The following is a 72,089-nucleotide window of genomic DNA, read 5'->3' as shown; positions in this document are numbered from 1 at the left end:
CCAGTTACACTCTTGCAGCTTCACTAAAGTTAACATATTTTGCATAGATGTCACTTAAGGTCACTGAGCCACATTCGGTTTTTATCTACGAGCGTCAAATCAACAAGTCCTTCTTCGGGATCAGATTCAGTGACTGGCTGATTTGCATGGAAGTTGAGGGTGCACAGATTTTGCAGAGGAGACATTCTGCAACTCACAGGATTGAGCCTTTAGCCTTCCTTGTTTATTTATATATGGGCTTTTCGAGGACCATCATATCTGAGCATCTCTCAAATATCAGTATGGTCGGGAGATTGTTACAGGCACAAAAGTGAATTAGGTACTCAACTCCCATTGCCTTTCAATGAGTGTTAGGCACTGACCAGCCCTTTTGTGCCTTTGGAAAATGTCCCTTATAAAGCCCATGCCAGTGTAAAATTCTTAGTGGCATCAGTAAGTTTTCCCAGAGTAGGCACTGCCTGGTTTCCCCTGATTTAGTATTTACTAAAGTCAACAGTTTGGAAATACAAATGCAGAATGGAAAATGGAAAAAATGCATGTTTATTTTTTCGCTTTAACCATTTTACATTAAAGGAATTTTCTTATTTTTCTCTCAGTAAAAAAAAAAAAGAAAAAAAAAGAGTAAACAGGTTTCCTTGTCTTGTTTGGCAAGACAGTAGAAATTTGCAGGATATCTATATATAGCACTCTCCAGTCTATTCAGAATGTGTAGGAAATACCTCAGTTCCTGATACTGTAGAAGATTTCCTTTGTATCACTTGTCATAGGCATGGTATAGCTGGTGATGTTCTTACTGTACGCTTGAAATGTTAGGAATGCTGTTCATTTGCAGCCAAAAGACTGAAAATCAAGGCCTAAATTCTCCTATCAGATCTCCTGGGTGGCTCTCAAATAAGCACCTGAAATATTGTACAAGCAGTCAAAATACTGACTTGTATGCAGTATATTTATGGTGCTGAAGAACTATTCACATCAGTGCATAATAGTGTTTTATGCAATATCTGCACCTTCTCCAGAATGGGGCACAGTGATCTCTAAAAGGCTTTTACCAAAATGGAGCAATTTTAGTAGATCTCACTATTAAGTTTCATGATGCAGTTCAGGTGAAAGTTATTTCCACTTTTAGCACATGTTTTAAAATGCTATCCCCCAGGCTTTTATCATTCTTCACATATGCTTTGAGACTCAGCTAGTAAAGAACTACTTTGCTTAGACAATAATGTTAAAATTAACTTAGTGTTTTGCTTGTGTGAAGAATTAGCCAACTTCTCCCACCATTTTTCTTCCTTAACACTATGCAGTATAATGAATAAATCAAGCCTGATATCCCTCCTGCGGAGAACCCCCCCACTCTTGAGGTTTTCTGCAAGGTATAGCTTGGAGTTTACAAAAAATCCTTCCCTGGTTGCAGAGTGGAAAGGGGGAATGCCTTTCTAGAATCAGCTTCCAAGCTTATGCAGGAAAAGGCAATGGACGGCCTTCCTTCTGTGCAGCTGTACTGTCCACATCTATCTGCACAGATGTACTGTGCTGCCATAGCTTGAGTCCTCTTGCAACTGAGTTGCCCTGCCAGTAGTAGTCACAGAGTTAATGCTGGTTCAAGCAACATTATTATCCATCTGGATTCACTCTCTAGCCCCATCCCTAAAACACTATAGAGGAAAGACTCTAACAGGGAGTCACGGGAGAGGAGAAGAAGCCATGTACAGTGGCAAAGTCATGAGTGAGTTATTCAGGTCATCCCAAACACGTGCCAGTCAAGTCTTTATTCCATGTACTCCTTGTGGTCCACATATCTTAAAGCAACACAGTTAGGACTTGTCTACACTACAACGTTAAGTCGACTTAAGTTATGTCAATGTACAGCCACCACTGTAATTAAACCACTGCTGCATGTCCACACTATCCTCCTTGTGTCAGCGGAGCACATCCACAACAGCAGCTCTTGCATCGACACAGAGAGCACTGCACTGTGGGTAGCTATCCCACCATCCACTGGCAGCTGGGTGTTTTGGGAAGGGTTTGCAATGGCTCATGTGGTCAAGTTCACCATCACATGACGCAGTTTTCTCAATCCCATCATTCCATGGGCATCTATTATGTTTTGTGCAGCTTTTCAACTGCCCTGGTAAACCTGCATGTCAGCCATCTCTGCTAGAAAGCATGGATCCTGCACTGGTCTTCGGTATTGTGCTGTTATAAACTCAGTGCTCCAGAGCCTGCAGCATTTCAGGAGCTGTTCAGCTGAGGGAGGCCTGGAAGGAGCATTTTAACAGGAATGCGTGTTGCTGTAGTGTGCTGAGCCTGGCATTGTTTGTTGGCAGGATGCTATGAACCTTGTAATGACTGCTGTGCGTGCCTGACTCTAACAATCCACATTCACCTATTGCTAGTGTCTGTGAATGTTAGCAACAGCCACCAAGTGATGGCGAATAATAAAGATAATTTCAGTTTATCTTTCTTTTAGTTTATCTTTTATTTTCAGTTTATCTAAAAATTCAGTAGATTTTTATTCTACACCTATGTTTACCTACCTATATGCATTTTACTTCAATATGAAAAAGTGACTGCCAGTTGTATCTGTTTTTACCAGTGGTACAAGTAGAATTCTTTTCTTACCAGTACGCTGCACCAGTTAACGGGTATGTGCGGGACACATGACCTCCCCACAGGACTCCTCACTTGATCCCTCACGTAACCCCACCCTGCCCCCAGCCTGGGGCCCTGTGCTCTCCCCCTCTTCTCCCTATGATCCATCCCACTTTACCCGGCGGGGGTGGGGGTGGGGCGCTCCCAATGGGCGGACATGGCACAGCTGCAGTGTGGACTGCCAAGAGAAGAGGAGGGCTTGCTCTCCGGAACAATAGCCAGTTCACAGTCACACCTGCTTTGGAAATTGCCAACAGAAGAGCTTCAAACCAGCTCCCTCTGACAGCAGAGAATACTTTTTTCAGACATGCTGGCAACCGAGCCCCATCCGGCAGCTCCTCTGGTGCGGCTGTACCACCCGCAGCCCCATCCCCAGCCCTTCCATGCAGCTGCGTGCCTGTGTCTCATGTCTGGGGTCTGTACAGCAGCCCCGCTGGAGGACAGGCTGGGGGCGGTATAGCCGCACTGAAGAAGCAGCCAGCGTGGGGTTCTGCTCCTTTCACCGCTCCAGTTCCTGGGAGATCACTGAACCACAGGGCTCTCCTGGGAACCACAGTGGCAAAAGGAGCAGAACATGGGACCACCTAGCAGCCCCACACCAGCAGCTCCTCCGGTGCAGCAGCCCTGCCCTCAGCCCTGTCCTCCAGTGGGGCTGCTGTACGGACCCCAGACAGGAGACGTGGGCATGCAGCTGCGTGGAAGGGTTGGGGGCGGTACAGCTATAAATAACTTACTGGTCTGGCGTACCAGACTGTACCGCCCTACTTCCACCTCTGGTTTTTACTGGTTACTGGTTCAGAGAAAGTTTTAATTATCTTTCTGTTCATTCTTCCTTAAAACCATCCTGGGGTCAGTTTTGTTCAACATCTTTATTAATGGTCTGGATGATGGGATAGATTGCACCCTCAGCAAGTTCGCAGATGACACTAAGCTGGGGGGAGAGGTAGACACGCTGGAGGGTAGGGATAGGGTCCAGAGTGACCTAGACAAATTGGAGGATTGGGCCAAAAGAAATCTGATGAGGTTCAACAAGGACAAGTGCAGAGTTCTGCATTTAGGAAGGAAGAATCCCATGCACCGCTACAGGCTGGGGGCTGACTGGCTAAGCGGCAGTTCTGCCGAAAAGGACCTAGGGATTACAGTGGACGAGAAGTTGAATCTGAGTCAGCAGTGTGCCCTTGTTGCCAAGAAGGCCAATGGCATATTGGGCTGTATTGGTAGGAGCATTGCCAGAAGATCAAGGGACGTGATTGTTTCCCTCTATTTGGCACTGGAGAGGCCACACCTGGAGTATTGCATCCAGTTTTGGGCCCCCCACTACAGAAGGGATGTGGACAAATTGGACAGAGTCCAGTGGAGGGCAACAAAAATGATTAGGGGTCTGGGGCACATGACTTACGAGGCAAGGCTGAGGGAATTGGGGTTATTTAGTCTGCAGAAGAGAAGAGTGAGCGGGATTTGATAGCAACCTTCAATTACCTGAAGGGGGGTTCCAAGGAGGATGGAGCTCGGCTGTTCTCAGTGGTGATAAATGACAGAACAAGAAGCAATGGTCTCAAATCGCAGTGGGATAGGTCTAGGTTGGATATTAGGAAAAACTATTTCACTAGGAGGGTGGTGAAGCACTAGTATGGGTTACCTAGGGAGGTGGTGGAATCTCCATACTTAGAGGTTTTTAAGGCCCGGCTTGACAAAGCCCTGGCAGGAAAGATTTAGTTGGTGTTGGTCCTGTTTTGAGCAGGGGGTTGGACTAGATGACCTCCTGAGGTCTCTTCCAGCCCTAGTATTCTATCTTTCTAAAACCATGCCCTCTTTTCCTACAGCGCAAACACCGCAACCCCAACCCTTACTGCTCCCTCTGCCAGCCCCCCACCCATACACCACCACCCTGACCCCAGCCCTCTCCTTGTAGAAGTGGCATGTCTGTAGTTCCGCACCAGAGTGACTATTTGCCTCTCTTGCCTTCTTTTATGCCTGCTGCAGCTCTTTCATTTTTACACAACAGTGCTGCATGTCCCTATTGTAGCCCTTCTCTCCATGCCCCGAACGATCTGGCCATAGATGCCAAAGTTCCTGCAGCTGGAGCAGAGCTGTGAAAGCCCAGCCTCCTCTCCCCACAGACCCGGGAGATCCACCACCTTCCATGTACTCCAGGCAGGAGTATGGTTAGGGCATGGAGCGGACATGGTCAGCTGGGCAGTAAGCAAGAAAAGCATGTTCAAAATTTCCCGGGGCTTTACGAGGGAAGGGGAGCATACCTGTGTACTTGGCTACAGGGCAGTGGAGCTCAAAATGGTGACCAGAGCGGTAATGGTGGGCATTGTGGGAGACCTCTTGGAGGGCACTTAGGTCAACACATGGGCGGCGGGTGACTTCGGGGAGACTAGCCCCCAGCTCTGTCCCTTCCACCTGGGCCAGAGCCCCGAACCCCCGGTCCCTCCCCGGCCAGAGCAACAAGTGCCCCCCACCTCAGCCGGAGGAGCCCCAGGCTAGTGAAAGCCCTGAGCCCCCCGCCCCCCCACCTGTCCAGAAGTTCCCCAAGCCAGCCACAGCCATGCCTCCCCTCCCCAGCCGCCAAGCCACCTGGGAAAAGCCTCAGTATGACAACATTTCTTTCAGAAGAAGAACCTGAGCTTTAGCTATACCCCTTGCTGGTTCCGGGGTGGCTGAGGAGGCAGTACGTGTTACTCAGCTTCCTGGGTTCATCAATAATCTTGCTGGAGTCCAGGGAGATTACTGGTGAGCTCAGGAAGCTGAATAGCACATACCAGCTCCTCAGAGGCCCCGGAACCTGCATGTGATATAATAAAGGAAAAACTTCCCCCGAAACCTGCAACCAGGTGTCCAGAGGCAGCGACAAGCACCAGGGGAGGCAGAGCCTCCCCTGGCTTATTATACCTGCCTCCCATGAGGCAAAATAAGCAACACAGTGTTTACACTGCCACTCTATCGACCTAATTACATCAACCTAAGCGCTACGCCTCTTGCTGAGGTTGAGTTATAAAGTTGATGTAGCAGGTGAGTTACATCAATGGGAGGGGCCTTGTAGTGTAGATGCTGACCTTATTAGGTCAGTGTAAACTACCTTATGTGGACCTAACTCTGCAGTGTAGACCAGGCCTCAGAAATGTTTTAAGAGAAGGTTTCAAAAATGTGTATTGATACTATTTCTTATGTACCTCTGCCTGTAAAGTCAGGCTGTATTAGCCGCATGAGTCCAACTATACTGGCTTTGAAGGGAGATACTGTATACATAGAAGTGCTAAACTATCCTACAATAACTAATACCATTATTGCCCAATGATGCTTTACTATGGTCCCTCTGTATTTTCTTTACCTTTTACCGATAGGCTGTTTGCTTCAATTCCCTCTTCCCCCCACACACCTCCCAGGCTCTTCAATCTTTCTATGTGTCCTACTTGCTCCTCTTATTCTCCCTCCCTTCAGTGTTCCCACTCCCTCCTTTTGTCTGTATGTTTAGCTAATCCTCTCCCAGAACAATCCCACTCCCTCGAAACAAAAAGTTTAAAGCAGAAACCGGAAACAACAAAAAATGGTGGAACTGAGATAACATTTGCAGAGCATTGCATTGTTCACTCTCCTTGTATGTTCTAGTCCTTCTCTACCTCAATCCCCTATCCTTAGTCCTGAAGAGCCTGCCATCTAATAGACAAGACAGACTATCTTAGCTTATGTCTGTACAAGGCCTAGTACAACAGATATGGGTAAATGTGCAAAATGAATGCAATTCATCACATTATTCTGCAACCTATCATATCATTTACATCAAATTATCATGGTGAAATTGGGATGCAATGTTAGGGCCAGATTTTACAATCCCTCTCAAAATCTGAGGGGTTTGAATGATGTCGCCATTTCATAGTGAACAGTTCTGGATAAATCGACTTTTAAACTGGCCTCACATAACAGACCCAGCAAAATGTATAGTCATCATGAAAATTTCTCTAATATAATTATACTGAGGTGCAAATTGATAATAAAACTGAATTAGCCTCTTAAACGAATAGCAGTATTAGTATGATAACATGGTTTGAAATGTCTAGACCAATTGTTTTTATAACATTACCAATCTGTATGTTTATAATTGTACTGCTTTATCTACACACTCCCTGCTGCTTTAGTACTTAGCTAAACTGTAATGCTAACTAGTTGTTGCCAGTTTAAGACTTTTATCAGAAAATATAAAGATGTCTTTGTGATTGTAATTGAAAATGACACATAAGTGCACCCAAAAAGTTCCTATTGTCAAGTTATCTCCTGAGGGCTGTGTTCTTAAGTAATACCCAGAGTTTAAATAGATTTTGTTATACCCCTGAGCCTTAGCTCACTAAGTAACTGATAAGATAGGCTATGTTTTCACTCAGTTCTGCTGGTCTGCCCTAGTAAATGGTGCTGCTGTTTGTGCTGTATTCCAGCAACGTAGTTTCGCATCTTATCCCACCATGCAGCCAGGCAGGAGCCACCTCAAAATGTCAGGGAACAGGGCTATTATGAACACATAGGGGGCAACCTCAGCTCAAGCCTGGAAATATTGCCTCGACCAGAAGCATCAGTGCTGAGGTGAAACCAGCGAGTCAGTACAAAGGCCACACTAACACTGACTAGTCTTTGCAAACTTTGTGGGTATATCTGGCTAGTGGGTTATTTTACCTGTTCAACCAATGGCACAGTCCTGCTCCCACAAAGTCAATGGGAGTTTTGGCACTGACATGAATGGAAACACAATCAAGCCCTGAGGGCTCAAATACATCCTGGCATGGTGGCCAAATGGAAGTGCTGACTGAGCCTCAACCCCCATTGAAGTCACCCAGAAGTGGGTACCTTTCCATCAACTTCAGTGGACTTTGGAGCAGGCTCTTAACGCTAAGGGGAGGAGTAAGGTAAGCCTTGTGTCAATCAACAGCAAAATCTGCCGGCCAGTCAGAAACATTAGTGCCAACCTGAAGCATATACTATTGCCAAGTGCACACGGTTCCAGCAACCTTAGGTATTTTTTTTAATTAGTCATATTTTTAATAGACACCTGTTTAGACTGGAAGACAAAAAAAGAACATCTTCAGGCAGGCACAGGTTTGACCTGGACTCCTTGTGGCCCATACAGACCCCAGCTTCAGCCTTTGGTAATGCCAAAAAACTGCATCACAGAGGGTAGTGCTGGATAGCGACTGTGGAATGGTGGCTTCAGATCTCCTGGTGCAGAACGGTGACAGCCGTATAACCTTTGTTTAACGCTCTCGTATTTTTTTGTTGTCTGGCTTCTGTCATATCAAACCTACTCAAAGGCATGACAGGAATACACTCTGTAAAACAACTGTTGTGGCACTAACAAAATGCAACAAGGACTTTATCCTGCTATCCACCATATGCAAAACTCCCATTAACTTCAGTACAAATTTCGCATGACTAAGAACTGAAGACCTAAACTCCCAAAAAATTCTAGGTTGTATCTAACAAAGAAATGAAATGTATACCAAACTATTACTAAGGGCAGTGAAGCAAGAATAAAACAATGCATTTCACTATGGTTTAACAGTCTGTCAACTATCTTCATAGACAAGATTATTTCTCAGAAGTATGTCAAAAGGCATGACTGACTTAATATAGAAATTAGTGCATTTAAGATGGGTAGAGCTAAGTAAAATTGTTGAAAACTTGCCCATGAAATGTCTCAAGAAAACTTTCATCATTTTGCTTTGGGTGTGTCCCTGCTGCTTATATTTCATTTTAAAAAGAAAATTGACAATACGGTTATTTTTGCATCAAAAATGTGAAAATTTGAGTTTCAATTTTGAAAACATTTTTCATTCTTGAAATGTGGTAAATTTTCTGGTGCAATTGACTGACTTTTGAAGTTCATATCAAATTGTTCAAAACTCAGATTTTGAGTTGTTTCACCCAGGGTGAATTTGGCTTGTGAAGATTGTGGTAACATGTATTTGAGAACCTAGATGTAAATTGGAAGCTTTGGGTGGCTTCCTGGCCCTAGTGAAATCTATGAGAGTTTTGCCATTGACCTCAATAAAACCAGGATTTTACCCACTGAGTTTATTAGGTAGCTTAATTCACCAGCTCTTAACTGAAAATTACACAAGGAAGCTAGAAAGCACTAATCCCCTTCCATCCCAACGTCATTCCTCTGCAGGACGGAGTGGCATATGTTCAGCCAATGAAACACAATTCAGAAGCACTATATCATCAAAAGAAATCATCAGTGGTTCATTGGCGATCCTGAGAGCAGGACACTATTGCCTAGCACTTTTCTGTGATCACTGTTATGACACCAGAGCTTCTGTTCATTTTAGACAGAGTGGCAGGTACATATGTTTGATTTTTCAAGCTTAGTAAAACTGCTACCAAAGCAAACCTCATCATTCATCATAATATGTCATCCTAACAAGATGCAAGTCTGAGATACTTCACATTTTAACCCACCAGAGGCAGTCAGTAAATAATTTATGGGCTACCAGAACACCTCTTGTCATGAATCTGATATGCTTAACAGCTAATTACATCTATGTAGGGATTATGGTTTACATTGTAGTTTTATAGTAACAAAACCCAAGCTTCCTAAGATTCCATTAAACAGCTCCTTATCTCAGATGTTGTGATGCTTATCAGCACCATATGTTAAGAACTCCTGCTATGTTTCCAGATGACCCCAGGGAAGCCTTCTAGGATTTAATTAGGTTGAAATGTCAGGAGGGCAGGAGTTGAGAACATAGCTTGTGACTTACAACACATCATTCAGCCAAGCAGAATTTAAACCCAGGTCTGAAATCCAAATAAAAGGTCTTTATAATCTAGCTTTTATACCTAATAAATTTGTCAAATAGTTTCAAAATTGTTAACTTTTTTTCCTCTGTTATTGCTATACACAGTACTGCGATGTAATACAGGGCACGTAGGCATCCTTTATATTAGTGATGGGTGAACCTCAAATGAATCATGGTTTGGGTTTCAGTCATAGGAAAATGCCCAAGTCCATCTTATTCTCTTCAGGTTATCCACACTTTCTGAACACACTATACATAGAACCACTTAACTAAGACCTGGAAATGACCTGTTAGGTTTGCCAATCCATCCCCCTGCCATTGCAGGATTGTCCCAAGAGTACATTTCTAATGCTTTCTCCATACTCGTTTTAAATGACCCAAGTGATGGAGTTCTGCCACCTCCATAGGGAGACTTCCACAGCTTAATCCATCTGAATGCCAAAGCTTTTGGGCCTACGTTTGCTAGATTTGCTCAGCCGAAGCCCCCATTGGAGCTTTTACACCACTGGGAGCTTTGTCTGAGTAAGTACTGTAGGATGATACCGCCAGGGACAAAACTCAACCCCATGCACCCAAAGAAGGGCCCTAATGCCGTGGAAATGTTATGTTTTTGAAGGATGGGAGGCAGACCAGTCGAGAGACTTGCATGTGGTAGCGTACAGTTGCACTCAGAGAGGAGGAATTGTGGGAAGTCTGACAGCATGGCGGTGTACTGCACAAAGCCATTGGGATGTAAGCCCAAACTAAGGAGACAACAGGCCATGCCTGCCCTTTCCACCTCCAGCCCTGTGGTGGTGGGCATGGCCCTTGCTTTCAGGTAGCATAGCCATTCCTCAGCTGCCTGGATTTTTCTCCAGGAACAGAGCATTTTTGCACGGGCTTTTCTTTGTGCCATATGTGCAGCTGCTTAGGTGACCGCTAGGTCACTGAAGTGTGACAGATCACGTGTGGGTGTGGCTGTTTGGGAGCCTAGAAAGAAAACTGAGAATGTGCTTATCCTGCTTTATTGCTGGTTTAGTCGTTATAAAGCATTCTGACAAATGCATGAATTAATTCTGAGAAATGAAGCAGCGACGTTTTGCCCATTGTTAGACTGGTCTTACAGCAGGATGGAGATGGATTTAAGCCCCTGATGATAGCCTCCCACTGGAACAGCAGCACCCAGGGAAAAACTATCACTTGCAGTACAGCTTCTTGCCTTTTTTGGCGGGGGCGAGTGGTGGACAAAGAAATAAATGACTATATGGTATTAGCTAAATCAGTGGCCTGCTATTTCCAGTATCCAAGCCCTGTAGGCCTCAACGTGGTGCTGTACACTTCAGAAGAATGGAGCGGAGCGCATGATACAGGCGTCAGCCTTGGTTATCCAACTGAGCTGCCCATCACTGCATGAAGTGCCGTTGCTTTTGAGGGAGGAAAAGTTCATAGGCAAAACTTATGCATGGACTGTGTTTCATAGAGATGTCCCCAAAAATCAGAAATCTTTTGACTAGAGCTGGACCCAGACCCTGTGTTTGAACATTCTTGACTTCTGGGAGCATTCAAAGCCCAAACCTTGCAACTGGCCCTGTATTTACAATGGGGCTGAACCAAAACTCCATAATGGAAACACTCCTGAACTTCAGGTATCTGGATGCAGGTCCAATTTTGAGGCTCCATCCCATGTCTCCTTTGGGGGCAGATGGGCAAAGGGAGGGGTTGTGTCTCTGAGGTATCGTAGCTTTGCCAGGGCTGTTTGAGATGCAAGTCTCTTAAAAACATGTATTTTAGAATGTAAAACATCTGCCAAGGCAGATGTGACCTGACTGTGTCTAGCCAAGTATGCTGCATTCAGAATATAATAAAAAGCCCAGGTGTCTTTAAGGATGTAATTGCTATGGCCGCAGAAAAGAATTATGGAACTAAGTGCCAAATATGTGAATACATTTATAGCAGCTTTTCTTGTTCCTGAAACTGAATATATGTAAAAATAAATAAAGAGGCTGATTTCCTGTCCTAAAGCAGGTGGGGGCTCATTCCTGTGTTTCTTAGTCATTCATAAAAAGGCTTGGACCCATGGAACAATCTGATTGGCTGGCAAGGAGCTGTGTCATTACTGGTCAAAAGTCGTTAGCCAAAATATTTAAGTTGCCATTTTTAAAGGGTTCTGATACATTTAATGCTCTATTTGTTATATGTGCACCTGAGATGCTGGAAGAGTACCACTGACACACCACTGTGGTTCACATATATTAGACCAGAATGGGGGAGGAACCCAGGTTGCAACATTTTGATCCAGATTTCAAAACTCCCACGGCCTGGAGCATTTTAAATCTGGAGGAGATGGTGCTGCAGTGATGGTACACCCTCATTTCCCCATGGGCATTAAGAGGCTTGTTTCTGCAGGGACTCCTCCATGCACAGATCAGCAACGTACATGCCAGGCACAATATTATACAGATACAATATTATACGACTGTGTATATAACACAACACTTGCTGTCTTCACTTGACTGTGTAAAAATTGCCATTCAGGAATGTGATGTTCTGTGTGTTGATAGATATACATTATGTCAGAATATGGCATGGAACATAGTCCAAACGAAATGCTACATTATATAAAAATGAAATCTTCCATTATATAAAAAATAACAAATATACAGTACAATATAATTCAAAGGAAAGCCATCATAGGATTTAAGTGACAAACCACTTTGGCTCTACTGACATGCTCTCAGGGGGGCTTATTTTCAACTGTATTTATCTATTATTCTCTCTGGTGTAGTTACTGTTAACAAACATGTACAGAACACCAGAAATATGTATGGTGCTTTCCTGAGATTAAAAGGACGATGATCCCTGCCCCAAAGAGTTTGCAATCTAAGGTCCAGATTGCAATAGCCTTAAGTCCTTCCTTTGTGCCTGCATCTTCCATTTTGTGAGCACACAGGCAAAAGAAAATATGAGAACGCTACTGTACTCCATTTGTGGGAGAAATATGTGGCAAGCTGCAAAATGCCTTGCATGAAAATGCAGTTTATTACAAACAGCATTTATACAGGACATTAATTAGTCTGCTTAGACTTCTATTTCCCCTCCCAAATGCAAGAAAACACTTTCTCAGAAGACTCCGTAGGTGCTAATATTCTGTTCCACTGACAATTCCATTGAACACTATTGTTTTTCTAGTTATTAGCATAGCCAATGTTTTACTAGCCGCAGTATGCACTCAAACATTTATACACAATAGTGGTGCACAATATAAATGGTTAGACACATAGATAAAGGTATATTTTATGTTTACTTGTAATAAAACACAAGTAAGCTTCCTGTTTTTGTTTCCCCATGACTTGCTCTTCAGTAGTAGAACTAACTAACAGCATTCAGCAAGTGTGGTGACGGGCAGAGTATAAGAACATGAGGAGAAAAGGAGAAAAGAGATCTACTCAAAGTCCCCTTGTCTTTTATATTTTCCAATCCCTTTTAATAAAGTAAGATACTTCCGGTATTATAAAACACGTTGTGACCCTTGTAACGCTACAAAACACTGATACAAAATGTGAATAGTACAATGTTCAGTATATATATATAATATATATTTATATTTTAATATATTATATTTATTTCTACATAAACAGGCTATAAATATTATATGTGCCATATTTGCCTTATACTCGTGGTTCCCAGCATTTGACTTTATAGTACAAAAACCCTTAAAAAAAATAAAATACATAAAGAAACTCAGTAGAAATAGCTGTACATTTTAAAAATCTTGTACATATACAGTGTTATCGTTACAGCTCTGGGCTACAAGAACACAGTTAAAAGCCTGTCCAACAATTAATTAAGTTGAAAATCACCACTCTTAGAAGTTTGAGCTGCCATGTAATAAGTCATTGATACTCAAGAGTTTATGGGGCAAATTCTCTACTGCTGTACATTGGAGCTGTGTCAGTTTATACCAGCACAGAATTTGGCCTTCTATGGGAGGAAAAAGAGTTTAAAAATAAGTTATAGATCGCTATGAGCCTTAGGTAACTTCTACTTTCATTTCTACTTGTTCCAGGGCCTGATCCATTGTCTATTAAAGTCCATGAGAATTATTTGCATATACTTTAGGAGGTTGTTGGATCAGGCCCAAATTCACTGACTTCACTGGGAAACTCTTACCCAAAGAAATATAGCTCATCAGGTCTTACCAAGGCAAATGTGTTTTCCGTCAAGGAGAGCAACCATCAACCTTGTCTTTGTTTAATTCAGTCTATATTTAGTCAGAAACCTTCAATTAGACACAGAGCTTAAATCGGAAGGTGTTTTGTTTTGTTTTTTGTAGGGGTCTCAGTAAAAAATCATTCCGAAACAAGAAACCAACACAGTGATATTTTCTTCCTGGAGCCCAGCCGCAAGGAGAAACAAAAGGCATGGATGGAGCTTTATTTCGTACAACTGGAAGCACAAAGCGCCCTGCTGAATGCTAAACCATTGCCTGTAGTCTTTACACCATTGGACAGACACTTAGTGTCAACATGTGTTTCATTTAGGTCTCAGAGTCCACAACCCGACTTTGTAATCAGAGAAACAAAATACATATGTTCACGGCAGTGACAGCAACTTATCATGAGCAACTGATGTCTCTTGAACAAGCGTCTTGTGGCTCATCACTGCACAATTTGCTACGTGATACTCGTGTCCTTCTTGTGAAAGCGGGTGTCCTGTGCATAAGCCCTGAATACAACCAGTCTAAGAAATACAGGCACGTTCCATATGATTTCCTGTTGTTTGTTTTGTTCTAAACAGTAGGCGAGCTGAGTGGAACAGCAGTGTCATAGGTAAGTGTCTGTGTGCAGCAGGTTTGAGGTGTGTCCTCTCTGGTGCTCAATAGTTCTGTTTCTTCACTAGAGTAAACTGTGGTGTCCATGTCATCAGAATGATATCCTGACTGGTAGCCACTCGTCTGGTTTGAGGCTTCAGACATCACAGATTCGTTACTTTTACTGGGCACCAGCATACTGCAAGAGAAATAGAAACAACGTTGAAATAACTTCTGAGAGTTTCCTTTGGAGGCCATCATTAGGCACATCAATTTGTACAAACCGCTCTTCTCCAAAACCAGCATGAAGCAGAGCAGAGTTGTCGTTAGCAAGGGTGGCTTGTACGCTGATATAAAAGCTTTTTTAAACGTGCACCGGATTATAGGAGAGATGGTTTTCCTCTTCACTCCCCTATGACATGTAATATGCATCCTGTACAGGGATCATTCTTATGGCAGTACAGGCTTACTGTGGGATATGAACTGTGGCCTCTGAGAGTGAAGTGGAATGAAAGCTTGGAAATGTGTCCGTGCATTGCAGTGTGAGGTTGCAATTGTAATTACAGTGAACCTTTGCTTGGAATGAAGTTTTCCTAGAAAAATAAGACCCTCAGAGGGGTTTTCACAGGAGTAGGTGAGGCTTTAGCTGTGTGAATCCCACTGACTTTTAGCTGAGTCTCAGAACTAAAATCCCGTACAATGCGCTGAAATTTACCCCTTTTGTCCTTCCAGCTCTTTGAAAATCATGGGTCTGCTTTTAAATAGAGAAACCCACAATACTGTTATGAACAGGCTAGAATCAGAACCACTCAAATGTGTACCATTGGCCCAGTATTCTCTAGTTGGTAGAGTAAAGGTGGAGAAAATAGCACACGTTCTCTCTGTGCTGCTGCTTGAAGTTCTGAATAGCTGCAGTGTACAGCACAGTGACAGCTACAACGTCCTAGGAGACCTGGGACTTGTTACAAGACACAGATAACCAGGCGTGCAGTGGTTTATTTTCTATATTTTATATGGCACACGAAGGCCATTCAGAGAAGAGTCTGTCTTTTGAGACAACTCATAGCCTAAGCATCTTCTGTAAACTGGATAGTCTTATTCCATCATATTTGCTGGCTGACCCTTACCTAAAGGGAACTGTCACTTGCTGAGCTCTGTCTTCCAGTGTCTTCAGCTCTTCAGATGCAAGAACCATCCCACTGTCTGTCTGATTGTCCTTTAAAGAGCCAAAGAAAGGCCGGAAATTGATCAGATGGAAACACACACAAAAATGGAAAAGCAACACAAGGAATATGAAGGGATGTAACAAAAGACAGACTTACATCTTGAACAACTTTTACAGCAGGTACTAAGGGCACATCTTCAAATGTTTTCACACTCACAGGTCGGCTTTTTCTCTTACTACCTTGTCGGTACGGACTGTAAAGAGAAGAATGGGTTTGTTTTCATGAGCCGTCTTTTGGGTGTATGATGATATACAGATGATATCAGACTCCTTTATCTTTCAACAACAAAGTTAATCATTTGTCAAAACATATTATGCAAACCTCAACTGAAAAGGGGAAACTGGCTAGAAAGTGGCATGTTTCTGACCTGCGGCTGCTAAAACCTTGATCCCCAAGCAAATCCTAAGGAACACCTTTTAAAAAACAACCAACTCCTTTTCTGAGTGATGCTGCAAGTTTCATTTCCTGCAAACTCCATATAAAAGTCTAACGAACAGAGAAGCTTGGACCACAATTGTATGTCTCTTTCTTTGGGCTGTACTTCTGACACTCCAAACTGGACCTGAGTCACCTACAGCAGACAGAGCAAACTGTCTCCTGTTAAAATGTGGGAGTTGGGGCTACGTGTTCAACATCTCCCCTTTCTTGAAGGCTCTTCTCCAAAAGAAGCCCTCCAAGCAGGAGGGAGTTCAGTAAATCAGTGACAAAGAAAACAGCAGTGGCCTATCACGGAGGACACAGATGCCCAAATCAGCAGCAACCTCAGAGTTCCCTCTCTACATAAGTGTAATGAAATGTACCTTGTTTCCAAGCTAGCCTACCTAAAACTAATGCAAGAGCTGCAGCAATATTGGCTCTGACCTAAGAAGGGACCACACCAACTTTACTTCTGGAAGAGTGGGAGTCAATGGGACAAAAGGCATCTCAGTATGCTACAGTGAGATCCTAGTCTGCTTTGTTGGCTGCAAAATGCTTCCAGCTTCAGGAACATAAAAATAAATCTATCCAAAGTCACATTTCATATTCCCCGCTCTCCGCCTCTTAGGGCAGCACTCCCACTGCTGTTTCATCAGAACAGACTAAAAATTGCAGAAAGCCCCTTTAAAACATATATTACCAATGTTGGTTTTTTTCCTTTTAGTCATTACAGAATAACAGGAAGAGTGGGTTGGGGAAAGCCATATAGGAAGTGTTACAAATGGAAAATGAGAGCAATGCTTTCAATTATATCAAATGTTTTCATCTTTTAAATGTAAATATTATCGACCATCACACTATTAAAACATGGTATTTAGGTGTTTAGTTATAGTACCTTGATTTCAACGGAAGCCCTAAGTGCACTGTTCCTAAGGAGGATAGGGCTTGATCCTGCACCAACAAAGTTAATGGAAGCTTTGTCATTGACTTTCATGGATGCAGGATCAGTGCCCCTGCAATAATTAAACTGGGGCAGAGTGGTCTGAAGGGACTTTCTGGTTCTTATATGAAATTCTTCTATCTCTGCTCTTGTCTCTTGCAACAAACCCCTCCAAGTCACCCCTGCTTCTTCTGAGGCAGCAGAAAGACACTGGCAACCATCCCTGGCATCCTGAACTCTTGAGGCTGCAGTAGGAACCACAGATACGCCTAGGTGAGAAAATTCCTTCCTCCCCCACAACTTATGCAGATAAGCCCTTTCTTAAGCCCATATGCACAAGCTAGGTGCGGGTTCTGGAGTTTGGTCTTAAGTAAGCCTTCACTGTACACTGCTGGATAAGATTGCACGCTCTCTGCAATAGGGAACATCTATTTGGTACATGTTTTTACAGTGCCTACCACAACAGAACCCTGATCCGTGACTCGGGCCCCTAGGTGATACCAGAACACAAGTAATACATAATAAATAAGTATAATCAGTAACAGTACCATTTAACGAAACTTCCATTAGCCATCAGTTCATGACCCACCTAACAATGTGCTCATTTTCTGGGTAGAAATATCAGGGGACTTGTGTAAAGATAGGCTTTTGTTAATGAACCCATCACTAGGTCTATCATCCTTACCACACCAGGGTTTGTTACAAGAATATAAACAGACCAGAAAAGAATGACTAGACATTTTCTAAGGGCTAGCTAAAAATACTATCACAGCACTTTTGGACGAGAAACTGAACTCTTTAAAGGGCGGCAGGGGAAAATTGAGGTTATACAGGTGTTTCAGAAGCTAAGAAACTAGTGATATGCAGATCCTCCTACAGAGACTCTATGGCTTTATTCTTATCCCTATGAACAGAGTTAAATATGGACCACAGCAGCTGAAATCTCTTCCTTTCATTTTTCCTCCCCCAACCTGAACACAACTGCCTAGAGGCCACAGTGGGATGTTCACCATATAAAATACCTAATTCCTGCTGTGTTGTCATAATGGAATTTAGGATCGCAGGCTTCCTCTTCCGCCATACAGGAAACAGGTGAGGTTGGCAAAGAGAGTCCAGAATCCTCATCCATGTTCAGTGATACCATTAGAGGAAGGACAATGTAATCTTTACCATCCTGTAGAATACAGTGAAAAAAGTCAGAGTAAAATATATATACACATTGTAAATAAGAATACTTACAATAAAAGTTAAAGCTATGGTGGGCTGCTTTATTTGACTATAAACAGTATATTATATTTGCTGGAGCATACATCAAAAGATTTGAACTTAAAGGGACATTGTCAAAGAGTTTTAGACCAAAATGTAGACCTTCTAATGGTTTTACATATCTGAGTAAGCAATCAAACGTTTACTTTTTAATTTTTTATTTCAGTTACAACTGTAAGCTTCTTATCGTGATCTGGCTTTCTGCCCAGGGCCCTAGCAAGTCTAACGCTGGCCAGGCTTGGCGGATCCCCTGAAATCTGCCCACAGCCCCCCAGGGGGCCTTGGACCCCTGGTTGAGAACCACTGTTCTAGAGCATGAGAACTGGAAAGTGAAACCGACCAGTCTATAAGAATTATCCAATCTGAGTGAAAAGCAAAAGGTGAACAATAAGCAGAGATAACAAAAAGATAAAACTATTTCAGTGTTAAATAGTCTAAAATGATATAACTAACAATGAGGATTTTTTAAAATGAATTTTATAGACAGTGTACACGTCAGATAATAATATAGTCACAGATAATTTCTAGTTGCTGTATTTCTAGTTGATGAAGTCTCCTCATTGATGTATGGTGACAAATTATTTTGACAAGGAATGTATAATTCATTAAAGTACAGAAGATAAACCAATTATGTGCAGTGTGTTACAAATGATTATATTCTTTAAAATAAATTGGCCTAGACGATTATAATGATCTTTTCTTTTGTGATTTCTCAGTTGAATTTATAAATATATAAATACACACACACACAAGGCAAGTGGCAGGAAATCCACAGAAATGATATCTATCTATTTTAGTTTCATAGATTCATAGCACCTGCCCAGAATAGCCAATAAAACTCTTAGGTTCCCAGGTGCATGCCCTAACCACTGAGCCATTGGTTATTGAGGAAGGCTGGTCGTGGTTCCTCTTTCTCTCTGATTTTGACCAGAAATTCCATCCTGGACCTCATAGACTCGTAAATATTAAGGTCAGAAGGGACCACTATGATCATCTAGTCTGACCTCCTGCACAATGCAGGCCACAGAATCTCACCCACCCACTCCTGCGAAAAACCTCACACCTATATCTGTGCTATTGAAGTCCTCAAATCATGGTTTAAAGACTTCAAGGCACAGAGAATCCTCCAGCAAGTGACCCGTGCCCCATGCTACGGAGGAAGGCGAAAAACCTCCAGGGCCTCTTCCAATCTGCCCTGGAGGAAAATTCCTTCCTGACCACAAATATGGTGATCAGCTGAACCCTGAGCATATGGGCAAGATTCACCAGCCAGATACCCAGGAAAGAATTCTCTGTAGTAACTCAGATCCCACCCCATCTAACATCCCATCACAGGCCATTGGGCCTATTTACCATGAATATTTAAAGATCAATTAGTTACTTATATGGTCCCATTATCACAGTATCTGAACACCTTATAGTCTTAATATATTTCTCCTCCCAACACCTCTGAGTGGTAGGGAAGTGCTACTACCCCCATTTTACAAATGGGGAACTGAGTCACAGAGAAACTAACTGACTTGCTTAGGGTCCCACAGGAAGTCTGTAGCAGAGGAGGACACTGAACCCAGGTGCCCTGAATTCTGGGCTAATGCCCTTACCACTGGCATTTGTGTAGTTATCAAGCAGACAGTGAGAAGTGGGACAAATGAAGTGGTGTACAGGATACAGCTGGCTCCCTGGACTAACCCCAAAGCTATCCATATGGACAATCTGAGGGGGCAGTGGGAAGCCTTGCTGGGAGGGAGGGGTAGACATGGGCCAGGTTTTGTTATTATCACAAATCTCTGTGACCTGGGCCATCCTCTTCAGCCATCTGCCTCAACTCCCCAAGGTGATGTGGTATAACAATGGCCCAACAAGGCACCACTGCAGAATATTGTAGCATTGGTACAATATCTATATTCACGTACCTGACGAACATTGGCTTGCAGTAAGTTTCCCAGGTGCTCCACTAATTCAGAAAAAGTAGGTCTTTGCTTAGGTTCTCCATGCCAGCAGTCCAGCATCGTCTGATATCTAGTGGGATAAAACCACGACAATATCAGGGCAATGAGGGGGGCATATTCTACCTACACAGATGCTTGCTATTACCATAAAGCATATTTGTAAGTTCCTACATTTCTGGTGTTGTATAGTCTGGTGCTCTCATCCTTGTTCCTTCTTTCAGTCTTCTACAAAACTCCTCATCAATTTTTACACCAGGATATGGCGAAGCTCCTAAAATGATAACCTTTTTTTAAGAAGACACTTAAAATTCTGGGCCTGATTTTCAACCAAATGATTTGTACATGCAATAACTGCTATTATATGAACAAGTCAGGCAATTAGAGATGTTTGCATGTGCAATTACCCAATTTGCATGTAAAGTCAAAACTTTCAAAAAAAATTTCACTGTTTTTTCAACCAGCTCTATCGTTAAAGTTAGAGGTTCAGTAGCAAATAAAAGTGACTTACCTAATGAAAATATCTCCCATAGCAGAATGCCGAAGGACCATACATCACTCTGAATGGTATATACTCTGTCAAAAATGGTTTCTGGTGCCATCCATTTTAGGGGTAATCTGGCCTGAAAGCAGTGTAAAAAAATAATTAAACTTTAGTAAGAGACAGGAAAAAGAGAACACTGTTTCCAAAAACAACATGTTAAAATAGAATAGTTAATTCGAATTAAAGGTCTCCAACATTTATTCTCCAAAACTTACATCTCCTTTCCTGACATAATCTGGGTCTTTGTAGATGTCTCGTGCCAAGCCAAAATCACAGATTTTGACCACGTTATTCTGTGATAAGAGGATATTACGAGCAGCCAGGTCCCTATGAATGCACTGCAAAGGGAAGAAAACAAGTTTATAGGTTGGCTGTTGTTGAACTCTCTGCTCAGAGAGTTGATCTATTTCACATCTGTGCTGACCTCACTCTCAGAGGCCAGATATTTCTTAAATCCTATTAAGAAAAATAAATCCCAACGTCAACAGAGTTACTGATTTTTAAGTGGCTTTTTTGATGATTGTAACTGACCTGAAAACAAAAGTCTTTCTGAGCCAAGTCCAAACACACATCTGTTTAACCAATAAACAGCCATGGCCCTTGAGGTTAGCCAATTAATTATCCCAGGAAACTGATGCAAAACAGGTTAGGATCTGATTACCACAGATTTACTTTGGTTATATTCAAATCCACATTCCCCATCGCATCTATGATACTTCACCCTTTTTAATATACTTGAAATGGTGAAAAATGTCATATGACAGGCCCAATGTTGAGATTATTCTCTGCTGGAAACAATTAAAGATGGAAAAGTACATCTCTCTATCTCTGCCAGTATGATAACCGCCATCATGGCCAATGCACCAGGGACTTCCATAGCTAAACTCACAGGCCTCTCTACAGCTTGACCTACAGGCTCTGGAGCTGGGGTCTGTAACCAACGCTCATGCTCTGTAGATCAGGCACAGAGGGGGACATAACACACACCCTACCTGACCGGTAGGTTACACATGCAGGATTGTTCTTATATATTTTTCAGGCCTTGACAAATGCCCTTCTAAATGACTAAAACAAAGGGACTCTCCAATCTTTCCGTGGGAGACTATTCTACATTCTAACAGATACCACCATTGGTCATATATCCAGATATCCAGCCTAATTTTGCCTTTGCATATTACCTAGTATTCCTTGTTTTTATGCCCTGTGCCACCATTAATAATTCCTCTTTCCTTTTGGTGTTTACAGCCTTCAGAATATTTGCGAATGATCAGCTATTGTTTGGCCCAGTTATACAAAGTTAGGATCAAATCCTGATGGGGCATCTGCTCTGGGATGAAATGCAGGGGAAATGTGGTGTTTCTTTTGTGTTAGCAGGTCAGGCGGAGATCCATCAAGGGGAGATTCACAGTGCCCACAAACATGCATCTCTTAGTCTACAGTGTCTCTGTGCAGTGTCATGAACAAGGGCTTCCATCCTTCCCACTGCCCTACAGAGCAATTTCTTCAGAGCAAAGCCTTTTTATTCTAACGTGGCTCTTCTTATCAGGAATTGGTCCCTCATTCCTTTTAATCTTTCCTCAGATGTCATTCCCTCCAGGCACTTTATCATTCTTTTATGAATCAGAGAACAATGAACCTTATACAAATTGCTAACATTCATGTCAATCAAAGCACCTCATATAGGCTGTTTCATTTTGTCATATTAATGGTTCCGACATTTTTTGGAGCAATCAGAAAATGTTGTGGATGGTTGCCAGTCCAATGACAAACCTATCGCTTCCTTCTATGAACCTGTAGCATCATTTTCTACAATGGTTAACCATATGAAAAATGCCATTTCCCTGAAAAGATTCTTACTTTGCGTGAAGCCAAGAACTCCATCCCCCTGGCCACCTGGAAGCTATAACAGATAAGGTCCTCCATGCTCAGAGGGTTCTTGCAAAGGTCTTCAGAAGCTGCTACAAGGAGCAAGATGACAACAATCAAACATGTTCTCTATTTCAGATTTCACCTACGGATGTTTCTTATTTAAAATACATTGTCAAATCCCGTGACCAGTAGTCAGCACTTTACATTACTGTACGAGAGACCCATGTTCAAATCTCAGGCTTGATTATTTGTTTCCAGAGTTTACAAGAGCTGGGAGAGCTGCAAAAATCAGCTCATGTAGTACCTAGTGAAAGCAAAGTCTTGCAGCAATCCCAGTGGATGAGCTAAGAGTGGAACTGAAGGGAGTTCTCATTCCGCCCCCATTAGGGAAGAAAGTACAAAGGTTTGTGGATCATAGAAAAATTGTTACTTGAAGGAGGGAGACATTTAATCTCACACTCTAGCAAACTGGAGGGGTAAGGTCCATAACCACACCTGCTAATGGTCCAGTCCTTGCTCAGTCATGACATCATTAGGATATTTGCTGAGTAGGAACTGCTATAGAATGATCTGATTATAACTCCAATCCCGCTACTGTATAGTTAGGCTTGGGAGGATCAGTAAACACTGATTTTACCATACACACAAAACCCAAAAAAATCATATTTGTATCAATGATAACAGAAATGTACAGCTAGGCAAAGTAAGCAAATGCTACCTGAGAATTTATTAGGGTTTGATTTAAAGATATTTACTTTGTATGTTTTGACAACTCGTGTTTTAAGGCTTATGCAGCTTAACTTTTTGAATCGCAATGTCATGTCCCATGACTGTGCAAAACTTTTAAAAACTTTTAAAATAAACCCTAATTCCTTTGAAATTATACATCAAATAAAGTTGAATTCTGCCGAGTCTACATATAGTTGAACTGTGGCCTCCCTCCAGATGAGCCTGATCAAAGTGCTGAGCCCTAAGGCAGCCCCTACCAATGACAAATTGCCCAAAACTAAGTGAGCACAAATCCTACCTTCTTCTTCCTCTACGTCACTGAGGGATCTCTCCTCCACAAATCCCGAGCTCGTCGAGCTCTGGCTGCTTGTGATGCTATCTAAGCGTCGCTTCAAGTCCGCTGAGATTTCACCAGCGTAGTTTTCTTTCCCCTGCCTAAATCTGGCATTTTTAGTCTAGAAAGGAAAAATAATCAGAGTGTTTCTGAGGCAGACGTGATATTGTACAGTGTATAAATCAGGGAAGTTACTGAGCATCAGAGGGGGAGAGAAGGCGTGGAGGAGGCACTTAACCTGCTTGTGGCCCCCTCCATGGGGGTGCAGCAGCCCTCCACCTTCCTATGTCAGTCAGCAGCACTTATAAGCAGGTGCTACTACATCCTGTCGCTTGCTGAACTAGCATGTTGTCAGGTGACTTCCCCTTCACTCTGTTACTGGATCCCTCCACTCTACCACTCATGCCACTATTCATTCCTTTGCTTCTTCTCCCACTGCAAAGTCCATCCCACCTCCACAAACCCACCCATCTCATTTACCTGCTTCTGCTCTTATGCCACCAAATGCCTCTGGAGATAGGCCTAACCCCATGCAGACTCCCGCCTCTACAAATCCAGTCTCTCCTGCTTCACTTTTGCTCTATTCTTGCCAAACAACACTGCTTTCCATCCTCACGGATTCCCATCCCCATAATCCCCATTGCTTATCTGGAGTAGCATTGTATATCAATGATGAGGTAGAATGAAAAGAAATAAGAAGCGATGGAATGGATAAGACAGAGTCCGTCTGGGCAAAAATTACATTGAGGAAGAAAACTACTAGAGCCTCCCCTGGGATAGTGCTTGGGGTTTGCTATAGACCGCCGGGATCTCATTTGGATATGGATAGAGCTCTCGTTAATGTTTTTAATTAAGTAAATACTAATGGAAACTGCGTGATCATGGGAGACTTTAACTTCCCAGATATAGACTGGAGGACAAGTGCTAGTAATAATAGGGCTCAGATTTTCCTAGATGCAATAGCTGATGGATTCCTTCATCAAGTGGTTTCTGAACCGAATAGAGGGGATGCCATTTTAGATTTGGTTTTGGTGAGTAGTGAGGACCTCATAGAAGAAATGGTTGTAGGGGACAATCTTGGTTCAAGTGATCATGAGCTAATTCAGTTCAAACTGAATGGAAGGATTAACAAAAATAAATCTGCAACTAGGGGTTTTTGATTTCAAAAGGGCTGACTTTCAAAAATTAAGGAAATTAGTTAGGGAAGTGGATTGGACTGAAGAATGTGTGGATCTAAAGGCAGAGGAGGCCTGGGATTACTTTAAGTCAAAGCTGCAGAAGCTATTGGAAGCCTGCATCCCAAGAAAGGGGAAAAAATTCATAGGCAGGAGTTGTAGACCAAGCTGTATGAGCAAGCATCTCAGAGAGGTGATTAAGAAAAAGCAGAAAGCATACAGGAAGTGGAAGATGGGAGGGATCAGCAAGGAAAGCTATCTTATTGAGGTCAGAACATGCAAGGATAAAGTGAGACAGGCTAAAAGTCAAGTACAGTTGGACCTTGCAAAGGGAATTAAAACCAATAGTAAAAGGTTCTATAACCATATAAATAAGAAGAAAACAAAGAAATAAGAAGTGAGACTGCTAAACACTGAGGATGGAGTGGAGGTCAAGGATAATCTAGGCATGGCCCAATATCTAAACAAATATTTTGCCTCAGTCTTTAATAAGGCTAAAGAGGATCTTAGGGATAATGGTAGCATGACAAATGGGAACGAGGATATGGAGGTAGATATTACCATATCTGAAGTAGAAGCGAAACTCGAACAGCTTAATGGGACTAAAGCGGAGGGCCCAGATAATCTTCATCCAAGAATATTAAAGAAATTGGCACATGAAATTACAAGCCCATTAGCAAGAATTTTTAATGAATCTGTAAACTCAGGGGTTGTACCATATGATTGGAGAATTGCTAACATAGTTTCTATTTTTAAGAAAGGGGAAAAAAGTGATCCAGGTAACTACAGGCCTGTTAGTTTGACACATGTAGTATGCAAGATCTTGGAAAAAATTTTGAAGGAGAAAGTAGTTAAGGACATTGAGGTCACTGGTAAATGGGACAAAATACAACATGGTTTTACAAAAGGTAGATCGTGCCAAACCAACCTGATTTCCTTCTTTTGAGAAAGTAACAGATTTTTTAGACAAAGGAAACGCAGTGGATCTAATTTACCTAGATTTCAGTAAGGCGTTTGATACAGTGCCACATGGGGAATTATTAGTTAAATTGGAAAAGATGGGGATCAATATGAAAATTGAAAGGTGGATAAAGAATTGGTTAACAGGGAGACTACAGCAGGTCCTACTGAAAGGTGAACTGTCAGGCTGGAGGGAGGTTACTAGTGGAGTTCCTCAGGGATCAGGGATCCTCAGTTTTGGGACCAATCTTATTTAATCTTTTTATTACTGACCTCGGCACAAAAAGTGGGAGTGTGCTAATAAAGTTTGCGGATTATACAAAGCTGGGAGGTATTGCAAATTTAGAGAGAGACTGGGATATCATACAGGAAGGTTTGGATGACCTTGTAAACTGGAGTAATAGTAATAGGATGAAATTTAATAGTGAGAAATGTAAGAATTTTAGTTATAAGCTGGGGACGCATCAATTAGAAGTAACTGAGGAGGAGAAGGACCTTGGAGTATTGGTTGATAATAGGATGACTATGAGCCGCCAATGTGATATGGTCGTGAAAAAAGCTAATGCAGTCTTGGGATGCATCAGGCAAGGTATTTCCAGTAGAGATAAGGAGGTTTTAGTACCGTTATACAAGGCACTGGTGAGACCTCACCTGGAATACTGTGTGCAGTTCTGGTCTCCCATGTTTAAGAAGGATGAATTCAAACTGGAACAGGTAAAGAGAAGGGCTACTCGGATGATCCGAGGAATGGAAAACCTGTCTTATGAAAGGAGACTCAAGGAGCTTGGCTTGTTTAGCCTAACCGAAAGAAGGTTGAGGGGAGATATGATTGCTCTCTATAAATATATCAGAGGGATAAATACCGGAGAGGGAGAGGAATTATTTAAGCTCAGTACCAATGTGGACACAAGAACAAATGGATATAAACTGGTCATTGGGAAGTTTAGACTTGAAATTAGATGAAGGTTTCTAACCATCAGAGGAGTGAAGTTTTGGAATAGCCTTCCAAGGGAAACAGTGGGGGCAAAAGACCTATCTGTCTTCAAGATTAAACTCAATAAGTTTATGGAGGAGATGGTGTGATGGGATAACGTGATTTTGGCAATTAATTGATGTTTAAATATTCATGGTAAATAGGCCCAATGGCCTGTGATGGGATGTTAGATGGGGTGGGATCTGAGTTACTACAGAGAATTCTTTCCTGGGTATCTGGCTGGTGAATCTTGCCAATATGTTCAGGGCTTAGCTGATCGCCATATTTGGGGTCGGGAAGGAATTTTCCTCCAGGGCAGATTGGAAGAGACCCTGGAGGTTTTTCACCTTCTTCTGTAGAATGGAGCACTGGTCACTTGCTGGAGGATTCTCTGCTTCTTGAAGTCTTTAAACCATGATTTGAGGACTTCAATAGCTCAGACATAGGTGAGAGGTTTATTGCAGGAGTGGGTGGGTGGGATTCTGTGGCCTGCATTGTGCAGGAGGTCAGACTAGATGATCGTAAGGGTCCCTTCTGACCTTAATATCTATGAATCTATGACATTCAACGTCCTCTTAAAACCCATCCCCTTACTTCATCCTCCTCTGTCCCTGCTCTGTAACCAGACATAACAGATTCCTGTTGATCCCCTTTACCCTGCTAACTCCCAAGAGAGGGAGCAGTAGATTGCACTCACCAATATAAAACAGTAAAACTCTCCTTTCCCTGCCCCCAAGGATACAGGAAAAAAACCCTCAGGAAAGTGATACAGTTAAAGGAGGCTCTCATGTAGGAAGAAAGACATATGACCTGCAAACTGCAGGGCACCTCTCCAGAGTTTCTAATCCCCTTAACACTGGCTCCCTCTGGGGCTCTGGGTAAGTCTCCTAGGCAAAAATGTTCTATGTGGAAAATCTAAAGCTATATATATTCATGTACCCCAGAAGTGGTTCTCAAAGGTGATGAACACCACCAACTCCTTCTGAAAAATCAGGCCACTGACAGAGGGGTCCAGATTTAGACACTGGCCTTCATTTCTCTGCTCCATTTTCCCATCCTTAAAACAGGGATCTCAAAAAGGCGCAGAGAGGATTAGTTAGATCTTTGAAGAAAGCTTTGAAGATGAAACGATAAATTGGCTGGAGAAATTGATTTACGAGGAAAGATTAAAAGCGCTCTATATGGATAGCCTGGCTAAACAATGAACAAGGGGGACATGATAGCAGTTTACAGAAGGGTATAAACACAAGCAGGGAGTGAAGTGATTTAAGGTGGTACAAGCTAGTTTGACTAAGAGTAATGAGCTGAAATTAAGGAAAAAATTGGGCTGATAATCAGGAAAAATTCCCTGGCAGATACAGCAGACTGTAGAATAGTCTGCCAAGAAAAATGGTAGATGCCTCCTCTTTGCACATTTAAAGCTTAGAATAAGAAACTAACTATATTGTATGGGCATGGGGATTAACTAGACAACCTGTAATGCCTTTTCTATATTGAACTTCTCTGGTAAATGCTAAAGATTATCATAATTAATATTAATACAAAGATACATCCCCAATAATCCTCAAGCTTTCCACTTAGAATATAAAAAGAGTTTTAAAAATAAAGTTTCATCACTCCTTAGCCTCTATTTTTAATTTTGACGATGACAGCAGACTGTACCTTGTATGGCACAAATTCATTTCTCTTGCTCCTTAAGTAAGTTGACAAGTTTCCAAACTTGCAGTATTCCACAATCACCATAAGTGGGCCTGCATAAAACATAAACCAATTAATTAGAAAGCTATTTATTTCCCAGTTCAGCCCAGCTAAAAATATGTATTCTTCTAAAAATCATTCCACCATCTTTCCAAATACTTTTAAAGAAAATATCCACAATATAGACAGCAAAACTCTGTTCAAAGAAGGAAAGTGACACTTTTTCTGATTAACATGTGGGATGGGGGAAATAACATTTCACGCCAAATTTTTCAAAAAGCAGAGGCCTCATTTTGCATGTGAAAATGTGTATGAATTGTGTGCTTATATTTACACGTGCAAGCAGCTATGACAATACATGCAAATTGGCTCACTGTGCATGCAAATATCCATATACACTGATACTTGCATGCACAGTCATGCAATTAACCACCCAATTGCAGTAAACTACTTTCATGTACTCATAACTGTTCATGCATGTTTGTGCATGGAGCTGAGTCTCCATGTTTTAAAATATTTGGTCCTTAAAGCCCAATTTGCAAACACACACAGGTACCTTAATGAGCTGCCCAAATGTTGTACGCCGATGCTCAGATTGGGTTACTTGGACATTTGACATTTGGAAATGCTGATCTAAAATCCAACTATTGAATATAGGCTTCTTATTTTGGCATCTACAAGTAATAATTGGCCGCTATGTCTACCTTTAGAAAGATTTATGGGATTCTTCTTCTTCCCAGTAATGTACTATAGTTATGGAACTGCGTGAAGGAAATTCTTAGCCTAACTGTATTAATATTAAAATTACGACTGAGTCAGCTTCTTTGGCAAGTTATTACAAAGTTGCTTGTTCTAAATATCTTCCAAACTAGTGAACGATGCTGGCCTTGTTACACCAAAACTGTTACAATTGTAAGTAAAATAGATTTAACCATCCAAATTAGGATCCAGACTCGTAATCACCTTTTATCCCCGAGCTGAGAAGAGTGGTACAATTTGTGGTTTTGCTTTAGCCCAATAGAGACATAGGGGCTACCTGTGGCATTTTTGGATCTAGATTCTGATCCCAAACCAACAAATGTGTTTGCTTTCAGAATTCTGTTTCTGGCCTCTCTCTAATTATAAACTATGTTTACTCCTCCTTTGGACAACTACATAGCATTTGAGTTTTTCGTGTGAGGAATATGAATGGTCCACACCATAAAGAAAAATAATATTGTATCTGCACGTAGCATGCCTTTTATCCAAGGATCGAAAAGGCTTTGCTAATAATATGCAAGCATTATTACCCCATTTTACAGATGGGGGAGCTGAACTGAGGTACAAAAGGTAAAGTGACTTCCCCAAGGTGACACAGCACATCAACGACAGAGCTGACAGATTGAACTCCAGCCTTTCCATCCCCTGATCTAACCACTGGATCATGCTGACTCTTATAATGAACAGCCCTGGAATAACTATACTGGAAAATCAGGGTCTTGCTAATGATGGAAACTCAATTCTCCACTAATCAGAAATGGTCTTACTGAATTTGAGATAGTGCCCCCAACCACAGAAGAGACATCCTATACCCAGAGAGCACTGAGGACTCTCAGTCGGTCACTCACCTCCTGGCTTTGTGCAGGCACCAAGTAAATTGACAACATTTAGATGATGACCAATATGAATGAGGATTTTGAGCTCTGACATAAGTGCTCGGTGTTCACTGTGTGTAGCACCCTCTGTAAGGATAAAAATTATACAACTGATCAGCATAACAGAAATAAAGGGTTTTCCCTTTGCTAGCCACATCCATTAGTATTTTGGCATATTGAGTAAATGGTCTTGTAGGTTAACCTAGGCTATGGTTCTCATGTGAGGGTCAAAACATACATTCCTCGTAACTATGCTCTGGCCCTCGTGAGCTGTAGAGTTACAGGTTGGTTTTGCTTTATTTTGGAACAGTTCCCGAATGCTGCCAAAAGGTAACAGGGTGACCAGACAACAAGTGTGAAAAATCGGGATGAGGGTGGAGAGTAATAGGAGCCTATATAAGGAAAAGACCCAAAAATCGGGACTGTCCCTAAAAAATCGGGACATCTGGTCACCCTAAAAGGTAAAATGTCAGACTGGAGAGACAATCAGTGTATTACTGCATGGAATCTTCTTTGCTCTATGCAACATTTTAAGCAGAGTCTGTTGAGTTTTCAGTTACCAGAGGTATAACCATTACCCCATTGGTGTCTGAGTGCCAGGGACTACCACTTGTCCTGTGGCACTAGGTTGGCCCGTGAAAGGGAGGAGGCGGGGCAGGGTAGGGGGCTGCACAGCCTCTCACCCAATCAAAGAGAACAGCCACTGGATGATTTGCCAGCATTTTGAACATGCAGAGGAGGCAGCAGCAGCCAATATATTAGTGGGAGGGGCACAGAGCAGCATTCGGCAGATTTGGTGAACGCCAGGAACTTATGTAGGTGGGTGGGGGGGGTCCTCTCTTAATTTGCTGGGGGACCTATCTCATTAATGTTATGTCCTTATACCAGGAGACTTGACAGCATGGCACATAAACAATTAGCTTTATTCGCAGTGCCTGTATTGTGTGACTACTCACGCAGCACTGACAAAACTCCCAAAGTCCTCTCCCATTATTCACTGGTCTCAGTGTGAAACCTGGAATGGCTTCTCTGGGTTCCAGAGTCCTGGGAAGGAGGAATGATTCTGGGAGCTCAGCTTTGTATTTAATGTCAAAACATCCACATCACTGACAATAATATTGAAGAGCTCTTTAAAATCAGCCAAGGAGTAAGCTAGCTGAATAGTTTCTCCGCCCCAGATAACAGCTAAGTCATTGTTTAGGGTTTGAAAGAAAGCTCACACTGTAGGTACAGTATGGAGGTAAACACTGCAGAAATCACACTTGTGTAGGATTACTTGTAGGAGCACATTTAACTTCTGCACCTGAGTAGATCTATAAAGTGATAGTAAAGAAGCTCTAACGAGCAACCTCCTTACAGTTAGACATAAGTTACATTATTCTCACAGCAATTGTTAACTAAACCCTCCTAGGACATGATGTCTTTTTAGGATGCTTTTAGTCTTCATTTTTACCTTTCAGCATTTTTACTGCAACAGTTTTGCAGGTAGCAGTTTTGTCAATTCCAAATGCATCTGCTTCTATGACTTGGCCAAATGCTCCACGCCCAAGGGGTTTACCTGGTAATGAGAAGATGAACAGATTTAGACTTATTGTCAAAGCAGTGGACAAAAGCTAGGCCAATCATTAACCAAATCAACCCCCATGTTGGAAATGATGGTTTGGCACACGGTGGGCTGCGCCTATATAGGTGTGAAAGTGGGGTCAGGAAACACAATAACTAGACCAAGCTAGCTTTTCCTTCAGGATGCGGTTAGGAGAAGCCATGGTCCAGCCATCTCCTGCACTGGCCCAAAGGACTGAGCCATCACAAAGGGAACACCCACTGCATCCTATCAGAGTGTGATGTAGTTCCAGGGGCAATTCTGTGTGTGCCAGCCAGAATTCCTCCGCAGGCTCCCTGTGCAGTGTATTCTTTCCTCAGCCCCCATCCAAAATAGTGAAAGCACACCTAGCTTTAGCCTGTCTCTGGGAAACTCCCACTTGCTGGCATCATAGGGGAGACGTTCACACTGCTCATCCATAGGGACTTCATCAGGATCCATGATGATTGACAAGTAGCCAGTCTTTAGTTCCCCTCCACTGGCCTGGAAAACAATATCAGTTCTAGTCACAAAAATGGTACGTGCTGGCTGGAATGAGGCAGTCACATGTACTAACTTCTCCCTCCTCTGGGTTTTAAAATTTCACAGAAATGCAAGTCCGTAGTTTCCTCCAACTACATCATTATGAATATGAACACAGATCCTTGCACTTTTAATAATCAAAAGCAGTTCAAGCATTTTTTCCTCCGAATGCCTGGTCAATTAAAACCAAATTTCTGCGCCCTCAATTCCAGGCAGGAATGTTATGGTACTGAGAGAAATAATGCGCCTGTTGGTTTAAGAACAATGGAAAGGAACAACACAAAAGAGCCGTAGTCAGTTTTCATTTGTCATGCAAGACCAATGCTGGTGGGACAGTAAAAGAATGGTTTCGTTACCCGTTTAACGGTCCGGAGAATGATTACAAGAAGCAACCAGAAGAACATGGCAATCACTGCAGTCCCAACCAGGATAATGAGCTCCAGGTTCATTTTCTCTTCGGCGCCTGGGGAGAAACAAATGAACGATAGCTGAAAGCATTGATAGCTGAAAGCTTATTGGTTTAGGTCATCAGTTAAAGGACTGCATAGAGTTCCTTGTTCCAAAGGTTCATTTTAAAAGTGCCACATGTAGCAAGCCAACTAAGGCAACGCTTGTTTCTTATAGGTTGGAATATTGGGCCAAGTTCCACACTGAATTACACATTGTGAAACCCCACTCAAGACAATGAGGAATGGAATTTTGCATGAGATAGGTCAGCACAGGATTTGATGCATTGTTTTCTCATAAGCTTTCTGATTCCTACAAATTAGTGCACAATGAAATGGCAGCAAGGATTAGTCAGACTCTTATGGCCAAATTTTGCCCTTAGTTACACCCTTGCATGGTTGAAGACAGCCTTGTTTTGGTGAGGCTGAATGTGCATAATCGAGGGAAGCGTTTGGCCCTTAGCAATTAAGAAATAAAAGGTGAAATCTTAGATTTTAAAGGAAATTGCTATTTTTGAAAACACAAAAGCTAGATGAATGTTGAGCACCCAAAAATGAATAAGTTTTTCTCATGCACAGAAAAAAGTGATTATGCTATGTAGGAAATAAGATGTTGCAAGAATGATCCTCTGTATTATGAAACAACATCTCTATCATTTCTTTAACTTCTTAAACTGGGATATGAAAATATGGACTGTTTGCCATTCTTGTGGTCCTGAGACAATATATCCATGAATCAGAATCCTTATTCCAGGTTTAAGCATGGTACCACTTGAACATTTGATAACAAGCATCAGAGGAATTACTTTCTGTCCCACCCCCATTTCTCAAAGTGTGTTCCTGTACATTTCAGCCCTGGCATCATATAGGTTCTCCCACACAATAGCACACTGGGGTTTTTCCATTATGTTGCCCATGATGAGCTGCATCATGACTTTCTTCACATGAAACAATGTCATAAATGTGTTTCCAGTTTTCACAGACTTGCCTGATCATACCCTGAACAATCACATTTATTGGACCAGCTGAGAGCAAGTATTTACATTAGGGTTATTTACAGATAATTTGCACCCAACAAAAATATGTTGCCCAAGTAGATCAACTCCATAACCTAATGAGAACTCAAAAACAACAGGCGATAACTTTCACTAGCTCAGGATAACAGAGTGGCTGATCGCCCTGATTTATGAGACAGAGATTCCTGAAGTATTTAGTGACTATTTTCTTAAACATATAAAGGTAACATACTAATAACTAAAGCAAGGAGCTCCTGATCAATGCTTTTAATTGGCAGCGTCCTTACTGTTGGTGGAAGGCAAAGAGCAGTTTGGTTTTGTCGCAAAATAGTTTGACCACTTGTTAGGGTTTAATTTTCACACCATGTAGTCAGATTTGGCCTGATGGTAATGGAACAAACACTAACTGCCAGAGTGTAGTGCTTACCATGAGAAGTAGCTTCAATCTAGGCACTAAGCCCAACAGTTAGGCCCTGATTCAGCAAAGAACTCACATGCATGCTTACGTTTTAAGCACATTTTAGTCCATACCTATTTGGCAAAGCATGTAAACATGTACGTAACTTTAAGCATATGGTTATGTCCCGTTGACTTCATTGCAACTTATGTAAATGCCTAAAGGTAAGCACATGATTAAGGGCTTTGCTGAGCCAAAGATTATGAACCAGGGTTCTAGACTGGGGAGGAGAGAAACAGTGGTTCTCTCCCAAGCTCCCTCCACATGCTTGCCTCATGGGTGTTTTCAGCCCTAATGGTTGCATAGATGAGTTTGAAAACATGACCCAAGTGTAACCGCTACAATGAGTCTGCAGACAACCTCTGGTAGAGGGAGGAACAGCAGCCACTAGAGTCAGGGAGGAAGCTGCCTGGCCACATACCCACCATCAAAGTAGTGAATGCTGGATGGATGTGAAACTTGGATGGCCTCTGAACTCTATACATTGAAATCCCATTGGTGAGGCTTGGAGGCCCTCAAAGCTATTCTCTTTCCTTTTGGCCTTTTATCTCCACAGGACAGGTAGGGGGAGGTAGAGTGACCAGATAGTAAGTGTGAAAAATCGGGATGGGAGTAAAATATGGCACCTATATAAGAAAAAGCCCCAAATATCGGGACTGTCCCTATAAAATCGGGACATCTGGTCACCCATGAGGGAGGGGATGTGAGAGGGTACCAGCAAGTGCCATCCACTCATGCCACCAAAATGGGACACCATTCACTGGAGATTGTGCGTGATCCTTCCTCCTTTCCTCCCCTTTCTTAGATGTCTTGACAGCAGTGATTGTTGAGCATTGTTATCAGCATTGTTAAGTATCCTCATTAATACCCACTGAGGTGTGCCAGGCTCTCTGCAGACTCAGATGCAGGTATTATTGTATTGATTTGCACTCACTCTATGTTTTCAGGTTTTTTTCTGCCACCATAATGGCCAGCTGTGATTTCATAATGAAAGGTGTGATTCTGGAGACCAAGATATCTGCCTCAAAAACCAAAATCACTGGGTTGCCAGCGTGGTGTGCCCTCACCCACTTCGAGCTTGATTAGGAGCCTTATCAATAAATAAATCTGATCCACTTTGGCATAAGGAAACTTTCAGCAAAAGCACTGCTAGTACGTTTTCAAAACTGTGACCAAGACATGATGCATAGGCTTCCTTTTTAGCAGTTATCATTTCAAGCACAAATAAATAAGAGAAGCAAATCTGTACTGACCTTCTACTGCAAAGAAAGTTACAGCTTTTTTGCATCCGAGGACATTGCAGGCAAGGCAAGTGTAGAGACCTCCATCTTCTTTCCTTACCCTGCGTATGGTTAGAGTTCTGTTCCCATCTTTCAAAACAATACCTGAAAAAAGGATTTTTTCTTAATACTGCTATTTGCGTTGGCTTTGGCTGTTGTTAAGAATTCAATAGTTGCAATTTTTTTTTTTTTTTTGGCGTACACAACCCTCACACAAAGAAAAGGAGGACTTGTGGCACCTTAGAGACTAACAAATTTATTTGAGCATAAGCTTTCGCGAGCTACAGCTCACTTCATCGGATGCTGTAGCTCACGAAAGCTCATGCTCAAATAAATTTGTTAGTCTCTAAGGTGCCACAAGTCCTCCTTTTCTTTTTGTGAATACAGACTGACATGGCTGCTACTCTGAAACCCTCACACAGTGTATAAAATAAACAGGGCCACATTCTGCCCCCACTCCGCACTTGAACTCTGCATTAAAATCAATGGGGAGTCCTTTGTAAAACACACGACAGGTGAAATAAGTCATACTGAAGGAGCAGTTCCTCACCTGAGTCTTCAACAAGGGTTTCATTGCTTTTAAACCATGTGATGTGTGGAGGAGGAATTCCATTTGCTGGGCATGATACTTCTATGGTTTCACCAAGGTTTGCTGTTTGATTCTCAAGGCTCTCTACCAATGTGGGGGCCACAGGCTCTGTTTGCATGAAAATAAAGTTATTGAGAGTTTCCAAGTACAATCATTTTTGTGATGCCTTAGCACTCGCTGCTACTTTACAAGTTTGAGTCACTAATGTAGTCCCATGGCCTTACTGTAGTGGCACCAATCATGGTGTTCATGGAGAGATCGTATTTAATCTTCCCTGATACACAAGACAAGGACAATAACTAAGAAAACATTATAAGGAGAAGTCCTTTGTCTTTTACATGAGTCTGGTCTCCATCTACAAGAAGGGTGATATTGATGGTGCTTGAGGCTCAGATTCAGGAAAGCATCTGTATTCAGGACTGCCCATAAGCATGTGTTTAAGTACTTTCCTGTATCAAGGCCTAAGTTGCCAAGCCAGGACTGCAAGACCTCTATGCATCCAAAGCCAGCCACCGGCATTGTTTTTGCTGAAATGCCGCCTCGCTTTTATAACAATTTTAAAGCATGACCACAGTTGCAAACCCAAAGGTTCAGTCACACCTTAAGTCACAAGTATAAACAGATCATAGATGTCGGTGTTTTGCAAGGCAAAACCACACAGTTATCAATTTGTGCCACTGTTTGTGCGCATCAATAAAGAGACTTCATTTGCTTGCACAGCACAATTCCCTGCTTTTCCATCCTTCCATTGCTGTTCCATAATAACGGAATACTAAGTGTGCCTGGCGAGTTCATCAGCACAGCAGATACCTTCTGCCTGGACTTGACCTCATGCACTTGACACGTTAAAGGCAGTCTCATTATTAGCAACTGCTTAAATCCCTTCTACAAGTGAGCACACCTTTAAATTGGTAACGCACTAGGTCCTACAGCACTTGAGGATTTCTACAACTGCAGTATCTTCGTTTCTGGCTATACACAGCCTGTGCATATAACCATCTACTTTGGTATATGTAAGTGGGTTCATACCTTGAACAGTGAGGTGCTTGACAAGACAGTGTTGCGTTTTAGTCTTTTTGTCCTGGGCTATGCAAACATAATCCCCTCGATCTCGAAGAGAAATGTTACGGAGGATGAGCTCTAAGGTAACATTTTCACCATTGCTATTAGAAACTGTGGCATTCAGCTTCAAAAGGTCATCTGGGTTCTTGCACACAGGCATTGGCAACCCCCCAAGGGGCCTCGGCGAGGTGCGAGGACTCAGTTTATACCAGGTCAGGTTTTCAAAGGTGAATTTGTCCGCAGTGCACTGCAAGGACATGTTATCCTTTTCGGTGGGTTGGTTTCTAGGTTGAAGGTTAATTTCAAGACCCCCTGCAAATTAAAAAAAGCTCATTAAATAATGCATTTGTTATATTTATAAAGTTCTTTTCCTTTATATTGATTAGAAAAAGCCATTTTGAAAATCTGCATTCACAGACTTATTGGGCTTGACTCTCCAGTTCTTTGCACCTTGTTTTACACTCACTTTGCCCAGGCATAAATGACTTCACAAGGCACTAGAGAATCAGGCCCATCATTCACGTTAACAAACAAACAAACAAAAATCACAAACAAGCAAAGTCCAAGGAAGGTCTATGTAATTATTAGAATTATCCTATGCAACCTTGCACTATCCTCAGCATTAACTGTCAATTTTTGTGACTGGATTAAAAATATCATTTAGACCAAGATTTTCAAAAATGAATGCCTAAAGCTAGGCTCTTAAATCCATATTTAGGCACATAAATATGTCGTCTGATTTTCCAAGGTCCTGAGAAGCTAGATGCTCTCATGGAAGTCACCCAATTTTGAAAATTTTGATCTTAGTTTTTATAGAATCATAGAACTGGAAGGGACCTTGAGAGGTCATCTAGTCCAGTCCCCTGAACTCAAGGCAGGACTAAGTATTATCTAGACCACCCCTGACAGGTGTTTGTCCAACCTGCTCTTAAAAATCCCCAATGATGGAGATTCCACAACCTCCCTAGGCAACTTACTCCAGTGCTTAACCATTCTGACAGTTAGGAAGTTTTTCCTAATGTCCAACCTAAACCTCCCTTGCTGCAATTTAAGCCCGTTGCTTCTTGTCTTATCCTCAGGGGTTAAGAAGAACAATTTTTCTCCCTCCTCCCTGTAACAACCTTTTATGTACTTGAAAACTGTTATCATGTCCCCTCTCAGTTGTCTCTTTACCAGACTACACAAACCCAATTTTTTCAATCTTCCCTCATAGGTCATGTTTTCTAGACCTTTAATCATTTTTGTTTCTCTTTTCTGGACTTTCTCCAATTTGACCACATCTTTCCTGAAATGTGACACCTAGAATTGGACACAGTACTCCAGTTGAGGCCTAGTCAGCGTGGAGTAGAGAGGAAGAATTACTTCTTCTGTCTTGCTTACAATACTCCTGCTAATACATCCCAGAATGATGTTCGCTTTTTTTGCAACAGTGTTACACTGTTGACTCATATTTAGCTTGTGATCCACTATGACCTCCAGATCCCTTTCCGCAGCACTCCTTCCTAGGCAGTCATTTCCCATTTTGTATGTGTGCAACTGACTGTATGGATTCTGTTCATTTCATAACACTATTTAATTTTTCTCTTGTTTATAGGTCTTTATAGCTGTAAATGCCTAACCAACATTGCAATCAAAGATCCTGATTTGCATCTCACTTTATACCAGTTTCATGCTACTGTAACTCCATTGACTTTAATGGAACTGCTCACATACTTACAATTATTTGCAGTGTTGTTGTAGCCATATTGGTCCCAGGATATTAGAGAGATGAGTTCGGTGAGGTAATATATTTTATTGGATCAACTTCTGTTGGTGAAAGAGACATGCTTTTGAGCTCTGTGTAAACTCGAAAGCTTGTCTCTCTTACCAACAGAAGTTGAGCCAATAAAAGATATTACCTCACCCACCTTGTCATGCTTAAAGTTAGATATTTATTTCAATGTTGAGTAAGGACCATATTTCGTAGGCATCACAACAGAGATGGGTCATCATGAGGGGTTTGAATCAGACAAATGATGTGTTGAAGCTGGTATCACCAATGAAGCAGGGGGAATGAGACTAATTTAACGCAGCTATGCAATCAACAAGCTATACTTACTGGTAACATGAAAGGAGATAACCCTCTCACCCACTCCAGCTTTGTTAGTAGCCACGCATCTGTATAAAGCTGACACATTTGCTGCTTGAATCACAAGGGTGCTTACGGTCTACAAGAGAACAAACCAAGCAATTTCATACCACATTAGTGCCAAAGGGCTTAAATGAGTCAAACCATAAAATGGTTAAAATAAAATACATGGGTGCATTGCCATGTAGCTATCCATACAACTGTACATTCCTTTACAATACAAATCAATGGTGTTTCTGGTACCCAGGTCATACTGGAGGTTTATGTGATATTAAAGTTTTTCCTAATGTCCAACCTAAACCTCCCTTGCTGCAATTTAAGCTCATTGCTTTTTGTCCAATCCTCAGAGGTTAAGGAGAACAATTTCCCCCCCCCCCTTTTAACAACCATCTATATGTAGATTTCTATATATGTATTTTTAAACTGTGTTATACTAAAATTAGCAATATGTTCCCAGATTTTTCTGCTGCTTAATCTCCAGGCCTTTCTCTGTTACAGTTAAACACAGTTGATATAAAGTTCACAAATACATGAAATGCTGAACAGAACTCTCAAAGCTGGCCATTCCTAACTAAGACAAACGAACATTAGCTCACCTTCATTTTCCCAGCAATAGCAACAAACTGATTTTTAATTCTTTCAATCCGATTTCCGCCCTTTCTGTCTGTGATGTCTTTCCATTTCTTACATGCATAAGGATTGATTCCCAAACCAACTTGACTGAGAGATAGACAGAGAGATACATTTTAGGTAAGGAAAATCTCGACCTTCAAGAGACCATTTTTGTTCAGTTTAGAAAAAATATCAGAGATGGAACAATGGCCATCTTATAAAACTGGGGAATGTTCCTGAAAACTTTTCTATGTAATTGTACTCTACAGCTTTCCAAGACCTTTGTCCTTCATAAAAATAGGAATTCCCAGGCCTAGAGGTAAATAGCCTAATTAATCTGCGTAGGTCAGCCCAATCAGGATATGTGGAGGGAAGCAGCTATTTTGGGAACAAACCTCCAGTCATAAATTGACAATTCAAGTTGATTTCATTCAGAAGAAGACAGAGAGACATAGAAATCACTGGACTCCTTAAAAGAATTTCTTTAGACAGTGGCCCTTGTGTAGGAAGTGACCAGGCACCAAAAGAAGCTAGTGGAAGTCATTTTATAAACAACAGGAAAGCAGAATGCTTTTTTTTTTTTTTTTTTAAAGGAAGTCTGGCCTTGTGCTCAGCCCAGATAAGGGAAGCTGCATGTATCTTGGTCAGGAGCTCTCTCTATCATTGGCTACCATCAATCAGTGTAGTTCCTTTGAGATACGCTTTTACATAGATAACAAGCAGCATCGTATTCAGCAGCTGATTGGTGTAAGAAAAAACACAAAGAACTGCAAGTCGGGTAAGCAGCAAATTTCCTGTGTGTTGTATTGTGTTTTTGTACTTGCTGCTGCCCAACAAGGTTTGACTGATGGGGCCCACAGACTTGTTTGGAATCCAGCAAGGAGGCAAGATACCAGCCAAAAAAGCATCAAACACAAGAAACAACAGTGGTAGAGTTTCACCAGTGGGTAGCCCTGGCCTGTAGAATTCACTCCGTGCAACAGACCACCAGACCCCAAGTCTGGCAGTCTCTACATCTAGCTCATTTTGACTATTTTTGACAACCTGAGGGCAGTTTGGGCCTATTTGCTGTAATAAGTAGAAGCTTGACTTAAATGGAAGGAAAATGGGAATTTTGTCTGCAAACACTGTCCAGCAACAACAGTTACTGAGTGTGGTTCTCAAGTGCCTGACACCTCATTTAGTCATTTACACCTGACAAAAATCAGGGTAAAAAATGCCACTCATTCGCCAGTCTGGTTGAGCTGCATCAGTGCAAGGAAAGGTGGCTTTACACCTCATCTGTGGCTTGCCAATCCCAGAGATGTTAGAGCAGAAGTTACCCATGTCCAGCTGCCAATGGCCCAAAGGGGCTGTTTCAGTGCAGCGGGAGCAGGGGAGATAATCAAAGCACTGAAATGGCTCCAGCCATTCTTCCTTTCCCTTGATCACACCATCTATGCAGGGCTGCAAGAGGGGTGATATAAAGCCACTAACCTGACTCGACACCACCCAGGGAGTCCCCTTACATTGAGGAATCTCCAAGTTAAATTGGATTTATAACCCTTTTGCACTATCAAAGTGCTAACCGACGGGTTGGCTGCTTAGTGTTTGATTTTGTGCATTTTTATTTTTTGGAAAGAGCCTATACCACTTTAAAAAAATCTGAATAGTTACAGAAATGAAGTGGTGCAGATTAACTGGCAAATCATGTTTTACTTACTTAGGGCGGAAAGTACACTGTTCCTCTAACTGCCAGTACCACTGGATATTGACTGGGGCCGGAATAGCGTAGACTGTGCAGGTTAGGACTTGAGTAGTCGCATACTTGTAGGAATCAACAGGAGCCAACAAAGCATTCTCCCCAATCTGAGGTGGAACTGTAGGAAAAACCAGCATGTTACATGCACAGACCATGATAAAGGAGCGACAGTCTTTGCCTTGTGCCATTGTCTCTTGTTAACAAGAACACAGTTTGTTCTGAAACGTACAAAGTCTCTTTCACAGGGGCTTCTCTCTCACCATGACTCCCATATGCCTTCCAGGGTCTGAGCCTGTGTGATTCTGAGAGCCTCCCGCACGGTGCTGAGGGCCCACAACTCCCACTGACCTCAGCAGGGAGCAAAAGAATCAAGGAAGAAGTGCACCAGAGTAGCTTCAATACAAACCGAATGTTAAGCAATCCTTCCGTTGCTTACTTACAGCTACCCCTTACAAATTACCCTTCAGACAGCCCTTCCCTTCCATCACCACCCCAGCCAAGAAATTTATATTACTTCCAGCATTAGGTGTCTGGCCTCCATTTCCCACTGTGCCCCCATCTCAACCCCACTGTACTTAGAAGAGCTGCTCTTTTGAAGACCTACTATTTTGGAAGCATCTAGACAAGTATGTTTCCTGCGGAGCAGTGTGGAGGAGGGGTGCCGGGGAGAGGGGAATGGTGGTGGGGGGCAGGAAGGGGAGGCCAGAACAGAGCTGACAGTAGCAGGAAGGATGGGCGAGGCAGATGAGGATGATGGGGAAGACTCATGATACAAAAGCAGCAGGAGAGAGCACAGAGGACAGGAAAAGAGCAAGACACAGAGGCAAAGAAAGAATACACAGAAAATAAAAAACAAAAATCCTTTTATCCAATAACAAGGAAAACCTGAAACCTCCTGAATTGTAAAATACAGCATGAGGATCCAGCTGGAGACAGATTCAGTGAATCATAGAATATCAGGGTTGGAAGGCACCTCAGGAGGTCATCTAGTCCAACCCACTGCTCAAAGCAGGACCAATCCCCAATTTTTGCCCCAGATCCCTAAATGGCCCCCTCGAGGATTGAGCTCTCAACCCTGGGTTTAGCAGGCCAATGCTCAAATCACTGAGCTATCCCTATCCTGTTGAAGCAACATCTGGGCAAGGTTTGAGGTGGAACTTCTTTTCTGCATGCCCTTACTTGGTGGTTTTGTATCACCTCCTTAGTATTTTTTTGCCAATTTAAATCTGGATAGTACACAGATCAAGGGAAACATAGGGCTCTAAGAGACAGGACACCTAACAGCTCTTTCTGTCAGGGAATTTTAATTCAGGAAGGGTTAGTACTCTATACACACACATATACACCAAAAAAGGAAAAGGCACTGTTTATACCTCACTTACCATTCACAACCAGGTCAAATGTGTGTCTCTGTTGCTCCTTGTTAATGGGGTTTGTAAGTACAATGGTATAATTCCCAGCATCCTTTTCACTTGCCTCAGTAATTGTTAATGTGTAACCAAGTTTAATGGTATGATTTGTGCTGATGGCTTTTCCATTTTTATACCTAAAGAAAATACATGGTAACTTGAATACTTCAGCGAGTCAGCTTGACATATAATGCCACAATCTGTTTTAAAGGCATCATATTCTGACTCTTACCATTTTGCTTCTGGTGGAGGATAGCCTGTAAATCTCACAGGGATTTTGACTTGGTCTCCTACCCTTGTCTCCACCACAGACCCCATTCTGTCCAAAAGGATAAAAGGTTTTTCTGCAAGAAATTAATTGATGGGCTTGAAACAACACATTTCCTTTCCATATTGCCAGAAATGTAAACTGTCTCCCATTTGGTTTAGTGTTTAATTGGAGATGAAAGACAGCAGATGTAAATGACAAAGTGGTCCATGTACCAGCAAAAAGAAAAGGAGTACTTGTGGCACCTTAGAGACTAACCAATTTATTTGCATCTGATGAAGTGAGCTGTAGCTTACGAAAGCTTATGCTCAAATAAATTGTGAATACAGACTAACACGGCTGCTACTCTGAAACATATACCAGCACACGCTCTTGCAGTATTACAATCCATGAGGTAAATCCTCTGCCCAGGGCCCAGCATAACTACTGGGGTTGAGCACTAGGGAGATCCTTCAGGGCAAAGGGGAGGAGGGAATCCTCCCAAGGCTTCAGAGGGGTTCTGAGGCAGTGAAGCAATAGAGCACTCCTGTGTGGGAAGGGCAGGACAGGACAACGTACATAGCAGTGGATCCTCCAGCCCCAACCTGCCTGTGTGCCACACAGGGGTATGCAGCCCCTCTCCCTAGGCCATGCCTTCTTCTTCACCCTTTGCACAGAAAAGTGGAATAATTCAGCTACCAGGGGACTCTCGACAGCAATAGAGGCAAGAGTCTGCTCTCAGACCCACACAGCAACTCTCAGTCCCAATGCTCTGCCCTCCCTAGCCGCTGTTGCTGTGGAACAAAACAAGCAATGCAAACTAAGCCCTGTAATGTATGTGTTGGGTAACACAATATCGCATTTAAACCTCTCCAAGGTTTCCACTTACACAATCAGACAAAAAGGGCTCAATTTTTCCATTTCAGCACACAACCGTATTCAAAACGGCACATGATACAGTTACATAATGGGGCAGAGATTGAAGCTAGCTATCTGCAACCCAAAAAATCCCACAACTCTGAAAGGATTTACACTACTTTTCTGCAACCACAGAAAGCAAAACTGTAATCAGCCCAACAGCATGATTGGCCTTTTGGCTAAGATCAAAGAGAGAATCTGTTTAATATCTGATACAGCTGTGATAGAGAAAGGAGGACTGTTTCTTGTCCTGGCAGAAGAATGGACTATGGTCAGTTTGAATTGAAAAAATCAAAATGCTGAAGGTGAGAATCAGACTTAATCACAACTTCAAGTCAGCCTTACTGCTCCAGTGTAAGACATATAGTACATCCGTAACTAGCCGTGCTGCTGCACGAGTTAATATTGGACCAAATCCTGCAGTTCTTTCTCACTCATTCCACAAACTCAGCTTTTTGCAGTCAATGGAGTTTTGCCTGATTGAGGACTGAGGAAGGATAGGATTTGGCCAGAGTCATTTCCTCTGAGTCATTTCCTTATGACCAAAAGTAAAGCTGAATCCAATTTTCGGAATGCAAAAAGCCCAGGGCTGGATTTTGTCACCCTTACTCATGCAAGTAACACCTTTCTCTGCAGGTAGCCACAATGGACTCAGTGGAACTACCTGTGGAGTCAGGTGCTATTCAGTATGAGGAAGAGTGGCAGAATCTGACCTGAAATATACAGTTTCAACGTCACAGTACCACATAGGAAGAGACTAAATAGAGGGACCGCCAGCCATTCTGAGTTTTTTCTAGACTACGTAACAGCTTTCAGTGACACTCACATATCAGGTCCTAAGAGAAACCCTTTAACATGAAAATAGAAAAACTCTGAGCTATAACAATGCTACTGAAAACAACTAGAAGCAATGGAAACACTGGGGCTGACAGTTCAGAGCAGAGTGTTTATATGGCAAACGTTTTGATTGACATACTGTGCAGCTAATTGCTTTCAACTTATGCATTTTGCATCCCAACAATCCCCGCCTATAAATATCCAGAATTAAATCAGAGAATTCCATACCATGGACAATGACATACGTGCTGTTTTTCTTAGTCATAAGGCCACTGAATGCTGTGCAGTTGTATCGGCCTCTATCATTTAAGGACACATGGTCTATGGTAAGAGTGCTTACGAACTTCTTCGGCTCATTCCCTGATGATGTTTTTAAGTCTCTGACTGAAGCACGTTTTCCCTGCAACAGAGTAAAAGCTCTCAGAAGCAGTTCATTCCAGCTCTTCCCCCGACCCTCCACACCAGTGGCAGATAAGTCACTGGGCCAATGGGGTCCATGCCCAAGGGCCCTGGCCAACTGGGGGGCCCCGGAAAAATGGACACCCCTATACCCCAACCCACTCCGCCTGGCATGCCTTCTGGGGAGTGGGAGAAGCCCCCACAGCTCAATCCCACTCCTCAGGCAGAGCGGGGAAGCCCCTGTGCCCCAACCCTGCTCCCTTACAGGAGCAGTGAGGGTTGGGGTGCAGGTGGAAGGGGTGGGGAGGGTCCCCTACTTGCTCTGGCCCAGGGCCCCCCAGAACTGTAATCCATGCTATATACCATATATACTCGTTCATAAGCTGAATTTTTTTAGTAAAGAAGGGAAGTATCAGAGAAGGGGGTCGGCTTATGAACGGGTATAGAGAGGGGGAGAGGTGGGACACAGCCCCTCCCCGCAACAGAGGGGGCAAGGAGAGGCAGCACAGCCAGCAGAGCCAGAAGGGAAGAGGCGGGGCCAGAGTCTCTCCGCTTCTGGCCACGCTGCTTCCCCCCCCAGCCTCCGAAGCAGCTGCAGCTCTGGGGCTGGCAGGCTGCAGCTGTGCCACTCGGTGCCACCCACCAGAGCATATATCATCAGCTGGTTTGTTAATATTTACAGAGGAGTGGGTAAGTGGTTAAGCCAAACTTTTATTGTGTCTTTGGAAGCTAAAATAACCATGGAAGCTAAAACACAGACGCATCCTTTTGTGTTTCTAGCAAGAGGCTGCTTCTTTCAGGGCTCTAGGGCACAGTATTAGGAAATGATTGTTTTACCTTAACAGAAGGGTAGTCCCATTTGAAATCAATTCCAACATTCGGCTCCGTCCTCACAGTACAGTTTAGAACCAGTTTCTCCCCTGCTGCCAGCTCTATTTGGTGATGAGGGTTCATAGTTAAGTCATAAATTCTGTATCCTGGAAGAAGCAAAAGGAACAGAGTTTGAAAAAACATTCTGTGGAGTGACGTAAGGATGCCGCTTTCCCAATGGCATTTACTGACTCCCTTAGGAGTTACACCCACACAGCAGAAATCCCAGAAGCTTAAGTGCACTGGGAAGATGGGCATACACCCAAATTCAAAAAGTGGAAATGAAAAGGGTGAGGATGTCCAAAAGTTGTACTGACAAACAATGGGGCTCAGGCACGTACAGTCTACTTTCAGATTTTAGCACATGCAGAGTGAGCGGGCTACTGTGAGGCCATTTGCCAGAAGCTTCCTTATGGTCAGACACAGTAAGATAAAAGAAGCTGACAGGGTGAGACATCAATACTTCTAAGATGGACTCAGAGAGAGATGTTGGACCAGATCCTGGGACCTGCTAAGCATCCTCAACTCTTATGAAAGGGTTTCTTGGTCCCTTACAATGTTAGAGAGCACACAGAGGAGAATCTCAATGGTGAACCACAAAATTCACAACAGCATGGAAACAAACCCCACTCCCCAAATATTATGATAGACCAAAAGTGGGCGTCTGGTGATGTGCTTGGAACTTTACCACCAACAATTTGACATTAGCAAAACTGTCCAAGGCATAAAGCCTGTAATAAAAAATGTAAAATATGGCAAAACATATCCAAAAATCCCAAATGACTCAAAACCAGGAAGAGGATGATGAATTGTGGGGAAACTGCTGGGGTGGTGAGATGGCGTGGTGAATTATCCCTATTTTTCCTCTTCCTCTCTTTGGGAATCTCTGAGTCTAGATGAGAATGTGCTGATCCTACCTCGCCAAGGCCACAGTGTCACAATGAGGCTCAGGAGGTGTGGGATTGGCCTCTTCCAACCCTGGAGGTAGGAGTGTGCTCAACAGTCCAAGAGGAGGTCATGGGTGGGGGCCTACGAGGAGTCCTCATGTTGCCCTTGGAGGAGCAGGTAACTTCAATGTGTCAGAGCTGTATTCATCCCAGGTAAGCCCAGGGCATTAGCGTGCAGGGAAACAAGAATTTCTTGGGGGCAGGCCAGGTTTTGCATTTCTAGTGTGACGTGGTTCCCTGTTTCTCCTCACAGCAAGCTGGAACCCTCTCTTCTTCCCTGAGCTGCTAATGATACTTTGGGGTGCCTGTTTTCAAGGTCCTTCACTCTATGCTGACATTCATTACAAAAGAGAGGGAGTTTAGGAAAAATAAAACCCTGCATGGCTGAAAAAAGTAGCATCAAGGCGGGGCAGATAAAATCCCAAGCACATAGAATATCAGGGTTCGAAAGGACCTCAAGAGGTCACCTAGTCCAACCCCCTGCTTAAAGCAGGACCATTCCCAATTTTTGCCCCAGATCCCTAAATGGCCCCCTCAAGGAGTGAACACACAACTTTGGGTTTAGCAGGCCAATGCTCAAACCTCTGGACTATCCCCCCTTCCCCACAGATGTTGGTGATCTACCCAAAACAGAATACAATAACATTTTCCCTTTAAATTCAGGTGGTGTTTTTTTTCAAAGCAATACATATTAAAACACGCATTTTGTGTTAATTGCATTTTCAGTATTCCTGATCTACAGTCCAATCAAATGTAATTGCTCAATATGTTACACTAAGCAAAATAGCACTGCCTAAAACAATGACCATGGAGAGTAATCTTTGGCTTACCTACAACCACAACTATGTACATCACAGACTGGTAACTTTCATCATCTATTTTAGCTTCGCAGAAGACCATGCCTGCATAGCTGATCAGGTTACTGGGAATAGTGAAGCCTTTTTTATTATCCCATGAGATTGATTTACCATCAGGAACAAATAACTTTTCTGGATACCTCTGTTAAAAGATCAATAAAACATGCAGTAAAATTCCAAAACTAAACAAATTCATATTGTAAGTCTAATATTTACTACAACATTATGGATCCAGACTTGGCATCCTGACTCAGGCCACATTCTCACTGCAATCAACTGATCTTTACACAAGAAGTATAATTTGTTAGTATAGTTGTAGCATTCCCATTCTGTTTGTAAGTTTTGTAATTTCCAAAGATAAGAAGCTCTTTTTAAGATATTTATTTTAATCCACTGTATTTATGACATTTTGCTAATTCTAGAGATAAGAAATGAAATATTTGGCTTTTTTCTTACCGCATAAAGTGATACATTGAGATTTGATATGGATCCAAGACATGGAATCACCACTGTTTTGTTCCCAGTAATGTATATAACATCAAGTTGGTCACTAACTGAAGTCACAAATGGAGATCTGTAATCTAAAAGAATATTTGATTTGCATTTGTTATAATCTCTTTGTTTGAAAGGACACAACATGCTATTTTTTCCCTCTTATTTTTCTTTCATTTCCTATCTATGGTGTCCTTTTCTAGTTGGCAAACATTTGTACTTTTCTTGTTTGTGAATGGAGATGAAATTGACATCACTATTAAGTGTAACTCCTCCTCTTTTTACAGTACCATCATGCCCAAATACACATTAATGGTGTCAACACCATTCTGGGAGCCTGACCCTGACATCTTTACTCAGTCAAAACTCCAATTTAAGTCAAGGTGACTAATGCCTGCGTAAGGACTATAGAAACGGATCCCAATATTAGTTATAAGTAGCTAAGTGCTTCATAACCCCTAAAATAATAGCTATTCTTTTTAAAATTCTCAACAATAAATAAATGGCTTTATAAACAAACCTATATATTCACAACCAATTTTTCAGAAATCTGACCATAAATTGTAGTAACAAACCTGTGCATGCAAGCGTGCACAGATAATTGATGCCAGATAATCAACAGTGAAAATAGTCAGGGGCTTAGTCTAATGCCGTTCTGTGTGTGCAGCTATCTAAATGGGTGCAACTCAGAGAATGAGTTCTGAAAACTTAGTTCTTGAAGTCTATCTGGATTTCCCCATCAGAGTTCAACAGCTGTAAGGTAGACCAAATTTCAGACTTGATCTGAACATTGTCCTGTTAGATAATACAAATGTGAGTGCTATGTAAAGATACCCTGTAATCCTCCCATGTGTGAAACTCCTACTGAAGTCTACAGTAGTTCTCCATTCAAACAGATCAGATCCCAGTACTGATGTGTGGGCTAGGATCTGGGGAAGTAAATTAGGATAATTGCTGCACATATAGATTTTTTTAATTATGGGAACAGAGACTTTTCTATTTATGGTAACTAGCATATTGACATGTAGTAATTCCACACAAAAATTTGCATTCAGAATGTCAATTTCACAAGGCCAAGAATTCCAATATCAGGAAATTGGTCCCAATTTTAATTGTAAAGCCAGCCTGGTCAGCAGGACAGGAGGAAGTGCTGCAGGCATGTAAACCTTTGGAAGCTAAAAGACAGGAGGCCAAGCTCAGCATGAAGTAATCTTTTATGTGGTGCAAATGCCTCACTTACAACTTAAGGTGATCATCTGTACTGTACCTGAAAAATATCTCCAAAAGCTGCCACTGAGAAGAAAAGCTGTGATCAAAGATCTCATAGTTTACTTTCGAAAAATGTTCCTACCATCACAGCTAAAATATATGCTAAGTTTCTGCTGCTGCATTGTTCTGTTTACTGCTCCACCCACACAAATTTATATGGTGTAGGCAGATGTATCTGTGTGATATGACCTGCATAGAACTAATAAGGATAATGTAAAGTACAAACGGAGCTGCACCTTCACTCAAAACCAAAAGAGTCAAATACGTTTTTTGAGAGTCAAATACGTTTGGCTGGCTTTTTGTATATATTTTTGCACACACATTGTGTTTCCACATTTTGGCTGGAAATGGAAGGATTGAAAAACCATGAGATGCCATTATGCTATGTAAAATTTGTAGCTTGATCAAATGGGAAATGCTAGAAGTCTCATGAAAGAAGTCTGATCTCCCCCACTTCCTTGACTGTTATGATGAGAGGAACGTTCCCTCTCGTTTCAATCTACTTTAACCACTTATCAGTACTTAAAGGGACAATTTCCCCAGTTTTTTACTAACATGGAATGGCCATAAACTTCAGTTGGAGTTCAATGAAAGGAGAGACTGCAGTATCTAGCACCTATAGAATGGATGTATATTTATCTTCTTGTTTTCCTTAAAACCTTGGGGAAAAGTGGACTGGTAACTGCTTTCCTCTTAAGCTGACAGTCTCCAGCTTACAACTGTTGATCTTGAGGCTTATGCTTTGTCAAATAGGTTTTTCTGTGGGCAATCCAATGAACATTACTTCAGAACAAAGCTTTTTGAAATGCCTGTTACACCATTGTTTCTTTTTAATCTTATTGATAGGTAGGAATCGCATATGAATCTTGTAACCACCTACCTTGAACATAGACATAAATGCTTGTAGTTGCCTGGGTGTCTCTGTAAAAGCACTTGTAGTCCCCAGTGTCATTCCCTATTACTTTTGTAAGAGTGAGCATCTTACAATAGGGGCCATGCCTGCAGTCCGTCACTGCAACATGTTTCTCAGAACTGCTCTGATTGTTAGGCAACAGCCACTCCAATGCTCTTTGACCACTAGCAAAACAAAGGAGGGAGAGGTATTAGAGCAAATGGGGCTTGCTATTGCCATGTCAGGAAAACTCAGTCCTACTTGTTCTCAAATGGTCCATTTTAACTTCAGGACAAATAGCTATTAGACAAACTTAATTATTTAACATTAAGAAACATGCAAAATCTGATAAATGAGTGTGAGATGCTCAATTCCGCACGGCTACGAGAAAGTTTCTTCATTTGAGTATTAAGAGGTGATGAATCTAAGCCACACAAAGACTCCAAAAAGGGGGCAATCGAGGTGACAAGGGCTCTGCTTTGCCCCCAGCAAACTCCACTGTGTTCCAGAGTACTCTCCCCAATCCCTGCTGCTTGCACCCCATCTTTCCCACAGAGGGGAGTGGCTAGGGCTACCCAGGGGCTAACTTAACACACTTGACACACTAGACTCTTGAGAACATCCCCTGATTAGCCAATAGCTTTTGTTTTGTTCTTTAATCTCCTCATGATGTAACCCTCTAATACTCAGCCCAAGGCCTGCAGTGGAGAAGGGGATAGGGGGACAAGAAAAGAGGAAGTAGAAGGAAGGGTCCACCTCTATATCAAAATTAAACTAATAAATCATTGTCATCGTCATAATGCAGGCCAAAGTTGCCCTTACCTGCAAGTAATATTTAGAGTATCATTTGCAGTTATTGTTAGGATATCTTTTTGGATGCTAAGACTTGGTTGATCCAGAGAAATAAACAAGCCTGCAAAAATAAAATCAATAAATTAATGTGCCAAAAACATATCAGATTCAATCAGAAAAGCACTGTCTAAATGTATATATAGCATCTTTTAAGTTGACCTATTTGCTTCATGTTTAAGCTGTTCTACTGCTTTCCACACATCCCAGAAGTTCAAGAGCTCTGTCATAACAGGAAGAATGGGCAGATGGTCATGAGCTAGCAGAATAGTTCTGCAATTCATAAAGCTCGGGTGGAGTTCCTGTTGTTTTGCATTACCAACTTCAAGGTCTAACAAGAGGATATGGGACATTGAAATAAAGTGAACCTTCATCTGATGATCTCACTCCCTTGGGAAAGGTCTTATAATAAATTGAATAATAAATTTGCCAAGGCTGCTGATTAACGAATTCTGCTAAGAGTTATTTTGCATATTTTGCATCATAAACTCAAGGTCATCTGACCCAATCTTATTTTCCTTTATCATATTTTCTAATGTGGTTCCTTCGTTGCCTGAAACCCTAAGAAAACCTGTTCCTATCAAACCTTACTTGTGTGATTGGTTCCATTGCATTCAGTGAGAATACTCATGTCAGTTAAAGCTTGCAAGATCGTTTCCAATATTTGTTCTGACGTAACTGTCCAGTAAGGCAGTCTGCACAATCTTTCAAAGAACACAGAGATGTTTTCAGCATTTATTACTATACTCACCCCCTTTGGGAGTTCTGCGTCAGTAAAGGATGAGTACAGAGATCTGAGTAAGTTCTGAAACATTACCTTGGCCAGACAATGCGGAGCACTTGTACAACAGAAGAACTGATGCAAATACGTATGTACAAGGAGTCAGTGAGTGAACTTACACAAGAAAATGAACAGCGATGGTACGAGCATACCGGACACATCTCTTTAATCTTTTAACTGTCTGGAAGAAACTGACTAGTCTTCATAACTAAATGTAGCTAATACAGTAATTGTAAAGTCTGAGGATGTGATACTGAGTCTGATTCTCCATTGTGTTACACCAGTTTTATGCCAGTGTAAGTGCAATATCTTTAGTGAAGTTACATAAGTGTAATGCAGTAAAGAATTAGGCCCCTTTACGTTTGCCAGCCATCAAAACAGCTATGAATAGTGCAATCTCTCAGTGCTAAAATTAAACAAATGTTTCTATACCTAGCAGACAGGCCCATCTAACAAGAGGAACATGTTTTAAAATGCAAGAATTATTTCTTCATTACAAACAGGAATTTCTTCTATACCCTTCTTTCCTCATTTCAACGCTTCTGATACCATTCAAGTCCATGATTATAAAGCAGCATGACGCCAGGTATGGGAAGGACCCAAGTGAATTATCTTGAGAGACAGCTCAGATGAATGGTAATAGAGCTGTTATCAATGACAGTAAAGTCACCCTAGAGCTAGGGGCTTCAATATTTTGTCAGGATTTCATTATATTTTTATCAAACCCTTCCTAGGGAGATTCTTTATTGGCAGTAGGTTAAAAAAAGTAGGTTAGAAATCCGATAATTGATTTCTGTTGCACTTTACTCTAGAAAGCCATCACTAATGTAAAAACTTGAATTAGGACGGAAAATCAAATCAACGTCTACTATACAGCTTACCCTCGATCATAGGCATTGCAAATCATGATTTATCTAATCTAACTATCAAGTAAACAGAATTAAATTATCCCTGGACCAAATCCTGCTCCCATCTGCATGCCTATAGCTCCCAGTGCCTTCAAAGAGACTTGGGTACAATTAAATGAGCAGAATATGGTCTGCACTACAATTGAGATTTTTTTTCCTCATTAAGTGTTTCTTAGTTAGACCTAAAAACTAAGCCAAAGATAAGTTCCTTTTAGTCAAGAATGTTCCGCTTCAATCAAACTGTGACCAACCTCTGGCTAGATTATTTTCTTCCATGTGTAACATTATGCTATTGAATACAATTGCTCTTATGCATATCTCTAAGGAGGCTATTCCAAAAGAAAATGCATTGATAACTTATTAATGCATTTTAAAAACCCATGATGTACAAACACTAGGATCAATAAAATAGCATTATTTATTGTCTAAACATCCAAGTGTCTAATATGAAATTCATATCCATACTATAAATATTTATTTTTGCTCCAAACATAGGCATTATTATAATAACTGTTAAAGTCATCCCTATATATTTAAGATGCAATTTCTGCTAATATATTAACCTCAGTATGATTGTTTTTACTTGGCTTATTCTCAGTTTCTGTAACCTCACTAACAGGACAGAGAATAGCACTAGCGTATCATGCTGAATTTAAAGGATTTAGTATCACTTATTCCCCATCCAGTGGTACAGTGAACAGGTGATGTTTCCAGCCACTGGAGTTAGCCTTGTTGAGGCTGTAGAGGCAGGGGTAGGTTGCATTGTGTCTTGCACAGATTATTGTTAACTCTCTGCAGATAGAAGGAAACTCCTTTTTTTCTCTCTTGTTTCTTTCCTTTCATTAAGATTTGCTTTGGGCATGGGAAAGTTTGGCAGAACTGTCCCTCCCTTCGTGTATCTTCTGGAAAAGATTCAGGGGTCATATTATGGCTCCCACGCAGGACATGCTAATCAGACTCCGTGGTCTCTCCAAATTCTCCTTGTAAAGCAACAGCCTGTGCACCTGCCTACTCTCTGGTGCGAGGAGGGACCAGTCAGGATGTCCTGGCCTTTGCAGCACCTGAACTGTGATAAGGAACAGCCTTCCTCTGGAGACCTCAGGGGAAGGAGGAGGGCATGGCCAAGGCTAACACCTTTAACAACAAAAATAGCTCTGGGGCAGATCCTCACCTGGAGCTGTAAATGGTGATAGCTTCCTTGACTTGCCTATCACAATTCACCCCAGCTGAGGATCGTCCCCAGGCCACCGGCAAACACAGTCCATGGACACACGGTGAAATCTTTGCCTTACTGAAGTCAAGGGCAAAACTCCCATTGACTTCAAGAGGGGCAGGATTTCGCCGTGGGTTTATTCTCCCCTGCCCCGGCCCCTATGTCCGGACAGTAAGGCGTATGGCTCGTCCCAGCCTGCTCGCTTTGGGGGCAGGGACAAACCTCCCATCGCACCCTGGGGGGCTCCGGGGATGGCCCTCGCCCTGCCCCCATCAGAGCAGCTGCCCCGGGGCTCAGGTAGTTCCAGGCGCGGCTGCTCAGCCTCGTGTCCCAGCATCTGCGCTCCACTGGCCCCAGCGGGAGGTGCCCCGAGCCGCCACGGGAGCTCCCCGTGCGCCCCGGCTGCTGCAGCCCAGCGCCCCTTACCTGGAGCCGGCCGGGTCCCCAGCCACAGCAGCAGCGCCAACACCACCCTGCGCTCCATCGCAGCTCTGGGAGGGGGGTCCCCACGCCCGCACACGGGCTCCGGCTGCTGCCTTCTCCGCCAAGCGGCGGGCGGGCGGTAATCCTGGCCCCGCAGGCGGGGCTGCGGCTGGGACGAGCCTCCGCTGCGCCCTGGGTGCGGGAACGAGCGCTCCGTGCGACCTGGGGGCTTTGCCAAGCATCGCAGCCGCCCGCCCGCAGCGCCTCTACTTTGTGCCGGGGGAGGAGTCAGACTCCTGCGGTGCCACCCCTCCCGTTCCCCGGCTCCGCCTCCGCAGGGGACCTGTGGCCCACGTGTCCGCTCAGTCCCATGCAGTCCTTTCCGCTTGTGACAAGCCCAAGGCAGCACCCCTGTCCTGCCCTTCGCTCCCCGCTTGTAACACTCAGATGGCCTTTTATATGGGTGACCTCACCTCCCAGTCTCACCTCCTCTGCCTTCAAACTGGGAGTGATACACTGGCCTCTTAAAGCACTTGGCTGATCCTGCAGATTCTTTAAATCAAAAACTTCACAAAGGAGATCCAGCACATTTAGCGGGTGGCCCCAATATATGTATAGTTAGATGTATGTGTATTCTTATGGTTCAGGTGTCCCGCTATTTCACTACTGACTGTACATGGCAGTATGTATGCTCTTGGATCTGGTATAATTTCAGTATTTCCTTGGTGTGTCTAGTACATCCCTGATGTTTTAATTAACTGTACCAGGACTGTGATATTTCCAGCCAGATGAAACTATTTCCCATTCTCACTATTGACCAAATCAAGTTCTTTTTACTCAGACAACCATACCATTGACAGGAATGGGATGGTTGTCTTTAATAAGCCTTGCAGGTTTTGGTCCACTCTTGACTATCGATATAGTGATATTCAGGTGATGAAAAGCATCTCCAAGCTGTTAAAATATGTTTTTCTGCATAAATAAAATATAAAATGGGAGTGTTAGCAAAAGCATTTTTAAGAGATTATTGGTACACTTGCGTTAAATATAGTAAGTGTTGGCAATTCTTTTATGAAAGGTCCTCTTTTGGGGAAACAAATGCATGTTTATGAAAAATTTTTAGCCATATACCTTTTGCATTAGTCTATTTACCAACAAATCTGAATGTAATACTCAGAGCAAATGAATTAGTGAATAAGCCACTAATTTTACTTTGAGCGCTGCGCAATTCTAGCTGTTTTACTGTAGTTGGAGTTCAATACAATTTCCATTGAGATTGCTCCCCTGCAGCTCACTGAAAGACAGAGTGAGAGCAGCTAAATTTCTATATTGATTTCTGCACACAGGTCCAATGAAACACATTACAAGTAAAAGAAGAAACATGTGAATCAAAAAGAGTGAAGTGAGCAACACACAAACAAAATGTACTGTTGTTATTCTCCTGACAGCACTTTATTATGTTAGGCCAGGAAATCTGCAGCCTTTTTAAAGACGTCTTCATTATCCCATAGGTGGGGTTAGAGGCACTTCCAAAAGTGACTGTGAGAGCTCTGGGTGTGACTGCTAAATATCGGGCCACTGCTGTGGTTGGTTGTCAAATGAGATGTATATTTACATATTAGTGATGAATAAATACCTCGAGGGAACCATAGATATCTGTCTAATGAAGATTCAGCTGTGGTGACTTTGGGCTAGATTGTGACTTGTACTACACACATACACAGAAGACAAAGGAGGAGTAAAAAAACCACCCAACCCTTAACTCCTACCTGGGCTAAGACATGGACATTGAGGCCAGGCATAAAGGAGTAAAAAGGCACATCCTTAGTCAGAGAAGATGGATGGGGAAAGGAACAGCCATGTCTTCTTCTGAGCTGCACAGCTGAACCCACATAAGGAGGGGGGGACATAATTTGCTACAGATCAGTGACAATTCCTACCAATCTCTCCCTGGAGCAAAGGGAAGCAAAAAATCATGCCTCAGAGTTGTCTCTAAAAGCACAATGACTTCCATGTCTACCCCTGGAATGCTGCAACTCACATACCACCCCTTGCTCAGGACTGCCCCTTCAGGTGCAGTCTAGCCTTTAAATATTTGAATTCTGACACAAGTCACGTGTAGCAGTTCATATTTATCCGAAATAATATTTTCTGCATAAATAATAGACCAATGATACAGTGGTGATGCTTAAATGCTTAAGTGACTTGAGAGCACATGTCTCATGAGCTTTCAATTCCATTTAAGTTCTCAAGGAAATTGTAAATAGATCAGCCATGGCACATTGCTAATTGAGCTTCAGCCAAATGATAATTCTGAAAGTGAAAATTAATTTTAATTAGAACTAACCAATGCTGTAAGTAAATGTTGCATTTTCTTTCTTGTTTCTGTTACTGAAGTGACACCTAAAACAAGATTGCTTAGATTTTGATTGGAGATGATAACCCATAAAAAGCATTTGTCCTAAAAACAGCTTAGCCAGTTAACAAAGCAAATCAAAATAAAGGGAGAAAATGAGAATCACTAACATGAAAATATTACAAGATCCAATTATTGTATTTTATTGTAATCACTTGTAACTCACTTTACTGCTCCTATATGCATGCAAATACATTAGAACAAGCTTCCTAAAATATTGTTTGTACAAAAAATACCACTACACTGAATTATTTAATTTAATGAGATGATGTGCAGTTATAATTGTTTGTGACTGTCAGTCTATGCAGAATATGACTTTTGAACCATAATATTGGTATTATGTCAAGGTTGTGGGTTTAGGTTTGTTTGTTTGGTTGGTTTTTCAGTGATTTTGGTGCTTGAGAATGGTGGGGACCAAATACCACTGTTTCGGCCTAAGCGTGTCTGAGAAAGCATTCTTGTAAGCTGCCCTACACTGCCATGCCCAAGCATCTCAACTCTGCCCTACAATACATCTATTATTTCAGTATTGGCATCTCTTAAGCAAAGACCGCAGATTGTGTGCTGCTTTTATAAAGTGCACAAATGGGGACCAGGAGGAGACTCAAAAAGTTGCTCTAGACCATGGGCCAGATCCTGCCATCCTTACATGGAGTAGTATCTTACTCCTTAAATAGTCCCATTGACATCTCACTGTGAGTAATGGTTTGGCTTTTGGTTTCTTAAGGTAAAAGGCTAGAGGAATCTAGCCTCGGGTCTACCACAAATGTATTTACCAGAGGCCCAATCATGCAGTCCTTACTCAGGCAACTAAGCAACAATCAGTGATGTTGATATAACCTTGTTAAACAGAATTATTCAATAGGAACTGACAAATCATCATATTGTTTATTATTATTGCTACAGTGCTCCAGGGATGTTCATAGCACTAAAAGGTAAATAAGAAAAACTCCCTACTATGGAGTTTAGAATACAAGGCCCCAATTGTGCAAATATTTATGTAGATGAGTAACTTTACTCACGTTGGTAGTTTCATTCGATAGGGCTATTTATGTGCATAAATGTTTGCAGGATTGAGCCCTTAGTGAGGCTGTCATTTTTCTTGTATTGTTTTTTACTCAATGGACCACAGTCACTGGTTTCAAGAAAAGGAGTACTTGTGGCACCTTAGAGACTAACCAATTTATTTGAGCATAAGCTTTCGTGAGCTAAGTGAGCTGTAGCTCACGAAAGCTTATGCTCAAATAAATTGGTTAGTCTCTAAGGTGCCACAAGTACTCCTTTTCTTTTTGCGAATACAGACTAACACAGCTGTTACTCTGAAACCAGTCATTGGTTTGGTGAAAAGGTACAGGAAAGGGCAACAAAAATTATTAGGGCTATGGAACAGCTTCCGTATGAGGAGAGATTAATAAGACTGAGACTTTTCAGTTTGGAAAAGAGACGACTAAGGGGGGATATAATCGAGGTCTATAAAATCATGATGGGTGTGGAGAAAGTAAATAAGTGTTATTTACTCCTCATAACACAAGAACTAGGGGTCATGAAATGAAATTAATAGGCAGAAGGTTTAAAACAAACAAAAGGAAGTATTTCTTCACACAATGCACAGTCAACCTGTGGAACTCTTTGCCAGAGGATGTTGTGAAGGTCAAGACTATAACAGGGTTCAAAAAAGAGCTAGATAAGTTCCTAGAAAATAGGTCCCTCGATGGCTATTAGCCAGGATGAGCAGGGATATAAATTCATGCTCTGAAGTGGCCCTAGCTTCTGTTTGCCAGGAGCTGGGAGTGGACGACAGGGGATGGATCACTTGATGATTACCTGTTCTGTTCATTCCTTCTGAAGCACCTGGCATTGATCACTGTTGGAAGACAGGATACTGGACTAGGTGGACCTTTGATCTGACCCAATATGGCTGTTCTTATGTTCTTATGAGTGTATGTGTGGTGACAACTCAAAATAATGTGAGACGTGTAATTTTTTCTCACAGAGCAGATTGTATCAGTTTTGCTGTTTCAAATATTTCCTGCTAGCTAGCTTTTCTCATTTTACACTTTTCTTTAGTTTAGCATGTCTTTACTTGGTGGGCTATCACTGTTAAATTATTGCTGCTGCTTTTGCCCGAATACACCAAATCTCTAGAGTGCCAGTAGCATGCCAGATGTACCAGGACTCGGAGGCAAGCACTGTAGGGGTCTCAGCAGCAAGGCTTTGTATGCACTAGCCCTCGTGGGTCCCCAAAACCACTCAGACACACAGCTAATGGAAAGGGTATTTTACTTGGGCTGGAAGGAAACGGAAAGCTTGCAAATATCCTAGGTACAAGTCTAGGCTTAAAAAGTTACAATTCTAAGTGAGCAATAATGTTAAGTGTTTGGACCCTGGAGGCAGTCCAGTCAAGAGTCAGGGCTCTTCAGACCTAGCCTCTGGGGTGCTCTCTCCAGTCCAGTTTCTATTCAAAGCACATAGGATTTTGTGGGTTTCCAGGCCAGATTCAGTTAGTGTCTCCCATTGGGCCCCTCTGCACTGACTCCCTGCCCAGCCACTGCTGCTCCCCCACAAGTCCCACATAGACCTGTAATGTCTGGCAGTCACAGCCTGTTCCACACGTGGTTCTGCATATGGTTCCTTCTCACCTTCTCACAGGCTCCTTCTTGCCGGACAAGGCTGAGAGGCAATTGGAGACAGAGTACATGTTTGTGAAACAAAAAAAGCCAAGCAACTCAAGACAAGGCCAATCATCACCTTGGGCACTTTGCTTGTGTGTCGTGCCACTTTCCCTTAGCCTTTGTCTGTCTGGCTCTCTTTTTAGATTGTAAAATCTTTGTAGTGAGGGCAGTAGCTGTGCCTTCCTTTATGTTTGTACAGAGTCTAGCACACGGTGGCCATCACCAGAAGCAAATAATAACAATAAGCCAATGATAAGAATGTAGAAGCCAGTGAAGGGATCCAAGCAGGGTAGTGATGTGGCCTGAATAGCACGAAAGGAAGGTGACTTTTGCCACAGCTTTTCAGATGTCCTGGAAGGGAACAAATTAAGGAAGTATTATTTATCCCTTCATACAACACAAGAACTAGGGGGTTACTTAATGAAATTAATAGGCAGTAAATTTAAAACAAACATAAGGAAATACTTCTTCACACAGCGCACAGTCAACCTGTGAAACTTGTTGCCAGGGGATGTTGTGAATGCCAAAAGTATAACGGGGTTCAAAAAAGAATTAGATACGTTCATGGAGGATAGGTCCCTCAATGGCTATTACCCAACATGGTCAGGGACACAACCCCGTGCTCTGGGTGTCCCTAAACCTCTGACTGACAGAAGCTGGGACTGGATCACAGGGGATGGATCACTGAATAAATTGCCCTGTTCATTCCCTCTGAAGCATCTGGCACCGGCCACTGTCAGAAGACAGGACACTAGGCTAGATGGGCCTTTGGTCTGACCCAGTATAGCCATTCTTATGTTCTTATGAGAAGTGAGGAAGAAGTTGCAGTAGTCATGGCCAAGGATGATGAAGGCCTGGATATGGTCTTAGCAGGAAGAATGGAGAGGAAAAGAATAATTTTAAAGATGTTGTAAAGGAAGAACTGAGATTTGACAGCAGCCTGACATATGGGGAAGAGAGGGGAGGGGGGAGTTAAAATGAAATTAAAACAACATGCAGAATAAAATCCCAAATCTAAATTTGCATAGATTTGGTTTATATGGCCAGGACACATTTTGGATTCACTTGCATAAAATTATACTGTGCATATTGCTCTAACCCCTAATGAAGCCACTCAAGTGATACAAAGGGAGTGGGATTTCCCCCAGTTGGGGAATATTATTTCAACATGAGAAGAGTCCTAGCAATCACAGAGCCAGCATAGATAACTCCTAAAGCCTTCTTCCTGCATCCCCAACTGTGCTCAACTGGTGGACAGTCCCTCGGGGACTCAATTCTTAGCATGGACCAGAACAGCCTGCCATGGCTTTGTCTCAGGCAAAACTGCCAGAGAATCCGGGGCTATAACTGGCTCCCTGAGTGCCCTCCCCACTGCTACACTGAATGGATCTTGGCCACAGCAGAGGATCTGGCCCTTCATGTGAGAGCTCATAACTGAGGGATCCTATAGACGCAGATTGCCTGATTCCTGATTCAGTTTCCCCTGAGCAGAGGAGCTAGAAGGCTCTTTAGAGAATGGCACAGATGAGATCTGAGCTTTAAACTCATTGTCCACACCTTGATGGGAAGCACTGGAGACTCCCAACAAATCATCTCTGTTTTGTTTTTATTCCCGGGAGAATCATCTTGTTTCCCTGCAGTAGTTTATCTAATAAAACTACTTCTCGCTCCCTCAGCCTCTGAACTAGGAAAATCCTGTTTTATGAAATTAATCAGTGGGCAAGATCTGTATAAAGGGGGGGCTAAATGTCTCCCCTTAGCTAAACAGGGGGCCAACACGCTTTTGTTTATACATCTGCTACTTTGGTGGCCAAAATCTCATTAAATACAAGACACAAAGAAACAGCAAAGCCTCTTGGAAAGGGATCGGGCAAGAGGCTGTCAGCTCCCAGCCTCTCCCCCTTCCCTCTCCCCTCTGACTCAGTCACGACTCCTCTCCCCAGAGCTGCCATCAGCACCTCCCAGGCAGCCAGGACCCTGGCTTTAGGAGCCTGGCCAGGACAACCAGCAGCAGCAGGGCAGACAGGCAGCCTTTTGTTTCCTTAATTATTCCAAACAACATCCTGGGGGAGATATGGGCTGGCGCTGAGGTTCGTAGCCTTTGCTGCTTTAACCCAGGAGCTTTATAAATGGCCTCTGTGTATATCTTCCCAATGGGCCACTTCAATCCAGCAGTACCTTGCTCAGCACCTTGCTCAGCAGGGAATGTAAGGCTAAAGCACTGTAGCACAAAGCAGACGGTGCATGAACACAACTATGGCTAAGCACTAGGGCCCAGATCCTCAGTGGTATTTAGACACCTAAAGCCCAGATTTTGAGGATCTGAGCCTAGGCCACCCCTTTTCAAATTGGGGTGCCAAAGGTTAGGCACGCACATTTTACCTAATTAAAACTGGTCTGATTTTCAGAGGTGCTGAGCATCAAAACTTCCCATTGACTTGACTGGGATGTGTGAATGCTCAACGCCTTGGCCAATTTCATTTAGTTGCCAAGTATGGATTTAGGCGCTTCTAACTTTAGGCACCCAAATTTGAAAAGTTTGGCTTCTGGTCTTGAGCTGTTAAGCCCATTCTCTTCATGTCCTAAACACTTGCCTAGAGGCTGTGAGTCTTGGTAGTACATTTAGGCTTCGGTTTTTCAAAGCCCTATGCCAAGCAACACATGCAGGGCTCCATCCAGTGTCCTTCCCTCCTGGGACTGTTGCTCCTGTCCCATTCTTCCCCCCTCCACCCTGCAGTTTTAACAGCAACACGCCCTTCACTCATCCTGCAGTATGTGTCTGCAATCCCTTTCAGGCTGTGGCAAAAAAAACAACAACAACAAAAAGCCCTCACTTGTTTATCTAGTACTACTTGATGAGGCTGTGACCTCCGGTCATCTCCTTCCTGTTTGGAACGGGAAGTCAGGAGGTGGAGCTGAAGCACAACTTTCAGGGCAGTAAGCACAGGGAAGGCAATTAGGTAATTCAGTCTCTGTTTCAGAGGAACAGCCCTGTTAGTCTGTATCTGCAAAAAGAAAAGGAGTACTTGTGGCACCTTAGAGACTAACAAATTTATTTGAGCATAAGCTTTCGTGAGCTACAGCTCTCTTCATGGGATGCAACTGTCTCTGTTGCGGCTCACTGGAACTGGAGTCAGACAGCAAGGTGGATGAGGAATCTGGGGTAGCACTGTGGCTGCTGAGTCCTATACATATATATGGTGCCCCTAGCATAGTAGGGTGCCCTGTAACTGCCTACATCCCATAGGCCTACAGCTTCCAGAGACTTGAAATGTGTTAAGCGCCCTGTTAGTACTACACTTCAAAATTATATAAAATGTCATTTGCAAACAACACAACTCTATTCTGTCAGCAAGTAACTCAGCCTGCTGATTGGCTGTGAGTAGCACTTGTATTCTTTTCAGTCAACCTTTGCCAGTAGGGGAAAATATTCTATTTACATAACTCTTTGGGAAATGTTCAAACAATTTCCTTTACAATGATTTTTACAGCCAAGTAATCAGTGGTGCTAGGAGATCTTGACAGAACTCCTGTCCAGTGTTTCTGAACCACCAGACTTATATGACATGACCCTAAAATATGTAGAGCAAGAAGAAGTTGGGGAACTTTAAGGTCCAGAAATACCAATCATTATTTTAAAGATTGAAACCTCTTGAATTTTCTTGGATACTAGACTAGATCTGACTGAATGTCACAGGTTGTCATAAACATACAGCTAAGGGTAGCATAAAATCCCTCCTTTATCTGTAAAGGGTTAATCAGTTCCATAGTTGGCACCTGACCAGAAGGACCAATGGGGAAAGAAGATACTTTCAAATATTGGGGACGGGGGATATTTTTGTTTGTGCTTTTGGTGTTCTCTCCAGAGACAAAGAGAGAGACCAAATAAGTAATCCAGCTCCTACTGAATGGTACATCTAAAATTACAGAAATAGTAAGTAATACCAAGAAAATGAGTATCTTTTGTTTTAGCTTGTGAATTTTCCCTATGCTAAGAGGAAGGTTCATTCCTGGTTTTGTTTTGTTTTTTGTAACTTTAAAGTTTTGCCTAGAGGGGAATCCTCTGTGTTTTAAATCTTATTACCCTGTAAAATTATCTTCCATCCTGATTTTACAGAGGTGTTTCTTTAACTTTTTTTCTTTATAATAAAAGTTCTGTTTTTTAAGAATCTGATTGGGGTTTTTAGTGTCCTAAAAACCCAAGGGTCTGGTCTGTGCTCACCTTGTTTACTCTCAAGACTCCCCAGGAAAGGGGGTAAAAGGGCTTGGGGGGATATTTTGGGGAAACAGGAACTCCAAGTGGTGCTTTTCCTAAATCTTTGTCTAACTCACTTGGTGGTTGCAGCAATACCGTTCCAAGGACAAGGAAGGATTTGTGCTTTTGGAAGTTTTTAACCTAAGCTGGTAGAAATAAGCTTAGGGGGTCTTTCATGTGAGTCCCCACATCTGTACCCTAGAGTTCAGAGTGAGGAGGGAACCCTGACACAGGTCATCCCAATGGTGAATATTGTTGACATCCTTTCATCTGCAAGAGACGGTGGGAGTTGCAACCTATGATGTAGATGGTTTGCAATGTCTCATGTGACTGAATAGTCCAATCTGAGATTTGCATGATCTTTGGCAGTTATTGCAAATGTATGTATCTTGGTTGGGAGCTGAAGGCTTGCTACAAGTGTAGTGTACTCAAAATCCATTTACACTGCTAACACTGTAAATATGATGGACCTCTTTTAACTTACAAACCTCAAATCCACTGAGAAGCAATACATTTCAAGGAGTTAAAAATTCCCTAAATGCATGATTTATGGCTATTGATCTGCCGAGCAAGAAGTCAACTGCTAATGATATCCTTTACTGAAAAACAAGAAGCCTTTTTCTTAATAAATGTACAAGTTTATCTTAAATAATGGCTTATTTGCCTGTTAATTTCTTTCCTCTTCCTTCACCCCTCACTTAACCATGTGGTGACCACTTTTTCTTCCTAAAGAAAGAATTGTCCCACTAGAGACAGGTTCTGCTTCTGTTCAAACCCCATTTGGGATGGTAAATGGATGAGGTTTGGAAAAGAACAGAGCTGGATTTCAGGAAGGATGGATTATCTAATTAGTTTATCAGATTGAAGAGACAGTCCTTGATTTACTGTGGTGTGTGGAGTCATTTTTCAGTCCATTAAAGTGGACTCACTGAGCTTGTGCAATCAGAAACCTAACTAGAAAGAAATACTGCGTTTTCTACACATTTTTTCTTTTGTAAATCAATTAGTCAATCTATTTATGACCACCTTTTTTTCACATGTGACCATTCTCCATCCCCTAGCCAAGCAGGAACATCATTGCTAATATTACCCTTTCACTGCTTCCTGCTATTGCCAGAGTTGAATTATCTCCCCTGGACACTCAGTAACTGACACAAGATAGTGGTGCTGCCAGGGTTGCAGATTCAGCAGGAAAGGAAGTGACAGTACAGTTACTGAATTCCCCACTGCGTTTTTGTAGCTTGTGAGGCCATTCAAAGGTTAAAAATATGTTCCACTTTGTTCATTGGAGGGGGACGTAGGTCTAAGAGCAAGCAGTACATGAGAGTCATAGATTCGTAGATTTTTAAGACCAGAAGGGCCCATTAGATCAGTCTGATCTCCTGTATAACATAAGCCATAGACAGCATGGGAATCCATGTGGGGAATTCCATTTGGAACACCAGTGATAATCTTTTGACTAGAAACTCTGTAAAAAAAAAAGAGGAGGGAAGATTGGAGGGGATGGTATATTTACTAGTGGCTTGATCCTGCTTTCAGGATATACATGCAAATCACTGAGAAATTGGATAATCTGTATATTTGAAGAGCTAACATTCTTCACTGGAATCCTAGGGTCCTCCAGAATGATAACTATGCAATCTTAACATTGTATTAAAATAGTTTTTTAAAATACCATTCCCTCTTCTCTCCCCACCCCCTACACACACACTCACTCACTCACTCACACACACACAAATGCATACTTTTTGGAGGCACAGGAATATTTCTTGTACCACATCAAAACTCCTGAGAAACGTGCCCCTATTAACTATGCTATTGATATTACAGATACACATGTCAAAAAGTGTCCACTTCACAGTAGCCTGGTGTAGTGTTTGCAAGAAATGCACCAGTCCCATGATCTCAGTGGGAGACTAGACAAGATGACCCCTCCCTGTTGGGCTGGAAAGGGCCCATCAGAAGAATGGACACTCCTTCCTACCCAGAGTCAGCAGAGACCGACTAGGAACCCAGCAGGCCAAGGAAGCAACTCCCCAGTCACAGGAGAGAGGGCCAAAGGGTTTCCTGGAAATCTACTGTATATCTTAGGGAGCAGCCTAGGAATGCACCTGCTGCCACCTTTCAATTCTATCATGTATTTCAAATTTTCCAGACTCTGAAGTCCCCAGGGCATTCTGGAAGCAAAATCCAACAGACTGGGAAAACTGATATCCAGGAGGCTACCTGATCGAGTATTGCCAGATTAACCATTGGGGTGCTGTTTTTCTGCAATAATTGTGCTTCAGTGATGCTATTTTCAGTTCACATTTGCAAAGTAGCTTGTGGGGTGGGGGGAGGCGGGAAACCGGTGAAATAATGATTTCATATCCATATCTGAAGGGAAGACCAATACTGAATATGGAAACATGTAGTGTGTAAACTACATAGGTACAAAAGAGGATGGGAACACCAAACAAGTGGGTGTAAATGGGTTGGAAAGAAACCCTCCCACAGCCATAGCCACATAAAAGTAAACAATGGAAGCCAAGATGTGTGAAGAAGCATCTTGCTTTCAAATTGTAGGATTCTTATACACTTCAACACTCTTTCTGATCACCAAACAGAGTAAATGGAATGTGTGCTGTACACCCTCCAGGTTTGCCATCCTTTCTGATTTCCTCCATTTGTTCCCAGAATAATAGACGAAAAGCTTTCACTGGATATTCTGCATAAACCGAAAGTTTGCATCTTTACTGCAGAAAGTATTATGCCAGCACTGAGGCACTGGCATCACAGGCCTCCTTCCACTTTGAAATCTGTTGACTCTTATGTGCCAAAAAGACACGTGAACCATTCAAGGAAAGAAGACACTGAGTTCATGGTCATTGTACCTGCCAACAAGCCATACTGTATTGCAGGAAGACTGATTTTGAGGGGAGAGGAGTGAAAGCGTAGTAACAAGACACTGCACTTACTAAGTATTAAGTCTGTTGATGACCACAACATATTTTTTATCCAGAAAATATAGCTGCAAAAAGTATGGTTTAAAAAAGTAATATTCTGTGCTCCAGTTCTAGGATTCATAATATCTGCTCATTCAGAGCCTAGATACTATGGTGACTGGCATTCTGCAAACAACGAATAGAAGGACAGACAAATGGACAGATGGGTGGATGGACTTCTCTTAGGAAGTAAGAATTGCTCTCTTCATAGATTCATAGATTCCAAGGCCAGAAAGGACCATTGCGATCATCTAGTCTGAACTCCTTTATAAAACAGGCTATAGAACTCCCCCAAAATAATTCCTAGAGAATATATTTTAGAAAAACATTGGATCTTGATTTAAAAATTGTCAATGATGGAAAATTCACTATGACCCTTGGTAAATTTCAATGGTTAATTACTCTCACTGTTAAAAATGCCTTATTTTCAGTCTGAATTTGTCTAGCTTCAACTTCCAGACATTGGATCATGTTATACCTTTCCCTGCTAGATTGAAGAGCCCATTATTAAATATTGGTACTTATAGACTGTAATCAAGTCACCCCTTAACCTTCTCTTTGTTAAACTAACTAGATTGAGATCTTTGAGTCTATCATTACAAGGCATGTTTTCTAATCCTTTATTCACTCTTGTGGGTCTTCTCTGAACCCTCTCCAACTTATAAATATCCTTCTATAATTGTAGACACCAGAACTGGACACAGTATTCCAGCAGTGGTCACACCAATGTCAAATACAAAGGTAAAATAACCTCTCTACTCTTACTCAAGGTTCCCTTGTTTATGCATCCAAGGATTGCATTAGCTCTTTTGGCCAAAGCACTGTCCTGGGAGTTAATGTTCAGCTGATTATTCACCATGATCTCCAGATCTTTTTCAGGGTCACTGCTTCCCAGGACAGAGTCCCCCATCATATCACTATGGCCTACATTCTCTGTTTTACAAAAGGTGACTATAACCATTGTTATGCCCCCACTGTATATGTGTTAATACCGTGTGTCTTTTCTTTCTGTCTTTTTGCCTTACTTCTGTATTATTGCTACTCTTTGTTTTATACGCAGCTTTGTTGCCTGCTCGTCATCTTTTCTAAAGCACTAAGATTTTTTTTTCAGGCAAATCTGTGAAAATATTTTGACTGAAGCGGTGCAAAAATATTTCAAGCAACTCAAAGCATGGATGTCCAAATATGTTTGGGGATAAAATGCCTACTGATATTCAGTGATAACATACAATTATAAAAGGAAACAAGTGAGCAAATATAGGTCTAGGGTTTCTAACTGGCAGCTGACAACTACTGATTAAAAGCAAGTATGTTGATGAAAAGGCTTTGCATTCCGTTTCCTTTCCTTAATCCATTTTGGACCTGTTTGAGCACAGATTCCTTGAACCAGTCCCCGGCAGCCAGAAGAACACCACATTCTTTCTTTGGAATATATAGATAAGTCTGGAAGGTTTACCACTCTCTGAGGATGCAGTCAGTGAAAGTCACTTTCTGTAGCCTCTAGCCTTCCCCTTGGCTCTGCATGTCATCAGGAAAAGTGAGTCTGGGCTCACTACTTTCTCTTCCGCCCCTTTAACTCCACATGTTTCCTGACCCTTGGCTCTTCTGCTGGGAGGGTTGCCACCTGCACACCAGATCTGTTAACACAATGACATCCTGTACCTTCCATATGTCCAGAATTCATTATTTTCATTAAACTATCCTGTATGATAGTTACATGGCAAGGGCATGTGTGATGTTGTACCATCTTTGTAATGTAAGAACAAAACCAGATTATTGTTGTGCTTCCCCCTTTTTTCTAGCAGTGGAGTAACTGAACTGTCATGTCTAAAACACCTTGCATTACATTATCCAACTCACTGTTCTTTTTAAATATAGTTATAACTAGAAATAAGCTACTTGAAAAGCAAAATCTACCTACCAATGTCTAGTGGGAAAGCTAGAAATAGCAGCCTAGCAAAATGCAATGTAATGATCGTAGTACTTATGGAATAATGTCTGAGCACTGCTCTTCAACTAGCATTTCCAGTTTTTCATTTCATTTCCTGCTGCAGTGCTTCTAAGGGAGACATTGCTGTGTAGGATACAGGGATCGGTGCTGGTGCCCTCTGTGTATACTGTGTGGGCAGCAAGATACCTACCCTAACAATGGACAACACACCTGTCTTCAGGCTTCTGGGAAGGAGATCAGCTCTAGTTTGCACAACTGTTTATTTTCAGTTACAGACACAAAAAGGAAGCTTTTGGATTAACTGGCTCATCCATTGCTGTTTACTGATATGGAGTCCAACCCTAAGGCCCTTACACACATATGTAAACCGACTGATTGCGACTAGAACTACTTACACACTAGTGGTGTTGTGAACTCCTCCCTGGCTATTTACAAGTTTTGGGGGTATTAATATTAACGTTTTAGTGTGTTTTCATTGAGGAGGAAAAAAAGATAGCAGAGCGAACTTTGGTTTTCCTTTACCTCTGCATTCCCAGCCTGATCTGTTGGCTATAGACAGATTTCCTGCTTCTGGGCAGATGCAGTATTACCAACCCCAAATGTTCAAAAGTCATGAGTCAGGATCATCAAAAACCATGAGATTGGCCTTAAAATCATGTGATTATTTAAAAATAATAGATTTGGTGTTCTTTTTATTTGCCTTCTGTTCTTTGAGCCTGGGGATCACATTTTGAAGCTTTCTCTACAGCCACAAGGGCTATAAACTTACTTTTTCTTTAAGAATGAAGGCTACAGTCATCTCATATCCACTTTATTCCAGGAGCTGGGCTTTAAGGAAAACAATAATTATCATGAGACTCCTGACAAAATCATGAGAGTAGGCAACACTGCAGATGAGTTGTGTTGCTTCTTTAAGACACTCTGGTTATGCTGGTAGAACAGAAGAGAGCAGCTGCAGCTGAGGAGGATGGTGGTAACTGTGGTCAAAGATGATGGCTCCACCATGGTTCTCTTACTTTTTTAGGGACTGACAGCAGGCAGACCTCAGCCTTTGTCTGCCTTTCTCACTGTGTTTGGACTGGGTTTGATAAAACTGCCTAGCAATTCAAACACGAATGTGTGTTTGTATTGTGACACTCTGTATCTCGGGGGAACACCCTGAACTCTCATGTTCATCCTTATAATATGATTGTGTGGTATCCAATGCAAGGTTTGTCATGTTGGGTGTCTTCGGAAGGCTCATGATGCACTGAGTGTTGTTATTATAGCAATGTTAAAGGTTGTAATTTCATGTATATAGTTATGAGGCTGAAAATGTGCCCTCATAGCTTAAAACAAGCCCAGGCAAAACTCTCCAAGGACAGAGGGGCAGTTCACACTTCATCAGGGCATGTATGGGAGCAAACCCAGCCCAGCCTCACAGGAACAAAGGACACTGGCCTAGGCAGCAACAAAGAATCTGTTGGACTCTAGAGTGAGTCATCCCCCTTCCTTTGGTCAGTTTGGGACTATGATGAGGTAATGCTCACCTGACTCTGAAGGGGGGGGAGAGCCAAAGCCAAGAGGGAAGAAAGAACATGATAAAAGGGACAGATGTTTGCCATGCTCTTTCTCTCTCTCTCTCACCTCCATCTACAGACATCACCACCAAGCGACTGAAGCACTGATCAAAGGGGAGAGCCTGGCTGAAGGGCAACCAGCCAGCCTGTGGTGAGAAGCATCTAAGTTTGTAAGGGCACTGAAAGTGTTAAGATCAGCTCAGAATGCATTTTGCTTTTATTTCATTTGACCAAATCCGACTTGTTGTGCTTCAACTTATAATCTCTTAAAATATATCTTTTGTAGTTAATAAATTTTTGTTTATTCTACCTGAAGCAGTGTGTTTGGTTTGAAGCATGACAGAGACTCCCCTTGGGATAACAAGCCTGGTGCATACCAATTTCTTTGTTAAATTGGTGAACTCATATAAGCTTGTAGCGTCCAGCGGGCATAAGTGGACACTGCAAGATGGAGATTCCTAGGTTTGTGTCTGGGACGGGAGATATTAGCTAGTGTCATTCAGTTGCACAATCCAATCAGCAGCTGGCCAAAAGTGCTCACTCACGTAGCTGGGAGCTGCTTACATACCAGAGGCTGTAGGTGAACAGCCCAGGAGTGGGGGTTCTCATAGCAGAGCAGGGTTATGACTAGACATGGACAAACTGATTTGTATATAATAAACATCAAACCTAAACATGAATCCAAATGTTTGTTAAGATCAAAAAAGTTGATCATTTTAAAAAATAATTCCATATTTCTGTACTTACTATGACTCTTACTTTTGGGCAAGACCAGAACTGGAAATTTCTGACCTGATACTGCAATCTTGACCCAAGCCCTATTCCCACAGATTCCTATTGGATTTCTGCTGTCACAGAAAATAAGTAGAACTAGAACTGTTAGGCCTACATAATGAAAGCTCTCTACACCTTATTTCAACCCTTGTTCAGAGCAGAAAGCACAGAAACACTCTTGAGAGAGTCCAGTCCTGGGAGAAGTTTCCACAACTAAGGAGTCTTTAATATGTTCAGATACGCTTCAGAACTGCCAACCCTTTTGAGATTTACCCATCACAAATCACAACCTACTAAAAATCCAGTTCACCCCTGTGAAGAATTGCAACACTTTTGGAAGAATTACTCTGTGAGCCTGATACTACTCTCCACTACACTGATGTAAATCAGGAGACTCTGCATTGCCTTCCCTGACTGATTTACATTGGTGTAACTCAGAGAAGAATCAAGCCCTATGTATAATCTTTGTTGTCCATGCTCCCTGCCAGTACCAAAAGACCCATCAATAAAGTGGGATGGTTTTTTTTCAGTTGCAGACTAAATTCAGATTTATCCCTGGTGTCATTTCATTGATGTCAATGATGACTTTGGATCACAGACAATAAATAAAGACGTATCAAATATCTCTTCAGCAACATCATGGACTACTGGCTGCTGTGTTCATAGTCCATATTGAGGCTGCCATTAACCTCGGATTAGTAAAAATACTCTCAATCTTTACTTGGCAACAGATAAATCTTCAAATAAAAGCCTATGTGAAGGGGAGCA

The 72,089-nt window shown here is 42.2% G+C and overlaps 1 protein-coding gene across 2 annotated transcripts; it reads right to left on the bottom strand.

Moving 5' to 3' along the window:
• Nucleotides 1-12,968: 12,968 nt before the first annotated feature.
• KDR (kinase insert domain receptor) lies at nt 12,969-54,945 on the bottom strand. Of its 2 annotated transcripts, none has more exons than XM_084627454.1 (30): nt 54,714-54,945; nt 51,359-51,449; nt 50,525-50,721; nt 48,340-48,464; nt 47,857-48,025; nt 46,047-46,186; nt 45,039-45,210; nt 43,041-43,152; nt 42,782-42,945; nt 41,361-41,517; nt 39,643-39,766; nt 39,017-39,125; nt 36,886-37,230; nt 35,818-35,964; nt 35,241-35,372; nt 32,425-32,531; nt 31,894-32,029; nt 31,397-31,501; nt 29,917-30,030; nt 28,274-28,362; nt 23,468-23,624; nt 22,429-22,526; nt 20,787-20,909; nt 20,539-20,650; nt 20,202-20,301; nt 19,995-20,100; nt 17,838-17,989; nt 15,555-15,651; nt 15,360-15,448; nt 12,969-14,431 (listed from the first exon to the last, which is right to left on the bottom strand). In XM_084627454.1, exons 1-30 carry the CDS (start codon nt 54,769-54,771, stop codon nt 14,212-14,214), a joined length of 4,047 nt encoding a protein of 1,348 aa, XP_084483580.1. In that variant the 5' UTR covers nt 54,772-54,945; the 3' UTR covers nt 12,969-14,211. The 2 variants fall into 2 exon arrangements, with proteins under 2 accessions (XP_084483580.1, XP_084483579.1); XM_084627453.1 differs by having other exon boundaries at nt 12,971-14,431; nt 22,429-22,529.
• Between the last annotated feature and the right edge of the window lie 17,144 nt (nt 54,946-72,089).

This window comes from Lepidochelys olivacea (assembly GCF_965140295.1).
Source record: "Lepidochelys olivacea isolate rLepOli2 genome assembly, chromosome: 4".
NCBI classification, from domain to species: domain Eukaryota; kingdom Metazoa; phylum Chordata; order Testudines; family Cheloniidae; genus Lepidochelys; species Lepidochelys olivacea.
The sequence above is the reverse complement of the archived record's forward strand: the minus strand, read 5'-3'. Positions and strand labels throughout refer to the sequence as shown.

Bases quoted from the DNA above. Each gene is read 5' to 3' on its own strand.
- KDR (XM_084627453.1), bottom strand. From the start codon at position 54,771: ATGGAGCGCAGGGTGGTGTTGGCGCTGCTGCTGTGGCTGGGGACCCGG. The intron at 20,651-20,786 runs GTAAGTTTTGGA...CACTGCTTTCAG, and splicing joins ATTATGTCAGGAAAGGAGAT to GCCAGATTACCCCTAAAATG. The intron at 20,302-20,538 runs GTAAGTCACTTT...TTATCATTTTAG, and splicing joins ATGGGAGATATTTTCATTAG to GAGCTTCGCCATATCCTGGT.